This window comes from Diadema setosum, chromosome 5 (assembly GCF_964275005.1).
Source record: "Diadema setosum chromosome 5, eeDiaSeto1, whole genome shotgun sequence".
NCBI classification, from domain to species: Eukaryota; Metazoa; Echinodermata; class Echinoidea; order Diadematoida; family Diadematidae; genus Diadema; species Diadema setosum.
Window position 1 is genome coordinate 43,150,443 of NC_092689.1, and position 72,089 is coordinate 43,222,531.

Genomic DNA, 72,089 nt, shown 5'->3' on the forward strand with positions numbered 1-72,089 from the left:
ATAAAAGATCGATCGAGAAAATGTCGCGGACCGTCGCGGCTATTGTGTGTTGGCCTACTCTGAGGTCGGGTGTCCGGTCGGTCGGTCCTTTGCAAAATCTTGTGGATTGAACTACTCCTTTAGTTTTTAAGCAATTAACCTGAAATTTGGCACGTATATATGACCGCTATTACAAGTGATGTGCCAGACACATTTTCCCGTTAGTTTCGAGTAATGCGTTGCCATGGTACCGGCAAAATTTTCATAAAAATCAGACCAAAATGTGGATCGAACTATGCGCGCACAAGTTCTGCACATGAGACCATCAAATCAATGTAATATGTCGCTGTGCAAGACACATTTTTGGTGATTGTCAAGAAACATTTTGCCATGGCAACAGCGTTCTTATACAAATCATGCAAAGTTTTGGGATCAGGTTTCTCTGTTTTGAGCATTTGAGTGGAAATATGGGACATAATGATTGTGATTTCAGTTGTGCAAGACAAAATTTTTCAAGTTTGACGTAAGTGCGTTGCGATGGTAACACTGCATGACTTGTATGGCTCCCAAATCAAGAAAGGAAAAAAAAAACACCCTTGCAGAGGTAACTTCTCAGGTCCTTACGCAATTCACATAAACTTTGGTAAACTTTTTGAACTTGATGCAAAGTTGTGCAGGACAAATTTGTAAGAGTAGCGGAACGTTTGATACCATGGTAACAGCGCATTATGACCCTCAAACCTGGAAAAATCCTTGCAGATTGAAATTCTTCTCCAGTTGTACACGATTAAAAAAAATGGTACGCGCGGTGATTACACCGTCATGAAAAGCTTCTAGTTTTCCTTCCAAAGAGTAATACAGTATGTCCCCCCAGAAAAATTACAATCAAATTTTTGCATTGATAACACTCAATATGAATAAACTGTCTAAATGGTACTTCAGGGTCTTAAGATATAACATCTTAGCTCTATCTTGCAGAACACCCCATTAAATTTGATTAAGCGGTCACAGAGAAATGTGGAATGTTGTAAAGCACGTCATGAGTCTGATTCTTCCAAGTTTAGCACTTCGATGCTTTTGTGTGTGTGTACAATAGACAGAACATGGAGGGAAGAGATTCTTTACATCCTCTACAAAATTCCTAATTTCTCTTTGACCACTGAAGCAAATCGAGTAGGGTTTTCTGTAAGATGTAGGCAATGAGTTATAGTTTCATGCCCTGAATTTGTATTTGGATTGATTCACTATTTTTTTAAAGATATCATTGCGGAGAGTCCCGTTGTAAATTTTTTTTTGACATACGGTATATCAACACTTTGATAACTGAATTTTTCGTCTATAAATAATCAATATGAATTATTTGTAGTTAGATATGAAGCTATATTTTACTGGTCTTGGTGCAGAGTTAAAGAAGATTCTTGTCCTCTGAAATGGTGTAAAGAGGAGAAATATTCACGATTACGATGAAACGGGGCACATCGTGACCATGCATGATCCCTATGGGGTTGAGTAGGAAAACATGCGTCTCCAATACATACATTTTGTGGTACATTGGTCATGAGTGACAGAGGCGCTCTATATATGAACAGATACTCACCTCTACGGAACATGGAACACCGAACATAATGGGGGCGCTGTGGCATAGTGGATAAGACTCCCGACTCCCGATCGGAGGAACCGAGTTCGAATCCCGCCTAGTGCTTACGTCCTTGGACAAGATGCTTTTACCCACCATGTCCCTCTCGACCCAGGTGTAAAATGAGTACCTGGCAACGCTAGGGTAAAAATAATAATGGCAGGGCCCTCTGGTAGAGGGCTCACACCTGTAAATAAAATGGAATGTCCCAGACCCCTTCACAAATTCGCACCAAAGATACCAAAATAAATGAAGAAAAAAAAAATGATTAAAAATCAGTGATACAGAATAACTGCAGATATTGAGTATGAATTCCTCTACAAACTGCATTTTGGTTGGAAGATGAAAGCTTTTCACATGGGATTTGAAGGGACTATGTTTCATTGGGTGCATGTATAGAAAATGGGTGATATTTTGAGTAAGAAGAACTTGTAGTCTGGCTTTGCGGACTCTTGGACAGAGTTTGAGCCGAAGAACCCGCCTTGGGAATTTGATGGATGAAAGGATATATCAGGGAGTTGGAAGCCACCTCCCTGGATATATCTCACTTGTCCAGGTTAGTGAAGATGAAACACCTCATTTCTCCCAGCTATTTTAGAGAATTTTTATTTTTATTTTGAATTTTAGCACACGTCTCTATGGGGAATTATTTACCCGTGTGAGCCCTATAGAGTATGCATGTAATGCACACAAGTCAATGGGAAGTATCCATCCCATAACAAGTTCTGCTGGTTTATGTTGATCTATTCAATCAAATCCCCCCCCCCTTCCCCCTCCTTCCCCCTACCCCCACCCCTCCTCTACACCCCCCCCCCTTTGCTTAACTACAATTTGCATTCTTATTATGTTCTTGTAGTACTAGATCTTAGTACATATAGTAGTCATCAGTGTCACACAACTTTGAATGATTGTTGTATTTTAATGTATTTCTTTGTTTTGGCTACCACTGAAAAACAGCTCAGAATACATATAAAGTTAATCTGTTTGATAAATCAGTCTTTTACAGTACTTTGTAGGCAATAAGTTGATGATGGCAACCCCATAATCAAGGATAACTGCCTGCATCTATGTATTCATCTTATGAAGAACTAATCAATACTGCAAGATTTATTTTTGAAAAACCCCAAATGTTATCATTTTCAAAAGTGTCCCTTGGAGAAGCTTTACAACCCTTCAATGTGCAATTTCTTATATGATATAGGGGCAAATATCATCAAAAACACATTTATGATGTTAAAAACTTAATTGAGAAATATGACCTCTACTATAGGGCTCACACCTGTAAATTAAATGGAATGTCCCAGACCCCTTCACAAATTCGTACCAAAGATACCAAAATAACATAATGAAACCCCTCTCCAATACAGGTTGTTGTTATATCGATTTTAGAGGGTGTGATCGCATAGTACAGAGTTGTATTATATCCAACGTGGGCACAGAGTATACTTGAAATAAATCCATGAATGTTGAGATCGAAAGCTGCACCCTCGGGAAATTGCACGGGGTGAGAATAACATTGATCGCCTCGTCATGCCCATAGCATCGATTCTCGGGTTTGCCAACATCTATCACGAGGGGAAATAATCAGACGTTGGTGGAAGTCGCATTCGTCCACCTTCCGTTGACATCACAGACGCGAGACAGGTCACATGTACTGGGCAATAGGGAGCTTTAGATTTTCGCGACGCGGACGTTCAGAGGGGGAAAAGAAACGGTCTGCACATACATGCACAAAATTGCTTATCAAAATAGATCTCGCGTCGTCTGAGGATGTTAGGGAGCTTTAGATTTGCGGCGCGGACGTTTGAGACGACGATTGCGCTGGACGTTCTCCTCTCTCCTTGCGTCGTGCTGAAAATATGGAAATGTAGGTCTACATAAGTGTAGCTTTAGATTATATACGCGGAGACGCAACCTATAAAAATGAAAAGCACCCTCCCCATTATGATTGGTACCGTGTCTCCTGTAGCTCTCTGCGTCGTGAATTGAGCGGACGTAAAAAAGCCCAGAACTCGTAGTGAAAGCTCAGACGAAGCGAGCTATAAATAGATCGAGTTTTGATAAGCTGATCAGATCAGAACAGCTGCATTTTTTTTTTCTCTGAATGGCCCCATGGCGAAAATCTTAACCCTATGGTTCTGGGCCATTTTAGCGTCTGTTCATATTCACGACGCAGAGAGCTACTTGATGCACTGATCGTATGGGGCGCCATTTTACTTTGTCTATAGGCTGCGTCCTCAATTCATTTCATTTTCATTTTCATTTCGTTTCTTTATTTCAGCACGGCACATGATTCAGCCAGACGGCTGTTCTTCCTCATGTTCTTGCATCATATGAGGTAAAAATGACATAAACTTATTATTATAAAAATATACACAACATACAATTTGATGAAACAAATCAGAGCAAAAGTTAAAATATACATGTATATTATTATATTATATATCTACTGAAAAAAAATGAATACTTGCTCGGTTTACTACAAAAAAAAATGGGGGAGGGGTACAATATCATTATGGTGTCAGATACAAACTCCGTCTCTGTATATCCGCTATTTTTTTTTTACTACGTATTTGCTGTTTTACGCATAAAGCTACTCTGCAACACGACGCAGGTAGAGCGGAGAACGGTCAACGCAATCGTCGTCTGAACGTCCGCGTCGCACTATCTAAAGCTCCCTCTTGTGCAAAGATGAGAGCGTCAGCAGGTGTGCCTCATGACGCTTGTAACATTCACTTATGTTATCACGTTATGTACAGTGTAATAAGTTTTGCGTACTTTCGTATTTGGTTATGTAACCATCCATTTCGTTGAAATGATGTTAGTATGTAAGCACGAATAATAATGATACTTTATTATAAAAAACAAAGTAATATAATGTAAATGCACATGGTGCATGATCATGGAGAAGAGATTACAAGGGCTATGACTAATTTAAAGGCTGTAAAACACAGAATGGATCGGCCAGCCCATGACATAGAAATCATGCAAACCAACTGATACTTTAGGAAACGATAAAAATGACAAAATTGATTATCAAAATGTAGGGCCTACATGAGATGGAGATTGATGTTAAGGAACTAAATGACAGTAATCATAAAAGACATAAGTAATAAATAGAATGCTAAAAGGGTCCAAATTATACCGGGACGAATACTTATTCAAATTTGGTGATTCAAATTGTGGCAACTTTGTGCATGACGATGGTACGGTCTATATTATGGCTTTTGTCTATGCATGTCTAAGTAATGACGTGCTTCAATAACACACAGTCATTTTGCATTTTCAAGTTGTGATTGATCACGTATTCTTGCAAAGAAACAACAACAATAAAACAAACCCCGAAAGTGTGACCCTATGACAGTTCTGCGCCTGCGCGAGTGATGGGAATCCCCATAACACATTACAAAATATATAGTGATTGCCTAACGCACCCACGACATTACACTTTGAAGGCAGGGAGGTGAAACGCAACCAGGTGGCTCCATGATGGTGTTATTGGCATACGTGAAAATTAGTAAAGAATAAATGAACCTTGTTTGGAACTGTTCACGGGATTGACTTTGATAGCCACAGAAGACTTGTAACGTGTGTTATCACCGATCGAATCATCGAAGCCCTGAACTGGATGGACGCCATCCAAGCTATCAAGATGAAAAACGAATTTGGAATCTAGCATAGTGAGTAGGACCTATTTATTGTCATTATGTCACTGTAGACATGCCTGCTGCCGTTGTCACGATTATGACCGTTACAAAACAACCCTATACAACCCACCCCACCCCCCCCCCCAAAAAAAAAGTACTTCGTATAACGTGAATACAAGACTGCTGCCTGGTTACTGTGTAATCGTCTCGCTGATGGTGAGAGTACACGGGATCGTGCCGCTGGACAACCAAGAATGGGCATACTGATAGTCGATGACCAATCAACTTCGCGCACTGAAGTTATTATGCTGTCATTAGTTTTGCCGTTAGGGTGCAGAAAACAACAAACAACATTATTTATTTATTTCATAAATTTGAAAAACAACAAACAAATTATTGTTTCTTTACAAAGGAGCTTTCCACATAGCAGACTGACGTCGAAAATTTGGTCACAACTGGTCAAACTGGTCGCACGTCATAGAATGACCAGAAAATGACGTGATTTCAACGTCTTTTTGCAACGTATTCATCACGTCGTGTTAGGGACCTCGTTGTGACGTGAAGTTTACGTCAGTTTTCGTCATATGTTTTACCAATTGTTAGTGACGTATTAATGACGTAAAATTAACGTCAATTTTGCTACGTACTTTTCACGTCAAATTAATGACGTATTAATGACGTAAGATCTAAGTTGCTTTGCGATGTATTTAGCACGTCATGAAATCGACGTAATAATTACGTCAAATTTACTTTGTTTTGCGACGAATTCCTGACGTCATATGAGCGACGTATTAATAAAGTGAAATTTACGTTAGTTTTGCGACGTATTTATGACGTCATATAACCGACGTACAAAAGACGTAAAATTCAAGTCAGTTTTGCGTGTATTCTTCATGTCATATTCACGACGTATAACTGACGTAAAATTTACGTTGCTTTATAACGTATTTATGACTTTATGACTATATGAACTACTAATTGATAATGTAAAGTTTACGTCAGTTTTGCGACGTACTTATGACGTTATATTTTAACGTATTACATACGTAAAATTTGAGTCAGTTTTGGACATATTTCTGACGTCATATTTACAGCGTATAAATAACGTCAAACTTACGTTGTTTTTTGTAGTGTTTATCACGTCATACTAGCGACGTATTCCTCGATACTAGAGACACGTCAGAATGATATCAATTTCACGTCATTATATGCCGTCTTTTTGACACAAATAATCAAAGAAGATAGACGTCATTTAGTCGTCTCAATCTGACGTTAAAAAGTCATATTTCTGCCCAAATTGAAGACATCTAAAAGACGTCATATTTGTGACGTCTTTCTGACGTCTTAGTGGTTATACAAAGACGTCATAAAGACGTGTAGATTGATAATTCAGCAAGATCTGACGTCAATAAACGTCTTCTTGACGAAAATAAACAAAGTGGACGTCATAATTATGTACATATGTCTGAAACTGCTGTCAAAATGTATTTTTTGCTCAAATAGACGTTGTCCAAACGACGTCATGTTTGGTTGTCATATAAAGACTTCTTAATGACTTGTAAATTACCCTTTTAAATACAAGATGTTACGTCGGAATAGTGTCATAAACACGTCGTTTACACATCAATTCATGCTTGCCTTTTCAACGTATATTGGTAAAGAAAACAAGAAAAATAAAGAAAATATGTTATTTTGATGTCATTTTGAAGTTTTGACCGCTAGGCTAAGTAATATTTCATTACAAGATCCAATAAAATGTTGAGAAACTCAAGGTACAACCATGATATGAATCTAACCTGCCTTACTCCTAATGTTCTAAATCCTATATCTATGGAAGGGATATAGGTTAGGGCGGTCCGCGGACTATAGTTATTTAGTTAACTTTGCCCAATGCCTGGCAGCCCTGTCAGGTGCATTCAGCGTTTAGGTATTTGTGTGTTATTATATTGATTGATTATTTTGAGTTTTGTAATTGATTATGTATTGCATGTTTTCTGCCAAATAAAATAATAATAATAACAACAACAATAATAATACGTCTACCACCTATTCCTATATAGTTGCAATAGTGTTGTATCACGTTTGTTTTGGTTTTTTTTTTTTGTATACGGTCAAAAAGTTGTAATGCTTTATGACATAGTTACCAAACTAGGTCACAATATATAGGCTCAATGGAAATATAAATTATGTGTTCATAACACAAGTTGAAAGTTTGACTAACGTTACAATAGAGTGTACAAAGTCTGACAAGTTTATGATTATGACCAGAATGTTTACTTTTTCAGACATGAACAATGACCAGTTTTGACCTCGCTTTCATTTTCTTTCAGAATAAATCTTCTTTTGCAAGTAACGATATACTACTCACCTACCCCACCCAAAACACACAAGCACATAAACACACAATACCCACACGAACAGGCTTTGAATGAATCTAGAACACTCTGGCTAAAATATCATTCAAACGTGTAGTGATATGTCAATTTCCTATGAATGCATATTATAAAACTCGTCAGTAGCGTTAGTGACTCTGATGTGATGCTCGATTCTCCAACTTAATGAAAACGATATTTTCACATCGCTTAACAAATGTGTATATTACATGAGAATCGTAGCTGTAGGTTGCATTTCTTTTTCTCTTAAACTGTAGGCATATAGTTTTGCTGATGTAACGAAGTACATAGGGGTGAAGTAATATCATAGCCCCATTATATCATCACTTTCTATGTGTATACACTACTGCACGACTTCGAAACAAGAAATCATGCATCACTTTCTTGAGTGTCAGTCGACGACAAATAGCTTGTACACATTTAAACTCATTAACCTAACTGCAAATCTGATACCAGTAAACGCTGGAACTTGACTTCTGTTGGTTTCTATATTGATCATGAATTTCATAAAAACGGACGAGTATATGCATGCAATTATCGTGTATGATATTTTTGAAGTGTATCCTAATGTTTAGGAGTTAGACACAATGATAGTCCCAATATTTATTTTGTACTAGGTGTATTTTGTAAGATGTTTGAAATATCATGCAGCTAGCAAACAATACCGACATACACAATTTGTAATCGAATATGAATTATTGAATCGAAATGAATTATCTTTAAACAACATAAAAGAGCATCTATAATTTGAAAAATATTGGACATAGAAAAAAAACCCATCAAAACACTTATAATTATAAAATTGAATATGTTACAGTTGTTAGATCAATTTTCATAATTATATTGTTATGACATGATATTTACCAGTCTTAATGCTTGTGACTGGTCGTAACGACGTCGTGACGACGTCGTAACGAGGTCATAATGACGTCATACGATTCGTGGCTGTATCGATCAGGAATATTCATGAGATTGAATTTCATATGCAAAAACTGGTGAAAATAAGGAAAAACGTTAATAAATACAGTATTTGTGGCGGGTTTAAACTTTAAACTGTCAGAAATTCTACATTTTATTCTTCATCTTATTCAAACTTATCCAACCTTGTGCTATGGAGACATATTTTCATATTTAATTGGAATTCTCTAAAAATTTTGGCTTAGTTTAGTAACCATGTCATGAAGCATTACAACTTTTTGCCCGTTTATAAAGATACGTGATACAACAGACAAGAAGACAAGAAGAGACGTAGGAAGAGGAAGGAGAGCTACGGCATCTACATCTACAAGGTTCTGAGCAGGAGCAAGAGATGGACGCATGGACGCATGGACGCTTACTCTTAGCTTCTCCAGTTTCCATAGCTACCAACTTGAAAATTTCTCCAATCTCTCTTTATTCTTTTGAAAACACGGATGGCAACTGAAATATAACCGGATAGATAGCTGAATACAAGGAAAACGTTGATTTCCCTAGGAAAAGAACCAAGGTAAGCGCACATTCGTGGGCTTTTTCCTTTCTTCATATCAGACCACCACTAACCCATCCTACGTAAAGAGCACGCTAATCCGTTCATTTAAAATTCCCGCCATATGGCGCTCAAGCTGCCTCCGCTTTCTGCGCCGGAATTCAACCCTGTTTCCGATGCGGATGCATCTGGAAATATGGAAGATGACAACTTCAAAACAGTAGACCACTTTAGACGTAGAGGTAAACGCCGCAGACAAGGCAGTGTAAACTTTAATGAAACCCCAACAGGTTATTATACCACCGCCAGTGACATGTCTGAAACTGAAAACCCACCCCCACGGACTCCACCAAACCTCACTATCCACTTCACCCCAGTAGAAAGGAAAAATCTCCACACCTTAAACCCTCTTGTTGTTGCAAAGGCCATCCAAAAACATGCCGGAAGCACCCCCGTAGAATACGTAAAGAGAACCAGAACTGGTATTCTTATCAAATGTGCCAACCTCCATCAGCTACAATCTCTCTCACAAATGACCGAAATTGGCAGTGTAGCCGTTAAAGTGCTCGAAAAAGAAAACACTAGCAAAGGTGTCATCAGTGGTATATCCACCGACCTCACTGAAACTGACTTATTAGATGCCTTGAGTAAACAGAAAGTCTCTAAAGTGGAGCGCATACTGAGGAGAGGGAAAACAGAAAAAACTCCCACAAAATCACTCATATTAACATTCAAGACCCCCAACCTCCCAGCCGCCATATTTCTTGGTTACGAACAGTTCACGGTCAAACAATACATCCCTCCCATCGTTCGATGTTACAATTGCCAGTCACTTGGACATGTAGCAACAAACTGTCGCTCGAAACAAAGATGTGTCCGCTGTGGAGGGCCACACTCCTTTCAAGACTGTGCACAGAAAGAAAACCCCAAGTGCATCAGATGCCACGAGAAACATTCCGCGGCATACAACGGGTGCACTGAAATAAAAAAAGGCCAAGCAAATCCAAATCATCCGGGTTGAAAACAAAATAAGTTATGCACAGGCCACAAAAGTCTTCAACGAAAGAAAAGACAACACTGCAGAGCCAACCAAAATCTCTGAAACCCAACAAACCATGACCGCTCCCGCAGACAAAAGCGCAGACCCCCCAATAAAGAACAGAATAGGCCATAGAGAACAAACTCAAAACATTGAAAGAATGGCGACGACTCCAGAAACAACCCAAACTAGCAAAGTTGATCCGCCCAGGGAGTTGGGAAGAGATCCGCCAAATCCAAAAAGAAACTATAACGCCGGAGAGACTAACCGCCCAAATTTCGTCTTGACTGCCACAACCGAGTCGCTTTTAGCATTCCTGATCTGCATGATACAGTCACTCAGACAAGAAATGTCCATATCTGAACTGATTGCCACAACAGCAGAAGCAGCAGAGCGAATACTAAACATCCCCAAAGTTGATATCATCCGTATCAATGCATATATTCGCACATAACATATACGTCCTTATGGCATTCCTTTCTATACTTCAGTGGAATGCACAAGGCCTCCAGAACCACGGAGATGAGCTAAACAAATTTGTACAGTCACGTGAAAAGAACCCTTTTCACATCATATGCATCCAAGAAACTTGGTTTTCGGAAGAAAACATTATGCAAATACCAAACTATATATGCTTCCCACGAAATAGGAAGAGTGGCCCCCGAGGCGGGTGTGCCATCTACGTGCATAACACTATCCCTTTCAATTCGCCAACCTCTCATGCGGAACTCGAAATCCAAACAATAACTCTCCATATAAATTCTTCCCGTTTGACTGTAATAAATTTCTATAACCCCTGTCAAAAGATTGATCAAAACACAATTGAGGCACTTTCGCAGTCAATCAGAAGCAATCGAAATGATACTAAAAATGTCATAATTCTTGGTGACTTTAACAGTCACAACACCCTGTGGGGAAGCGAACTAACAAATCGCAATGGTCACCTCATTGAGGAATTTATCAACGACCAACGCCTGGTTCTGCTGAATGACAGCACAGGCACGAGGCTAGATCCATACTCCGGCAAACTGTCCTGCCTCGATCTTACAATGGCAAGCCCAAACATAGCAAATAAAAGCAACTGGTCTGTCCTTACCGATCGCTTCAGTAGCGACCATTTTCCATAGGCTATAACAATTAAGAATTTCTCTTGCAGTGTTGAAGTAAATCAAGAAGATCGATTAAGTCGTTATCACTTTAAAAACGCAGATTGGAATACTTTTGCAGAATTATCTGAAACCTTGTTGTCCGCTGACATTCAGCACGAGGACACGGAAACTTTTTATGAGAATTTTATTACAAATTTGACAAAAATTATCTCAAAATCAGTTCCTCAAAAGAAAAAAAAAGACCGTCCAGCTGTTCCCTGGTGGAACAAGCAATGCTCTGAAAAAGTGAGAGAAAGAAATAAAGCAAAAAACAGAGCAGCAAAATATATGTCACAGCAATACTTAAATGATTATAAAATAAAGAAGGCACAAGCTCAAAAAGTTATTAGACAAGCCAAACGTCAGTACTGGGAAAACTACTGCGCCAAACTGAACCGCTTTACCCCTACCAGTGAAATATGGAAAACCATAAAAACAATGAATAATGTTTCTTTTAAATTTACTAGGAATATACCTGCGTTATTTGTAAATAACACTGAAGTAATAACAGATAAAGAGAAGGCTGAAGTTTTCGCGCAATTTTTTGCAAATATCGGAAAAAAGAAACCAAATACCGCCCTCTACGATACCGTTCTAGAGAGAAACCGACATGACGAACTAGAAAAATACCCTTCAGTACTTAATGAAGATTTCTCCATGAACGAAATGTCGAAATCTCTGGATTGTGGAAAAACATCCGCCCCAGGACAGGATCAAATCAACTATCTTGTCTACAGCAAATTGCCCCCTTCAGCACGAACAACCATGCTTTCACTCATAAACCAAATCTGGAATACTGGCTACGTCCCCAAAGCCTGCAAGCACTCTATACTCACCCCGATAGCAAAACAAAACAAAGACCCCCAAAATGTCTCCTCGTATCGTCCAATCGCCTTAACTTCCTGCTTTATTAAAATCATGGAACGTATGATAAAATCTCGTCTCCAGTGGTACTCAGACAAACACAATCTAATTCCAGCACTCCAAAGTGGCTTCAGGAAGGGACGTAGTACTACAGACAACATAGTCAACTTGGAAAATAGCATTCAAAAAAGTCTAGGAAATAAGGAGCATACATTAGCTGTATTCCTCGACATCGAAAAAGCATTTGATTCTCTTTGGATTGATGGACTTATATTCAAACTAAGACGTATAGGATTAAAAGGGAACGTGGTTCGCTTTTTACATAACTTCCTGACGAACCGATCAATTCAAGTGCGGATCCAAAACACAAATTCTAGTCCCCAAACCATCAGTAATGGCCTTCCACAAGGAAGTATACTCAGTCCCCTTCTTTTCAACCTCATGATGTATGATATACCCACTGATCCCGCTGTAAATATGTCAATGTACGCTGATGACTGCGTACTCTGGAAATCAGGGAAAAATGTAAAGTTCATTGGCAAAAAAAATCAATGAATATCTTGGAAAATTGAACTCCTGGTTCAACGAATGGGGCTTCAGATTATCCGACAGAAAGACAACCCCAGTAATTTTCACAAACTCTATTAAACTTGAAAAACCGGAGATAAAAATAAATGATAATGTAGTGAAATATCAACAAAGTCAGAAATTTTTAGGTCTCACTTTTGATCAAAAATTAACATGGAATACACACATAAATGATGTTGTTGATCGTTGTAAACCCAAAATAAATATTTTAAAGAGTCTGGCGGGTACCACATGGGGTAACTTTTCCTAAACCCTTCTTATGGTGTACAGAGCACTGATCAGGTCTCTTCTCGACTATGGATGTGAAGCTTATGAGTCCGCCTCAGAAAGCTCAAAAAAACCACTGGATTCCATCCAATATCAGGCTCTTCGAGTATGTGCTGGTGCAGCTCCCGCCACATCTCTAGAATCCCTTCAAGTAGAAATGGGAGAACTCCCCTTATGCATCAGAAGAAAGATGCTGACTACAAAATACCATGCGTCTTTGACGAGAATCGCAAACCATCCGGTATCACAAAGCACAAAAAACTGCTGGCAATACGAGTATATGAAAGAGAAAAAATCACGTAAACCTTTCGGACTTAGAATTCAAAGCGCAAATATCACAACAAAACTCGAACCTCTCACTCCCCCAGAAATTCCCTTCTGGCACTTAAGCGAAATCAAAATCTCCTTAGAGCTAACTGAGTGGCTCAATAAAGACGACAACCCCTTAATTCAAAAACAATGGAGCCTAGAACTGATCAATTCCAAATGGAAACATCAACTTCACATATTTACTGGTGGATCCAAATTGCCAAATGAAGGCAATTCAGCTGCCGCCTTTTACGTGCCATCACTTCGTTATTCCCAATGCAAAAGATTACGTGATCACACATCATCATATCGAGCAGAACTATCTGCAATCATCCTCGCCCTAAACTGGCTTGAGCAATTAGACCTCCACACAGGAGCTGTCATATTCAGCGATTCGCTGAGCTCACTTAAAGCCATCAAATCACAACCGTACGACGACAACTTCATCACTGAAATCAGGACAATTGTCACTCATCTAGAATATAAAGGCACGGATATCTCACTCGAATGGATTCCGTCACACTGTGGAATTCACGGCAATGAAGCCGCTGATTCCCGAGCTAAAGAAGCCTTAACGAAACCTATCGAAATCTACAATGACCTTAGTTTTTCAGAGATAAAGTCAGTCCTCGTAACTAAGTATAAAACAGAATGGCAAAGTAAGTGGAACAACTCAACCTCCTTTCTAAAAACCATCCAATCATCTGTAAATTTTCAGCCGTTCACATGTCATCTTTCCAGACAACATGAAATGATTATACACAGGTTGAGAATGGGCTGTCTCGGCCTTAACTATGATTTAGCAAAAATAGCAAAACACCCCACAGGAAACTGCCCCTATTGCCCCACTCCTGAAACAGTTAAACATTTTCTAATAGAATGCCCGAAATATACAATAGAAAGAGCCATGTTAATGGCAGAAACCAACACAAATCGTGACTCTGATATCATTAAACTTTTAGCGTCTCAAAATCGAAATATTCAAAATTCCATAATCACATTTCTGTACAGGACAAATCGTTTGAGTCAAGGATAAGTTTGACGAACCTTAAAGATTATAATGTAGTATTTTTATAATGAAGTGTAAAGTAGAAAATTTATTTTGTAAAATTTGTAAAACAGTGAATTATTGATATTATGTGAATGTGTATTTGTATATATGATCTCAGATGTATACATGAGTAGGTACGTATGTGTATATAGGCATATACACACGTGCATATTATATTATATGCCGCAGTATGTTAAGTATTACTGTATCAGTATTTGGAAGATTAGTGTAGATGTTTTATCATATACATTAAAATATGTTGAAAGTATAGGCCTACCACCAGTGCACCTATCTTCATCATTTGCACCCTTGATTCTGCCCACAAATGTTCGCTACATATTTACTTTAAAAAAAAAAAGATAAATAAAATGAATATATTTGGATTTGGATTATATCGGAATATTGCTCTCCACACGCTCAGGCATGACGGTCGCCACCATCTTTCTCGAGTTACCTAGGGCGCACGCCTGAGAAGCCTGCGAAACGCACTTCGCCGGGTTGGTAAGACAGAACCGAGGGTGGCAACGTGGCCGTCTTGACTGAGCGAGGATAACAATAAAATTTTTATAATTAAAATAAAAAAATGGTTGGAAATAAAACAAATATATTATGAAAGAATTTGAATTTGTTAAGAAATATTGATAATTAATCTATAGGGAAATATATATATTATATAGTCTGGCAAAAATAGTCAAAATTATGACTGATTGCCATTAAACCTAAAACAACAACAACAACAACAACAACAGTCGAGTAACTAGGAATAGATGGTAGGCATAGGTATAGGAATAGGATTTAGGGCTTTAGGAGTAGACGGTTAGATTCGTAGGATTGTACTTGAAGATGCCAATACCTTTGTTAGATCTTGTAATTAGTATAGTAATTAACGTATCTCGGCTTAAAAACGACGTCAAACTGACGTCATTTTCCTTTGTTTATTTTTGTCAAAGTGACGTCTTTAAGACGTCTTTTTTCTGTACCAATACACGTAAAAAAGTCGTAAATTGACGTGTAAACGATGTTTATGACGTTATTCTTAACGACGTAAATAAACAAAGATAATGGAGGTCATTTAAACGTCTTCGACTGGCGTCAAAATGTCGCGTCACGTCAGCGCTGTCGTCAGAAAGACGTCGTAGACTATCGACAAAAATACCTCGTTTTGCTCAAATGGAAAACGTAAAAAAGACGTCACATTTGTGACGTCTGTCTGACGTCTAGGCGGTCGTACAAAGACGCTTTTCTGACGTCTAAATATGACGTCTTTTTTTACGTCTTCCATTTGAGTAAAATGACGTATTTTGGTCGACAGTTTACGTCTTTCTGACGACAGTGCTGACGTGAAATAGACGTCATTCTGACGTGTCTCTGCTATCAGGGTTATTCTATTTCAAATAAACTGGCTGGATTCATCGATGTTTGTTGATATCACCCCAAAAAAAAAAAAAACTGACTTAACGTCTTTCTGATTACAATAATATACGGCGAGACACATGGATGTGCATGAATGTTATTCTGAACATTAAACCGATTGGTGTTTCGAACTTATAGGCCTACAACAGTGGCGGATCCAGAGGGGGCGCAACCGGCGTACGCCCCCTTTATTTTTCGTTAAAAACAAAAGAAAAAGAAAAAAAAAGAAATGAAACCCGGAAGTGGCACCAGAGATATCACTTGCGCCCCCCCCCCCCCCCCCTTACAGAATTCCTGGATCCGCACCTATACACGTTTTCCGGATATATGCCTACATTGTAGGTCTATAACTTTCCTTTTTGGAGCAAAAAAAACAAAAAATCATGCAGCTTTGTACCCAGACGAATATCTCGAGTTCTACATAACCAAACTGGGTCAAGATTGCACAAAATGTTTTCCAAAATGTACAAATCACTTGGATGATTTACTGAGTGTCTCATCGTTGCTCAGGGCGGTGAGGTGTGGTTCAGTCGACATACGTGATACCTGCCTTGTATTGAATGGCCCAGCTTCGGACGAGGGTTTGAATCCTATGTAGTGAGTCTCGCTGAGCAATGCTACCCTGTCCCTCGGATAGGACATAATATGACCATGGAGCAACGTCGTAGCTCCATGGTACAATGGACACCTCTTGCCTATGGTGTCTTGTGTGAGAGAGTTAAAACCCAGGTATGTAAAAGATCCCGCTTCATCCATAATAATGAAGCGGGATCTTCATTACAAAGGGCAGGGTGCAGAACCCGATGAAGTGGTCCGTCCCAAATACTCATACAGCTGGATCCCATGGAAGACCAGCATGTGCAGCTGAATATGGGCTATTCAGCCATTATAGTTGTACTAAACCTCCTTGGTTGTACAGATGGACAACGAAAACAAACAAACACACACACACACACATTAGATAACATACGACCGCGTTTGGTCCGCTTATGAGGTAAGAAACCAAAGCCCAAAAATGTCGATTTAATGAAGTGAATGCAGCAAACTTTCATCAGTGAAAGAAAGAATTTAAGAAAATCGGGCAATTGATTTAAAAGTTACGAATTTTTACAGCTTCTGTATACTGTTATCGCTGGGTAACAAGACTACTTCAATTTATGACGTCATGTCACAACGATGTAAAGAAAACAAAGAAAATCAACAATTATGTTCACTTTCATAGGGACAGTTCTTTACTTACATCGTGCAGAAACAGGTGTAATGATATTACCCAATCAGCGTCAGTAATATATCGATGGAATGTGTAACTCGTGACAATAGGATTTTTCGAATTCTCTTTTTATTTTCTTTGTCGTCCAAAATGACGTCATAAACTGTAGTAGTCCTAGCCAGCAATGACGGCACCAAAACTTTTAAAATTCACAGTATTTCAATCGATTCCACGATTTTCCTCGAACTGTCATTGATACTGTGTTGTAGTATAAATTGTATAATATTGTTGTTTTCATTCAATCTACGATGATATTTGGGCTTTGGCTTCCTTAAAAAAAAAATAAAAAAATACTTTGAATTTTTCTTTATCAACTGAGAGCGACCGCAGTGTTACTGCACTGAGCGACAATGTAAATAATATTATCGCTGCGGAAACCGCGACTTTCCGTTATTCGATATTACCTAAAAAGTCAGCTGAATGATTTGACATGTTGGAAAATATATTCTTAAGTTGTAAAAGTATTTTGTGCAATTTAAAGTGGAAATTCAAAGAGAATTACAACTTGGCACATAAGCTATGCTTATGGTAGAATCTTGGAAATGGCAAAATGTAAGACTTTAGCTCATTCCACAACGGGGAATGCAACAACAGCAAAGATTTAATTTATACGATGTCTGCGGTAATGAAAGCACTTCGGATGAATTAGGGAAAATTCGGCGAAATTTTTCCTGACGTAGTGGAATGGACCAATCTGATAGCAGCAGACGACGTGTCATAGCTAAAACAAGTCCATTCATTGCTACTGAAGAAGAGGTTAAATTACTCTGAACCAGGCTAACTGTGACATTCTTCGAAAGAAAAAGTGGCCCAGAACGCTACCAGCTTAGAGAAACCATCACTGGAAGGCAAAGGCCATCGCATTAAGAGATCAGTTCAGGGAGGTGAGGCTCGCCTCCCTGATCAGTTCGTGTTTTAAAAGCCCGCCTAACAATGGCGAATGTGAATGAACAGCAAACCACCCTTCCTGCCCGCGCGGCTGAATGCATAACTCAAACAGAATAGCAAGGCCAAGCGAATGCTGACTATGGCCAAAGTGTTCGGGGCGGGCAAATGCATGAGAGGCATGGAATTTTAGCTTTTATTTGATTTATTGTCTTTAAGGTGTGATTTCACCCCGGAGCACGCGAACGATTTGCGAGGGACGCGAATGGCAAAATCCAGCATTCGTATTTTAGTCTGCAAAAGATCGCCGAACGAACGTGAGGGATCGGAAGCGTCGTCAATGTCGTTTTTTACTTCGGCGAGAATTTCAAAAGAGTTTGAAATTTTTTGCGAACCTTTTCCGCACACTTGCTCGTGATTTGTTCCCGAAAGTGTCTTTAAAGCCTCGTCATATGCACAAGGCCTTCGCAAGACACGCGCGATGTTCGCAAAAATGTTCGTGAAACCCCAAACAGACTCCGAAACTTTGGAGAATGTCTCGCGTATGTTACCCGAAATTTGCGAAGTTTTTCCGATCATTTTACGACGTAATCGCAAACTGTTGGCGTACCTTTTGAGACATTCTCGCGAACGTTTAGCGCACGTTTGGGGGATGTCTGACCAATACGTTTTCTACAAATAAAAATCGTAGCATACATCTAAACACAAAACAATTATTAACAACTATAGTAACAAAAGAAATTAAAGACCAGCAAAGAGAAAGAAATGTTTTGATATGCAAAAAAAAAAAAATCGCAGAATACACTTAAAATTGATCTGAAGTATGTAAAATTTCACTAGAACTATAGAGATTATGTGTTGGAGGAACTGCAAAAAAAAAAAATGTTTTACTAGTGGAGATAGGTTCTAGGAAAAAAAATGTAGGCAAGCACACGATAGAGAAATGAGAGAAAAAGAAAGGAGAAATAGAGGAAAGAAAAATTCAACTCAAGACAGCTTCCACCTCTCCTTGGGTACATTTTCTCCCATGATTATTGAAAATTTTTCGTTGTTCGCATTTCCGTCGCGTGTTCTTCGTGTACGTAACATGCTGTACTTTAGCAATGATACACACGACATTCGCACATACGTCGTGGAAACTTCGCACAAATTGCGCAAGAATAGTTTTCGGCTTCATTGTCGGAACACATTCGGAGAAAAACTTTTCCGAATGTTGGATTTTGTCATTCGCGTCCTTCGCAAATCGTTCGCGTGCTCCGTGAAATCACACCATTAGGGTGGGATTTCACGGAGCACGCGAACGATTACTACATACTTCAAGTGGGTCAACTGCTTGTGACTTGCGGCAGCTACGGGCATCCTACTGCGGGCAATCCCCGCGACTCACCCGGAAAAAGTTTTGTCATGCTCAAAACTTTGCTGCGAGTAAATCGGACTTGCGTGTGCACCCCGGCATCTACGGGAGAGATACGTGCTAGGTACTGTCAGGTGCGGGCCAAATGCGAAGAGCTCCGGGTAACAAAGTTGTTTCCCCGTAAGTCAACTCTCAAAACTTCCCCAGATACGGTATGACAAGGCCTTGGGAATGCTCAAAACTTGTTTCGGGTGAGTCGCGGGGGTTTGCCCGCAGAAGTGCACGCAGAACACCAGTGGGAGACCATTACCGGCAGCACCTTGCAGGCAACTCCAACGCAGGTACATTGCAGTACCCGTAAGTCGCTCGTAAGAGAAAATGGATCGGTTTCAAAGCTCTCACGCAGGTCACACGGAATACACGCAAGTAGAAGGTAAGTAGCACGCGTCCAGCAGGTAAGACACAAGTGCGAAACTCACGAACATTCTTGTCCGCCCGCAGAAAATTCTCCTGCGTGCTTGAAAATCCCTACTCGCAACAAGCCCGCGTAGCTTGCCTGGAAAGGTGTTACACGCCTTTGGTCCGGCGGAACTTTTGCCTGAAGACGAAACTGCACTAGCGCCCTCCTTACCATCAGTACAATGTAGGATAGTAGATCCAATTACCGGACGCTTTTTTTCGTGGCTTTGAATTCCGTACTCAGAGGATGGAATTTTGGCTAAAAATAACATCACTTATTCACAGACTCCTGTAAATTACGAATTCAGCCAACTTATGTCAATTGTTCGCTCCAGTTTTTAGAAAATATGCCTCAAACATACCCCTCTAAAAAAAAGTCTTTTTGCGCGGTGCAAAATCGCATTGTATTACCGGACACGATTTTCGCAATGAAATAATCGACATCTTTCGCACCTAGTCCTTGCACCAGAATCACAATTTAGCCCACAAATCACCGTACACATTCTCACCGAGCGGATGACAAAGAAAAAAAAATCGGAAAATGAGGCTCAAATTTCGTATTTTACGGTAAAATGTCTGTCTTCAACATTTTCGAACAGTTCACGCAATAAAACCTTGTGAGAAATCGACAACTGGTTAGACTCTACTTCTAGTTTACGTGCTTTGTCTATGGGAGCTGCACGCGCGGGTGACGAGTTGCGGGGCCCTCAGCGCACAGCTATTCCGCATCGTTCGCGTTTGAGGACGATAGCTACAAATTTCCGATATCGATCAGTGAACTTTTGGTTCTATTGGAATCTTCAGCATTTTTCCTGTATGTGAGTGGGATTTCCTAGAACTTCAGTCGTGAAATGTGATTCAAACATGCATAAATATTAACTAGCAAGGTGCGGGTCACTTGAGTCAACTATAAATTTGAGGTAAAATGTGAATTTCTTCGTGGTCTTACATTTTCATGTCGCGGTTTTTTTTTTTTGCGATTTCGGTCCACACAAAGTTCTGTGAGGCTAATCTACGAAGTCTCGCGAGTAGAATGTCATTAGTTTGGTCATTAGTACGCAAACATGTGCGTGTCCGGTAATACCATGTGTCCGGTAACACAATGCTTGCATACCATTCTTGTGCGAGTCTCGTAGACCTTTGATTTTGATGTTTGTGATGTGATTACCAGAGCATTATCCCCAACATGATTTTTTAAACACTACGCAAATCCCCCATATTGAGAGCATCGGGACGTCATGTCATGATATGAATGTCTAAAAACAACAACAAACAAATAAAACTTTTTTTATGATGTGTCATAGACATTTTACGGATCACTGCATGTTCCCATAGCAAAAAAAAAAAAAAAAATGCGACAACGAGGTTCATTATTCTTGTGTTTTTGTCCAATTTGGAAATGTTAAATTAACCAATATCACAACCTATAGCGAAAACGCGTATAAAAACTGTACAATTCCTTTACTTTCTTATCTTTGTTGGGACTTTAATGAAACGTTTATGCGTGGTCCGTTTGTAAAGTACAATATAACGAGAGAAAGGACAAATATGATAAAAATTAATCTGCCTAGCGTCTATGTTGGAACATGGTAGGCACCTACACCGTTCCCCGTTCTCATTTTCATATTCTTTTTTTTTCTACGTGATGGAATCTGTAGGTCCTATACATTAATAGCAAAACATCCTATGACAGTATACAGTCATAAAGGTGAAGAGTTCCCGGAACTACGCTCAACTGAATGACGTCATCCTGCAGGGGAACGACACAATGACCCCCATCATCACAGAAAACAATTATGTCAGGAATCAAGTTCCGCCCTTCCCGGAATACCTTTTCGATGTCGATGTTCCGCTCAATCGTTCAGGAACTCGATTATCACCCGCGTTCACCAAACGCAACGATACAGAACATGATATATCACTGGTCGTCACCGAGCGGAGTACCGGTATCAGTACATTGTCGAAGAGAGTGTTCCATTTGATTTAAAGTCTCAGTACATTTTGGTGCCGCATCGGCCAAAACAAGTCGCCAAGAATTAAGGGGTTGGTGATTGACCATGGATCAATATTTCATGACGAGATTATATACACACAGAACGGTTCTCGCAAGTGCAGAGTTCTTTTGAAACACACTTCCACATGTCCTGAAGGTAAGTCAGTTTTGAACTCATGGATACACAAGATCGATACGAAATAAGATTTTTATATCAGCGTAAATAAAGAAAACCCCAGTCAAGACTATACAAAACGTCAACGATAACTCATTGGAAATCCCCTCTCCGTATCCCGTTTCTCTCCCTCCCTTCAACGCCCTTCGGATAAGGAAGCTATTTCTTGGCGTGGTGAATCACCAGCATGCTTTCTGAACGTGCGAAACTGTCGTTATCATCTCAACTCACTTGTCCATTGATCGCTGAGTATATTCCGTGCAAGTCTGTGCTGCCATTTCATATCTATTAGCCTTGAATCTGTCCCTTTGAAACAAGTTTGCAATAGGAATGTCTTAAACACGCAAATGCGGAAATTGTATAGGTATTTGTTATTGTTGTTTGCGAGCATGCTGCTACAAAAACATCTAATCCTGTCAACTAGTCTTGAACCATACTAGATGGAGCAGTTCCGAAGGAAAAACACAAAGGTGAGGTATAAACTTTAATAAGTTAATATTGATGGTTACAATGAGTACCACCATGGTATTGCGCTGTATACACTATGTAGCTGTATGCTACTATATACCAATGGCAACGTGTTGTGTTTAAGAGTTGATAACATGAGGAAGCGATCGTAGTGGACTAACGGATATTCACGCATTTATTTTGTCATGAAGTCCAAGCTTCTTACTGTTGTGTTACTTAGCATACCACCAGAATGAAGATTCGATTCCATTTAGGACAGATTAGAAAGATACAGGGAGCGGCTATCCGGTTTCAAAAGAGCATGGTGCTATATGATTTACACGAAATGTCATTTCCTTTCAATTCATTTATGAAATTTCCACACAATTTAGTAACATACATCTACAGATCATGTCATATTATGCCCCCTATACAAATATTTGAAATTCAGTAAATACAGACTTAACTTTAAGTAAATAGTATCTAATCATACAGCTTGGATTTAAATCAGTGTAGAGTATGTCTTATGACATGGTGCAGTGTCATTTAAATGGATTTGAATTGCACAGTGTGAACCGCCGAATGTATTTTATTTTTTTTTTTTTGGAATAGACGTATATTATTCACGAAAGACGTATTTTGCGTTTGCAAACTTGATATGTATTCAACACTTTAATCGATGATCTTTTCTTTGTAGGACTTACTATTATAGTAAGTCTATAAGAAAAAAAATTAACACGGCATCGCGGCATGCCATAATCATGTCTTTTGGAACTTTTAAAAGGAAACTAACAGAGCATTTGCTTATTATTATTATGAAAATGGTGTAAAATCACTCTGAAACACAGTGAAGGACATGCTGATTGTGATTAAGAAACAATGTTCGCGATATCCGTAACTGGAATTAGTGATTGAGATGACGCCGATGCAATAGCCTATATTATATATAGTCGACAGTGGTTACATCTTTAATAGTTTACACTGATTATAGACTATAATACCGTCAAAAAACAAAACAAAACAAAACAAAACAAAATAAAACGGAAAAAGGTTATGACCTGTTCGGTTTGGGTGTGTGTGGTTTTTTTTTATGTTATTGTATCTTATAGCCATGACGGGGGGGGGGGGGGTCTTCAGTACGCCTAACAATAGTTGATTCATGTACAGCTGACCTATCATTGCACCCATTTTTCGTCATAATCACGTTTGAAGCCCCCGGTCATGGCAAACATATATTATCAGTTACAGTTTAAAACCGAAAATGTCTCTTGGGATATATAGCTTTTCTACGTTCCACAGACTAGACGATATAAATTACGTACATGCACGATTATAAATCCGGGTACATTACTTGGAAGGGCATTAATTCTTTGATAATGCATATCGATTTTTTAATTCAAAATTTTTAGAATCAATCTCGACGTATAAATGTGAAGGTCATTATATGGATCATCATCAGCTTAAAACCATCCCAATAGTAGGCCTACATCAAATTTTTTCCCCGACAGAAATAAAATAAAATGCATAACTCGGTGTCCCACGAACCCATTCTAATGTTTGTAATTCGTACGAGTTTTCTTTTCTAATCCCATACTTTTCACAAGCCCACAACGTACGCTGTAACGGAATGCATCGGTAAATTCTATTTCGATTTTGTTTTCCTTTCCTTTTTCTCAACCGGAAATTTAAACAATATTGCAAAGTCACTACATGCATTTCACTCATTTTGAGTCATTTCAAATATTTCATGTTCAATAATTTCTTAGAGGCTATTGCATCGTCGCCACTTTTGTATCACATTGCCTTATCAAAATTTAACAGGCCGGGTACCGGAAAGTCCGGAATATAATCCAGTTTGTCTTACCATTACTTCTCCGAAAAACGAAGCGGAAGAAAAGACTTACCTCCACTTTCCTTTGTACGCGAGTCACATTCCCGCGCCATATTTCTCTTACAGGGTGTCAGTTACTGTCACGCCCCTAATTGTTAAATTCCATTCGTCATACTCGTGAACACATGTATTAGTGGTAGGAGTTCGCCTTCCGAGACTATTGTCGAGGTATCCACTTACGAGAGAAACATTAGTTAACGGATTGGTTACCCAAAATATTTAATTTCGCCGATAGGGAGGATGCTCGATGAGATAGCGAGCTTGATGAAAATGATTCCAAGTCGCTATGTTGGACTAGGGAGGTGGAATGTGTACGGAGAACAACCATTCATTGCGTGCTGACTTGTGCTAGCGATGATCGCATCGGGGAATCCCCGGTTACGTTGTGACGTAGTAATCCAAGCCTAAACACAGCCAGCTAAGACAGACAGAGACGTGAACAACGCTGTACAACAACGGGATCTTCCCCATCGCCAAGCTAGAATTGAACTGTGGCTTTTTTAACGCCTTGAAACATTGGTCATTATGGGTAAGGAGTCACTCATCACTTGATTATGGGAAATACTGGATCATGATTTGACAAACAGTTATCATATAGGCATAGATTATCACCGTTATGTATGCACTGTCACTGTCTACACTGTACAGCATGGCGCAACTAACAAAACTACAGAACAGTATGCAGACCGTCAAAACCAAAGATTGATTGGTTGATACGTATGAGTACAAAGCAACCAAACACTAAAAAGGGCGGCGCCATATTATATGCATAACGCTATGCGCAGAGAAGTCGGTATAGATTTCGTATTCCGGATGTTCGATAACGAACGTGGCCTATCCTACGATAACAGTCGACAGTCCATTGCGATGTGCTGGATTCCAGCCTAACCGTAGTTGCACTCTACAGTGAACATGACGGGATCAACAGATCAAGACAATGCTATAATGTGAAAATTTGTGTGCGTGTCTCTGAATCTCTGAAAGCAGCAAGGAAGTAGCCTACTCACTAAATCACATTTTGACATGTACAGACAAGCAGTTTAGTCTACAGAATTTGCACCACCCATTGACACTGTCTGTAGCACCAAGGATTGGCAGCGGCAGGCAGCACATACGTGGCACAATAATTTGTGACAAAAAAAAAGAATAGAAAGAGAAATAAAGTGAATTTATGAAAACACTGACCAACAAACAATAGCAACTGCAATATTTTCTTTCGTGGGATGACAAAACTTTCATATTTTTTGTATTTTTGTATTTTTTTATTATTATTTTTTTTCTTTGTTCCAGGAACAAGGCCTGTGGCTGTTCTACGTAGTATAGGTCCCTACATTAAAAGTCAGTTTATATGAGTTGCACCACTAAATTATTGGCTATCACTGTCAAAGATACCTAGAGCCTACTGGCTTCACAATCAAACCACCACTTGCACAGCCTTTGTTCTCATGACATGGCACCATATGTACATGCAGTGTTGTAGGAGCTTTCCACCACTGTATACTACCGGTTACCGGTATAGCCGTGACTACAACATACTTGCCAACTAGTAAGATTTTATCAGATTCAGTAAGATTTTTTATGTTAAAAATAGCAACACAGATTTTCTGTCAAAGAAATCAGATTTTTAAAAAATATTTAGATATACCTTTTCATGTGTATTTTCTGAAGATTTGACAGAAAGTAAGATTTTTAACTTCAGTTTGCATACTTAAAATAAGATTTTTGTAATCCACGAGTAAGATATTTCATCTTGAAATGTTGGCAGGTATGCTACAAGTACGAGGTCCAATTTAAGCCCATCTGTTACTATACTGAAGGCAAAGAGAGATTTTTGTTTGCTCGTTTTAGATAAGCACAATACTTTAAGTAGTCTTACACTTTTAAGTGTCCAGTCATGGCTTGTAACAATAGACACCCTCACACAAACTGTGTGACATGCCTGAATAAGGCACACCACACAGGAGTGAACAGCTTTCACATACACAAATTGACTTTTGAACCCATAGGCATTGTGACAAATTTCACCCCTACTCTAACTAGCTGAACATGCATTGGCTTGCTTTTGACAGCTTGTGTATGTGGTTCGGTGTGGGTGTCATATATAACAATGCTCATCTCTTTGGCTTCGATAACAATGCGAGATGATTTTTTTTTTTTTTTTTTTTGCTCATACAAAGGAGACATTTTCCAAAGGTGCATGGTTGTCGTCATTTTTTTTTCCTTTGGTACTGAGTGGTTATTGCACCAGAATTATGTCATCATTATTCATTTTTTCCACCCCATGTGATTTTTATTCAGCTTTATGCAGTATAGTGTATGACTAAAGCTCTAAGTGTACATATATAAGCAGAAGCACAGAGTCAACTGGTCTTTGCAGAGTTTGTGATACGGTAATGCATACCGGTACATGGAATTACCACGAACTTTCTATCCTGGCCCATTTTCAAGCATACATGTATGACAGCTTAAAGTAAGTACACTTTTGAACTTTTGAACTTGGTATAAGTGTGATTTAGATGCAACTGCAAATTAGCAATAAACAATTATTGTTCAACCACTGATCTGTGAGTGCCCCTAATGCCGTCACTGCCATCAAAAGTCGTCCCACGCTCAAGTTTGTATCAATATTATAGCATTTAATGAAACAAGCAAAATGATTAAGTTCTAGGAAAATCATCCATAGAGTAAGAGGGTAACACTTTTTTTCTTTTTTTTTCACAAAATACAGAGATTATTCAGTTACGGTACCTGGTACTTTGTGCATAGTACCTTACATGAATTAAATTTGCTTTGTACATGATAAACAGTACTGTAGTCAATAATTTAGTAATGAACTACATTTGGGTGATTTCAAATTAGGTGCTATAGTGCTAGTGCTAGCTCCCAAATAATTGCCTTTTTAGCTCACCTGAGCCGAAGGCTCAAGTGAGCTATTGCGATCATTCTTCGTCAGGTGTCCGTCGTGCGTCGTGCGTCGTCCGTTGTGCATAAACTTTTTACATTTTCATCATCTTCTTGAAAACTGCAAGACCAATTTTCACCAAACTTGGCAGGTAGCATCCCTAGGGGGTTAAGATCTCAGTTTCTTAAAATGGGCACCATGCCCCACCCGGTTACAGCTCGTTATTCCGAAGGTTCGTTATTCCAAAGGCTCTTCAGTCCGAAGATTCCTTATTCCGAAGGTTTGTTTTTCCGAATTTCATTTTCGGATGAACAAATCTTCGGAATAACGAACCTTCCGAATAACGCCACAAATGTTCGGATTTACGAACCCTTTTTCATTTTCGGATTAACGAACCTCTAGGTATAGGGAATTTGCGTGTTTCGGATTAACGAACCTTCGGAATAACAAACCTTCGGAATATCGAACCTTTGGAATAACGAACAGCACCCACCCCCCCCCCCCACCCGGGGGGCCCCCCGGGGGGGGGGGGGGGGGGGAACAAACCCCCCAAAATTAAGGAATCTTTAAAAATCATCTTCTCTAGAACCAGAAGTGATAGAGCTAAGATAATACTATGAGTTATTACATTGATGACTGTAGTTTCAAGTTTGTTCATGGCGGAATCAGGGGTGCCCCCCCTTGGGACCCAGCAAGGGTAGTGGGGAGGGGTCCTAATGGGGCCTAAATTCTACATTTTCATCTTCTTCTTGAGAATCCTATGACCGATTTTAACCAAACTTGGCAGGTAGTATCCTTAGGGGCATAGGATCTCAATTTGTTTAAATGGGCACCGAGCCCCACCTGGAGGGCCCAAAGGGGCCCAAACCTCCCAAAATTAAGGAATCTTCTCTAGAATCAGAAGTGATAGAGCTAAGATGATACTATGAGTTAGTACATTAATTACTGTAGTTTCAAGTTTGTTCATAGCAGATCCAGTGGTGCCCCTCTTGGGGGTAGGGGAGAGGGGTGGGGGGGTCCAAATGGGGGCCTATCTTCTTCTTGAAAACCTCACGATGGATTTTCACCAAACTTGGCAGGTAGCATCCCTAGGGGGTTAGGATCTCAATTTATTTAAATGGGCACCATACCCCACCCCGGGGGGCCCTTATTGTACATTTTCACCTTCTACTTGAGAATGCCTGGTCAAATTTTGGTAGAGCTGTAAATAATTAAGATTAGTGACTGCGTGAAAGGTGAACTTGCGATACTCAGGTGAGCGCTTGACCCGCGGGTCTCTTGTTATTAAATTGGGCTCCAACACCGATGGTCAGATTAACGAGACGGTACCGATCAAAATTATTGATCCCAACACTAGGTGCTAGCATCGCACCACCGCGAAGTCTGCAGGATTGCGCAATGAAGAAAAGTGATTGGCACATAGGTAAAGTCAAATATAAAAAGATGTAGCCATGACTGCGTAGTTTTGAACACATAATGAGGAAGATTGATTAAAATGCCACAAATTTCATCCCTTCTTTAAAACACAACTATCTTAATTTTACTCCCAGGCTCAGATTTATACATAGCCATGTCTAGAGTGTTCATGTACATAAAATGTGCATAAGGGACGTGAATGTGGATGTGAAACGGTGGAGCTCGGTTCAGACGGTTTTTAACTCAAACTGAAATAAAGTCATGAAGTTTGAATGTTTTATGCAAGTCTTGCATGCGAATATATATGTATATAATGAATTGAATTTACATGCTGCTTTTCATAATTCTTTGAAAAGAGTGCCATTTTAGGAAGGGACAAATTTGACTTTTTGTAATTCATGTATGACAAGTATATTTTTACTCTGTAACGGTACAGTACTTGGTAAACACTCCCATACAATTACAAATGGCATTTAAGCCCTCATACCAGTGCAAGATATGATAACATTACATTTTATGCAATCTATGTTTTGTTTTTTCTTCAGGCACACAAACCAAGAATCAACAGCCTGAATAAGAAGATAAACGGCTGCAAGCACACAAGATGTCGATGGATTCCACACAAGAAAAGAATGACAGCAAGATGGAGGAGAAGGATGATCCATCTGTAGATGGTAGGTCTCTTTCTCAGCTCTCATTTTGCTGCGTTTGAGTGCTCAAAAGTGAACAAAATCGTACTGTAATGTGCTACACGTGTAGATTGGAAGATTCAAGTGCTCTATGCAGTCATTTTTAGACTGGAGTGAGAGGGGTTACACATTTTGTATCAAGGGGGTCATATGTAACTTGCACGCGTTATACATGCTACATAGGCCTACAGTGTGTCCCAAATGAAGAGAAACAACCCTTCTTATTATGACATGCTGTAAAAGTGGAAATTTTCGCGGTGTTGACATTTTCGCACATTTCGCGCAACCAGAAACTAGCAAGAAAATAAAAGCATGTGAATATTTTTGCTTGCCATATATTCCTGTACTTACTGTCTTGATTCCGCGGAATTAAAAACACGCGAAACTCTTCTTATCGGGTGGAGCGCGAAAAACTAGTCACACGAAAATATCCACTTTTACAGTAGTGTGTACGTGTTGTGTACAATCTTCTCATATCAACTTGGGTGCGGTCTGCTTTTGGACTACTAAGCCTTCAAGCTCACTGGCACGGTATGGCACAGTGCGCTTTTAGAGCACGTCGGGAAGTGGTTCACTTTTTGCTCAGTATGGTACGACACACTTTGGTAGCATTTGAGTGCACTTACAGGTACAATACAGTATGTCCGAAAAAAATTACAATCAGATTTTTGGAATTGATAACACCCAATATGATTGACCTGTCTAAATGCTACTTCAGGGTCTTAAAGGTAGGGAATCCCATTTGTATGCCTTAAATGAAGAGTTGTATAAATACAGTGGTATGTTGAAGAGAGTATCATTTTAGAAACTCCCATATAGTATTGAAAGTGGAAGGTAACATTTAGTACATTTTTTTGACCGTTAGATTTTGAATTGAATTGTTTTCGGGGCTCACCGTAAATTCCAGTACATTACTAGGCTACCTTTGCAAACCCATGTACTGCATGTGTGTCCATCATGTATATTTTGTGAAGAAAGTTCATCAACACTTACAAACATTTCTGTATATACATTCTTGCCACACACTCTATATGTTATTACATCAGCTCTTGTACTTTTAGATATGTTTATAGATCACAAATACAGAAGAATGCAACAAAAAGGCTTAAGTGTGGCTAACACACAGAACTACTGAGTAGTTGAGTTTTGTGCATTATTCAAATTTTAGATAACTGTTGACTTCCAAATTTCTAAGCAGTGGCCTAAGCAAGTCCCCTGAGGTTTATATTTAATGTTTTGCTGCATTTTGGGAGGTCTGTAAAAGGTATCCCCTACCTTTAAAATATAACATCTTAGCTCTATTTTGCAGAAAACCCCATTCAATTTGGTTAAAGGACAAGTTCACCCTCACTAACATAAGGATTGAGAGAATGTAGCAATATTAGTAGAACACATCAGTGAAAGTTTGAGGAAAATTGGACAATCGATGCAGAAGTTATGAATTTTTAAAACTTTTTTGTTGGAACCGCTGGATGAGGAGACTACTAAGGCTCGTGATGTCATATGAGTACAACAGTATAAAGAAAATGTAAAGAAAATTCAACCTATTTTAACTTTTTTCGCATAATAAAAGAGCACTTGACTTGCCTCTTTCTAAAGGCAATGGGAATAATATTACCCATAACATACGTCAGTAACGAGGCAAGGGAATGTGTACTTTTTTCAAAAGATGAAATTTGGTGAAATTCTCTTTATATTTTCCTTATATTGTTGTACGCATGTGACATCATACACTGCAGTAGTCTTCTCATCCAGCGGTGACTGCACAAAAAATTCAAAAATTCATAACTTTTGAACGGATTGTCCGATTTTCCTCAAACTTTCAATGATGTGTTCTACTAATATTGCTACATTCTCTCAATCCTTATGTTAATGATGGTGGACTTGTCCTTTAAGCGGTCACAGAGAAATGTAGATTGTTGTAAAGCTTGTCATGAGTCTGATTCTTCCAATTTTAGCACTGCGATGCTCTCGTGTGCGAATACAATAGACAGAACTTGGAGGGAAGAGATTCCTGACATCCTCTACACAATTCCTCATTTCTCTTTGACCACTGAAGCAAATCGAATGGGGTTTTCTGTAAGATTTGGGCAATGAGTTATAGTTTCATAGCCTGAATTTGTATTTAGATTGATTCACTATTTTTAAAGATATCATTGCGGAGGGTCCCATTGTAATTTTTTTTTTTTTGGACATATGGTATAGTACAGTATGCTTTGGGAATGCACTCAAATCGTCTGTTGAGAATGAGAAGGGCGTTAAGTGATCTTGAACACTATGGGTTTTGTGGCAACTTAACGCCCTTATCATTCTCAACCGACGAAATGCACCCTTTGTCTCTGTTAGAATTGCCGTTCCCTGATGGTTGTTATACTTCATAGCAGGGTGTTCATCAAAAACTTTTTTGATTTTCCTATCATCATTGAAAATGTGTCTCATCATTAAATTCTAAATTTTCCTCTCTTTTTTTACACAGGTTTTCATAATTGTGTGGTTTTATTTTACCAAGATGGGGCCAAAAAACTCCAAAAAGGAGGCAATTTTCAAAGATCAGATTTTTCTCGATTCACAAGTAGTACAACAAAATCAAGTTGTATTCAGATGCTCTAAGAGTTAAAAAAAAATGAGTTGTAAGTAACAATGGCAACCATGTCTCGAATGGGGACCTTAGAGGCCTAACAGGTTTGGGTGGGGCCCAAGGGTTGAAATTGACATTCTTAATTTCTTTTGAATACAAACTCAATTTTTCACCAAACTGGGCAGGAATGTCTTTTAAGAATAGGTTCACCTGCTTCAGGTAGCTCTGTTGAAGGCTATGTAATAGGCCCAAGTATACTTCGGGCTCGTGTCTATAGGAGATGTGTATTGTAGCCCACCCTCAACGAGTTAAAAGGGGGAAGGGTGTGACACAGGTCCAAAAACTTTTTGAATTCCAGTTATGGGACCATGTCATCAAGTGGCAGGACAGGGAGGTTGCATTAAAGGGGATGGCTAGTAACTGATCAGTGGGAATGCTGGGGGATGATTGTTCCAATCCTTGTGGGATTCATTTAAGAGTACATTATATATCTATTGTTGTGTGAAAATTATTTGTTTCAGAATGGTCTCATATTCAAGTTATGTGCAGTTTAATGTTTCCAGGTTAGCATGCCTGTACAGTGACGGGGCATTAAACTGCACATTACTTGAATATGAGACCGTTCTGAAGCAAATAATTTTCACACAACAATAGATATATAATGTACTCTTAAATGAATCCCACAAGGATTGGAACATTCATCCCCCAGCATTCCCACTGATTCCCACTGATCAGTTACTAGCCATCCCCTTTAAAGTTTAATTTGTGTTAAAGCTGAATATTTTCAATATCAGGGAGGACAAATTCCGAGCGGGGACAGGAACTGCTGTTGCTAGCCACGATCCTCACCAGCATGGTGGCTCCCACAGCCCTGGGGCTGGCCCTGGACTTTTCTGAAGCCCAGGTGGCCGAGATTGATGAGGGGCTGGTTGAGGATAAGAACAAGATCCTACGTCTCTTGGAGAGGTTCTCAGACAGGAATCCCAATTGGCATGAAAACTTAATGGAAGCTGTACAGGCCAAGCTAGACAACACTGATCTAGCTAGTCACCTACGGAATGGTGAGTCTTCTTACCTCTTTTGTAATTTTGTTTGGTGGATTTTTTTTTTTCAGCACACAGTTGCTATATGGAATGGTCTAACTCAAATAGCATAAAACTAATGAAAAAATGAAAGGACTGATTCAGCGACTGTAATACTTACCAATTCATTTCTCAAACAAATGCCAAGATTTTCTTGAGGTCTAATTACCACATACAAGGCATATTTTGCATTGCTTTTATTTTCGCAGATTTAGCAAGTCGACCGTCACTTGTAAAATCAATATTCCATGAAAATATTGCTTCCCATAACAACAAAAAATGTGCTGAATATACCCATATCATGTCCAAGGTTCTAAAATTGCTAACTTTTCTTCTGAATAGGGATAATACTTTTATTCTAATGCTTTTTATTTTTCATTTTAAATCTAAAAGATTTCATCTTTAAGAGGTATAATGAGGACATGTACATTGTAAAGCTGTCCAGGAATAGTTTGTGTACGATTTCAGCAAGGTTGCACATGGACTGAAAGTAAACATCTTGCTATAAAAAAAGAATTGTAAATGATGCCATACATAGAATAAATAAATCAAATCAAATCAAATCTTTCTTTCTCTTCCCGTGTCAACACAATCCCAACTGACGACAGCTTTGCAAGCCAAAAGAAGTGAATCAACATGCGAAGAGGATGCAACCAAGGAAGAGAGTCAGAAAGGTCATAGTGGCATGTCATCCTGGGAAATGACCTCAGGAGGTCATAGTAGCCATGGTAGCCACGGTAGCCATGGTAGCCAAGGTAGCGGAGAGCCCCCTTCATCGGATAGCTTTGAGAGGGTGTCGGAAGAAAATGTTTTCCTACTGCGTGATGGGGAGCAACCATCGAGGGAGGATGTGAGTACCTCGGTCGTTGTCTTCATCACTCGTGGTGCATGGTAGCTGGGAGGCAGAGTGAATGTATTCCTAGAAACAATTTTGAGCATGTTTGTGACCATCTTACTGATCGTATCAAGTGCTGATGTCTCTTAATTCAATGTTCATGGGTTTGTGTGTGTGTGTGTGTATGTGTGTGTATTTGTGTCAATAATTATTATGTAGAATGCAATACAGATAAAGATTTGATATATTATTGGATACTTGATGTAGTAACCTCGTATGGAACCTCGTGGACAAAGACATATCAAGAGGTGGGGTTTGTGAAGTTGGCAAAAGGTCCAGTGTCATTGGAATGGTGCCATTAAAGGGAAGATAAACCCCAAGAGCAATGTGGATTGAGTGAAAGCAGCAACATTAGTAGAACACATCAGTGAAAGTTTGAAGAAAATCGGACAATCGATGCAAAAGTTATGAATTTTTAAAGTTTTGATGTTGGAACCGCTGGATGAGGAGACTACTAGAGGTTATGACGTATGAGTGGACTACAATACCAAGAAAATATAAAGAAAATTCTGCAAAAATCCATTTTTCATGAAAATTACAAATTCCATCAACTTGATGTTGACATATGCTAAGGGTAGCAATTATTCCCCCTGCTTTCTGAAAGCGGTTGGTCCACTGCTATTTCATAATTCTAGAAAAGTGAATTTTTGTTGAATTTCCTTTATATTTTCTTTGTATTGTTGTCCACTCATACGTCATATCCTCTAGTAGTCTCCTCCTCCAGCGGTTCCAACACCAAAACTTTAAAAATTCATAACTTTTGCATCGATTGTCCGATTTTCTTCAAACTTTCACTGATGTGTTCTACTAATGTTGCTGCTTTCACTCAATCCACATTGTTCTTTGGGTTTATCTTCCCTTTAAGTGTAGAAACTGTAATTCATAGATCTCAAATTGAAGAGTATTTGATAGTAATGATTGGATTACACTGTACCTTGTCACCTTTGCAAATGTGAATATGGACTTCAAAAACTGCTGTTACTAATTCATATAAAAATGTTACAAACTTAAGAATTTCATAACTTTCTTGTTAGGTCTAGTTTTGATGGAACTTGTACCTTTTCTGCTGGTGTGGCTTTACTCTTTTTGACTTACATTGTGGATGCCTTGGGAATGGTGTATTCCATTTTGTGATCATGCCCACCAAAGTAGTCTTCCAATGTAACTATAGGTTGGGCTCAGTAGCTGGTGATGTTTCATAATATAGAACAAGTTTCACCAAGCATGCATGTTACATAGAAATTGTTCCGATGATGAGATGAAAGCCTTTGGCTATTTTTGTGTGTGAAAGGATGATATATTGTTTGCTACCACTAGTCTGTTTTCCTTGTTGGTTATGCCAATCATAGCTCTCTGAGGGAGTGCATGCATCAGTGGATCCGCCCGAGACATCACTCCAGATTGAAGAAGTAGGCAGAGCTCTGCAGGTGGTATCCAATCTCCTTGGCGACATGGAGGGCATCAAGCAGCTACCGGAAGTGATTCCAAGAATTCTCACCGTGGCCCGGCAGATGAAGACCCAAAAGGTGAGGGGGTGTGAAACTTTTGCTCATCAGTCACCTTGGTACCAGCTTATCAAAGCAGCTCTTTCGATACTGTATAAGCTGTTATTTTTGTGACGTTTTAATTTTTTTGCGAATTTCTTGAATCACTATTGGATTGCGAATTTAACAACATGTGAAAATGATGCCATACGCTATGGTAGCAATGCATACAATATGATAACTTCGGTGTCGATTTGCGAAAACAACATCTCGCAAAAAATTCTGTAAACTCCTAATTGGCAAAAATATCTGTATGCGAAAATAACAGCTAATACAGTACTTTGCCTTGGGGCATGGTGGTTAGCTGTAACTTTGCAGTTATACACTTTGACAACAATCATCTATAAGTGAGATGCAGTATTAGATCCACCTGATGTACAGTCATGGTTATAAACAAAAACTTCATGGTGACTTATGAAGTGACCTTATAGTTTTGAGTCTGTTTATCCAAATAGTAAGTTTAACCAGAGCTACTCTGTTGAATGCTGGTACATCATTTGAGACCAGTGGTTTGTGTAAGTCAATCAACTACTGATTGATAGTGGTTGTGTTTTGCCATCAACCACTGAAAAGGAAGTTGAGACATGAAAAATAAAAGTTGAGGCTGTTTACATGGTTCGGATTGTGAAATATGCATAAATAAAACCTACCAAAGGCACAAAACACTGTGGCCAGAGGAAAACATTGCAATTTGTATGGGTGAAACTAGAAATGAGGGTGCATGTTTGCTTCATGTTTCGCAGAGTCAGTGCACTTGGCATAGTGGTATCTTAATTGCTGACAGGATGCTGTTGTTGTCAAGTGTGGTATGATGCTAGGATGTGTTGTATTCTAAAGATTGTTTTGCCATGTTTCAGTGTTAAAGGTCCAAATACTGTTTCTCAATGAATATGGGCAGTTTTAGAGGTCAAATATGATGCATTAGATGTGATTAAGTGCACTAGTTTATGGTTATGAAATGAGACATCTTGTAAGTATTGCCCGGAATGCATGTTCACCTCACAAGATGGATTATTATGGCATTCACATATATATCAATATGTTTTGCACCACTTTCCCCTCTGTGTGGATAAGGTTTTTATTTTATTCTAGTAACAAATCATATAGAAGGCCTATTCAAACTCAAGTTATGGTAGTATAGAGCAGAACTGTGCATTGTATGTCATCTTGTGTCATGTAACTTCCTGTCTAATTGTGTTAGTCTCTTATTCTCTCTCTTTTTCTAAGTCTGTCTTTTTGTTTGTCTGTTCCTGATGTCCAGGTATTGAGACATGTCTTTGAAGAGGAAAACATCAATCTGAAACAAGATCTCCAGAATGCTAATGACAGTTTACGTAAGGAGCGGTGAGTGGCTATTGGTTTGGAAACTTCTATGGTGATGGTAACTCCTGCAGGTTTCACCTTAAATGCAGTACAGACAACTATTCACATTGTGCTGTGTGTGCTGAATATTTTGTGAGCATAGTATGCAATGATTTGAGACTTGTTAAACAATTTAATAAGTGGTTGAATTCACAAATCAAGAATCATGGCAATGGAATTAGAGATGAGAACCAACATTTTTTCTTTTTGAGTGAAAATTAGTGCTATCGCACATCAGTCGATGTACAGTGCATTGTGCAATTCCAACTTGTGATACACTGATGGTATGCTTTTGCTTTGTCTTTTCCGTGACAGGGAGAAAAGTGAGAAACTTGAGGCTGAGTTGGCTGAGTTGAAGAAGGCTGCTGAAGATAAGACCCTAGCAGACTTTGATTACGTCACAAGGAAAGAGGCAGAGGCCATGAAGGATGAGGAAATGAAGGTACGTGTCTGATTCAGTGTGTGTCATTGGAGAGGAAGTTATCAATCTATCTGTCTATCTATCTATCTATCTATCTATCTATCTATCTATATCTATCTATCTATATAAGTTTACGTATTCATGATAATCATGACAGGAATACTGATGATAATGATATGATAGTTTTTGTGTAGGTTATGATGGTAATCTTATGATTTCACTTGGAATTTCAATTTCAATTTCAATTCATTTTTGTATTTCTCTGTTAAATTACATGAAATGTATCAAAAATAAGATGATACATGATATCCAACTTGGATATACAATAAGATATTAGCAACATAAGGCTTGGCAGTCAATATTTCAAAGTTTAAAGCTAAGTAAAATAATGATGATAGTTATGATAATGATATTATTAGTAGTAACATTGTTATTATCATTATCTTTGTTAACATCATCATCATCATCATTGTTTATTATTATCATTATTATTGTTATTATCATTACCTTTATCGTAATATGTAGTATTATAGGATCATTGCATCATATGATTGTCACAAATTTTTAAGGATTGATGATGTTCATAATTCTACATTATGAACACCCTAGGAGACTCTCCTTGTAATATATTTAGCCTCAATTCTTTGCTTGCAGGAGCAGGCCAAACAACAGCAAGCGTCAAGCTCTCAGACAAGTCCTTCAACAGACACAGCGTCAAGCGAGGGCGTCTCTCTCCAGGCTTACGAAACCCTCCAAAAGAAGATCATTTATCTTAAGCAAAAGCTCTCTGAGGTATTCTCATTTTGTCTGTTTCACACTGTTTTCAAAATAATCCTTACAGAAAAAAGGCTTCAGCCCTTTCACATGGCAAAAATAACTTGTTTGTATATGATGTGTGTAGAAACACTAGGATACCTGAACAGGTATTTTTATGCATCAGAAAGAATAAACGAATTAGGAGTTTATCATCGCATCTTTAAAGTCACATTTGATATGCCATTTGAAACTTTCCAATTCCAACAATCTTTGTCTGGGCTAATGCTACTTGATGTTATCATAAAACTCTCTATCTAATGCTCATTAGACTAACTGTAGTTCTGAGGTTGAGTTTTACTTGAATTTGGGTACACTTTGTTTGAAATGCTTTACCTCTGGACTGTGTTTGAGGAGGTGGAGTATAACTTCACCTAATATTCACTTGTGCTCCTCAAATCTATGTCTGTGGTCCATGCATGCACTTACAAATCTAACACATCAAGTATACTTTCATTTATCCTTTTAAGCATAATTATAGACATTAAGTCAGTCAAAGAAATAGTGAATTGTATGGTGAACTGCTGGTCAGATTCATTAGTGATGAGGTGACTTACAAGGCAGCTGTTGAAATATTTTTTTAAGAAGTAGCAGTTACCATAAGTCCTAGAAAGAAACATTACCCAGACATAATTTTTGAAGCTCTGATGTTTTAAAGGGATTGTATAGTATTGGTGGAGACGAGGATTGGGCTTTTAACTTTCTGGTAGATATCAAGAAATCACTCATAAAAAAAGTACTGAGCATATCATTCTAAGAGGAATTTTAAGATTATTTGATGAAAATCCGTTTTGGAATCGATAAGACATCCAAAAACAAAATAAAACAAAGAGACCGTGATAAAAGTGGGTCCCACCTTTTATTAGGATCACTCTGTTTTGGATATCTCAGCCATTTCCAAACCCAACTTTCGTCAAAAACAACGGTGGATTCCTTTTGGAATCACATGCTCTGTCCTATTTCGTAAGAGGTTTCTTGTTATCTCACCAAAGAATGTTAGAAACCTGTTAGGTCTCAACCAAAAACTATATGATCCCTTTAAAGCAACTTACTGGTGCATGACTTGTAGGTTGTTAAGCTGAATCACATGTGGGATGAGCAGTATCATCGCATGGAGACCGCCCTCAGACAGGAATTAGAGAATGCCAAGAAGCTGTTGACTGAGAGGAGCGCCGAGTCCGAGAGGCGGGAGAAGGAAAACAGCGAAATCCTGAGGGCAATGAAGAGCGAACTAGACAAATCCAAGGTAACTCAAATCATTTCCATACATAATTCTGACTGTTTCATGAACAAATATGTCATTTCTTATATCTTATCTGATTTTGATGAAAATATCTCTGTTCTGGCTGTTTGATTTTGATTGATTAAAGTCAACTATGAAAAACATTGGGTGATTGTAAGGCATCAGTGTTGACCCTTTGTGGATCCTGAGGGCAATGAAAAATGAACCAGACAAATCCAAGGTAACTCAAATCATTTGCATAAATGTAATTTTGACTGTTTCATGAACAAACATAATACTTCTTATATCTCATCTGATTCTGATGAAAATATCTCTGTTCTGGCTGTGTGATTTTGATTTGATTTATCAAAGTCAACTATCAAAAACATTGGATGATTTTAAGGCATTGGTGTTGACCCTTTTGTGGATGGTGTTTTAAAAGTTGTCTCTGTCACTTCTTTGGCTGATCGGGTTGCAGACGGAGAAGGCAGATCTTCAGAAAACGAGTGATCAGGTAAAGCAGCAGCTGAGCAAAGCGAACCGGTATGCCGTGTCCCTGCAGAAGCACAAAGTCGATCTGGAAGCAGAAGTTGGAAGATTGAATGAGGTGAAACACCATCTTTGTCATTTAAAAACAGACAAACAGACGAACATATACCAAAGACACACTTATAAACAAAGGGGAGGGGGAGGGAGGTGAGAAGGGCTATTATATAGCCAAGACAAAAGATTTTGCTCAATACCATGTTTCATGCATGATCTCAGTTCAATTTTTTTCTTTATTTCTATTCAAAAATTCTTTTTATTTTTGTGCTTTGCAGTGCAATAACTGGGAATTTTCTGTATATTATGCAATTTTTTTTTCTTTTTTGTTTGTTTGTGTTGGTTTACTTGCTCTGATTACCTGAGGAATGTCCCATAACCATGTCACTTTTTGAGAGATGCATGACCTAGGCCAAACGTTCAGCACTGATCAAAAGAGTGTGTTTACTTTAAATGATTTCAATGCAGCTATTTGCATCGCTATATCTTTCAATGAGCCAATTTATTGTCGAGCCCACCGGCGGTGTGGGGAGACAAAGGGATCGCCTGCGGCGTCTGTCCGTCCATTGTCCGTCTGTGATGCCACAAAAACATGAATAACTCTCTACTGAGGACTTCAATTTCAATCAAATTTGGAGGGAAGAGTGGTTATACAAAGTTACACATTTTACCAACCATGAAGGGCACCTCAAGGTCAAAGGTCACAGGCAGAGGTCAATGAACTTTAGTTTTTATGGCACGTTTTGATTATGGCTCATAACTTTTGATGTATATGTCCGTTTGTGACCAAACTTGGATGGTAGATGTCCCTTGGGGAGTTGAAGGTCACCACAAGGTCACAGACAGGGGTCAACGAAATTTTAGGGCCCAATGTTAAGTTTTTACGGCGCGTTTTGATTATGACTCATAACTTTTGATGTATATGTCTGTTTGTGACCAAACTTAGTTGGTAGATGTCCCTTGGGGAGTTGAAGGTCACCATGAGGTTAAAGGTCACAGACAGGGGTCAACAAACTTTTAGGGCCCAATGTTAAGTTTTTACAGCACATTTCGATTATGGCTCATAACTTTTGATCCCTTTGTACATGCGTGACCAAACTTGGATGGTAGATGTCCCTTAGGGAGTTGAAGGTCATCATAAGGTCATAGGTCACAGGCAGAGGTCAATGAACTCTAAGGGCCCAATGTTAAGTTTTTACAGAGCATTTTGATTATGGCGCATAACTTTTGATGTATATGTCCGTTTGTGACCAAACTTTGATGGTAAATGTCCCTTTGGGAGTTGAAGTTTGCCACAAGATCAAAGGTCATAGGTGGGTCAATGAACTTCCAGGAGTTAGAAAAACATTAATTTCTTCTTCGCGAATGGGCGAGACACAATATGGCACTTGCCTTGTTCTCTCATAGAACTTTCCTGTGGAGAGCAAAGACTACATTGATTTTGGCAAAAAAGGAAGTTTGAGTCATTTTAAAGAGGAAATTGCTTAATGTAGAAACAAGGACATCAGGGAAAGTTATGTGATTTTGTTTATTACTCATACTTAAACTTTTGTTCAGAAGTGATACCTTCCTTTGCAAATGTGCATTTGTCAATACCATACTTCCTTTCAGTCCTCATTGGCCAATCTGGTAAAGGATTGTCATAAAGACATGATACAGGGCCAAAGTTGTATTTTCTTTGCAAAGGAATCCTTTTTCTTCTACTTGTCTTGATTTTTATGGTAAAGTGCATGTGGCAACTTCCCCTGTGGCAGGAAAGAAGAAGCACGAGGTTCTGACTTTTACTTTTGGTTCTTTGGTGAGATTTGCCTATAAAAATGTGGAATGGTTCTTTTATAGTCGAGTGATTTCCTTCTCTGGTTTGTTCGCACTTGTCGAATTTGTAAAGCTTGTTTTGATATTCTAGCCATAGTTTGTCTCATTGTCTTCAATCATTCTTCAGTTCAAACTATTCATGAGTCAACATAGGTTCAAGGTGAAATGTGATTCTTTATCAAGCATGCAGGTCAATGTGCTGGTATGTATTGATGTCAGTTGCAAATTATTGCAGAAGTTTCTTCTTTTTTTTTAACCACAAAAAGAAATCAAGAAAGACTCCCAGATTTAGCTTAGATGATATATGTCATAGAGACAATATACATTGAATATGGTGCATTTCTGTAGCAGTTTGAAAACAGTGAGTGGCATAAAATGAAGATGTATTAGAAGAAATATACTCAGTGTTGTTGTTTTTGAATGGAAGAGAAATGATTCAAATGCTCTTCCCTTGAAATAGTTTGCAGTAATGTCAAAGAAATGTATTCTCAAAAAGGAGTAAAGTCCAAATCACAGTCAATATGACCTTTGAACTCATCACTGTGTAAAGACAGATTTATATGATGACTTTATATTCATCCAGTCAACTGTCCACATCCTTTGGAGACAAAGTATACGCTGCAGTGGAAAATAAAGCTTCGCTTGAATGGTTTCTGCTAAATAACTTCCTATTTACTGCAATGTAGGATACATAGGGCATGACATGCATTGCCAGCTACTCAGCTGGCACATCCGTGCTAGATTTGCACTTACAGAGCAAACAAAGCTGAATACGTGGTCTTAAAGGGAATATCAGCTGGAAAGCTGTGGAATGTAAACTTTGCTGAACCCTATTAGCTAGACTAATCTATTGCTGATGCTTAGGACCTAGCCTACTGTTTACAGGAACCAGCTGTGTCATGTGATATTTCTATCAATATTACCATGTTTTGAAGACAAAAATAAAGTAACTTCTCTTCTCATGTAGCAAGACATACATGTTGAGTGTGGAATACATAGAAAGAAAAGTAATGTAGGTTAAGGGAATCACTGCCCTGATTAATGATAGGTATTTAGATGTGTGCTTCCAGAGAGGGAAGTGCTTAGGCAGCATCGATAACCAAAATAGTGGGTATGTAACATAACATTTGAGCAATAGTTTGGACTCTCATTACAAGTGGGGAAAGCATCTCTCATCTCTGAAAACAGGTTTCAAAAATGTGCAATTTTCTCCTGAAAAAAGTGAAGGTCAAGTGAAGTAAATATTTTAAGATCATGTATCTTTTCTACTCGAAGTACTCTGCTGCTAATATACATTTTTGCATAGATGTTCACTCTATCTTCTTGTAACATTTGGTAATACTCTGACCTTATTGTAGACTGCAATATATATGACAAATTTTTATTTTGAATTAACACGTTGATAGCAGCAATTATTTTGTAAAGGGTAGGATAGATATGATTTTCATATCGCGTAAATGATAGCTTATCTTTTTTTAACATTACCATGAATAGAAGCAGTGTATAGCATGCATGATAGCTTTCCTGTCATCCTGTCGTGACATAGGCTCTTGAGCAGAAACTCCTTGTGAGCACCAAACCGGCTGTTGTAGGTCCCCCAGCAGCCTCCCAGAAGGCCCTAGAAAAGATCCAGGGCCAGGGGCTCACTAGAGGTCTGAGCAACCAAGAGGAGAGGTCTCTCCTAACCAGCTTACCCCAGGAAGCCCTAGTGGAAGAACTGGAGCTTCTGAAGCAGCAGGTGAGAATGTGCGGTAGATAGATAGATAGATAGATAGATAGATAGATAGATAGATAGGTGATGATGGTGGTGGTGATGGTGATGGTGATGGTGATCATGGTGATGGTGATGGTGGTGATGGTGATGATGATGGTGGTGATGGTGATGGTGATGGTGATGGTGATCATGGTGATGGTAGTGATGATGATGATGATGGTGATGCTGGTGGTGGTGATGGTGATGATGATGATGTGGAGGACGACTTCAGTGGTACCATGATGCTGCCGCTGGCAACAATAATGACAATGAACTGCATCCTATTGTTGTCTCACAGCTGGATGTGTACAGGAGTGATTTCTACCGGGAGCAGAGAGACAAGCAGAGGACGATGGGAGAGTTGGAGGAAGTCAAGACGGAACTTCATCGCACTCAGAGGAAGATGGAGAGACAGAAAGATGAAGTGAGTTTATTCTTTGCTCTGTAGCCTATTCAAAGAGGAATTATTGAATAAACCATGAATTAAAATCACCAGTTATTGATGAATAAACAATTGATTACAATCACCAATTTATCTGTCTATATTCTGATGGAGATTTGAGATACTTCTTTCAGTTCCATTTTTTTTTTCATTGGAATATTTTCAGCAATCCTTCACTATAGGAGATAATGGTTAATTGTACCCTTCATTTTGTATTAAAAGTTCAGTGTATGGACAATCTAGTTCCAGTTTCAGCTAATTTTCTACTTAAAACACTCGACATAGAGCTTCAATCACATACTTTGTATCATTCATATAACTCAACTATCGGGTTCACTATCATCCAACGAACAAAACTTTGATAAACACAATGATATTGTAATAATACCGGAGTAAAGACAGGTATGATATAATTTGTTTTTCCAACATGGTCATATTATCCATATGATATGATGTTTTGCGAGTAGGATGTACATACTATTAATGGAGCAGTCATCTTTTTAATTTTTTTCTCATCCGTCTGCCTCAAAGGATGTATTTTACTGTGTTATCAAGTGCATCTTGTGATATAGTTGTTGTTTTTTGTTTTGAACTGTTTTGAACTGTCTATTCCACCATGTGTCATATCAATGTTATATGTGGGTGGGTCAGGCATTTCAGCTGTTGTAAAGTGAGTCCTTTTCATTCTTCTCTTCATGGCAATTGGGACTGCTAGAAGGGAGTAAAAACCCAAACATGAGAGTGCACACATTTTAATGCAATTTATGCCTTCTTTTCTTTCATCTCAAAAGCTTCAAATTCTGCAGGACCATAACCTTGCATATAAATTTCATACCAAGGAGCTCATTCGTGGTCCTCCAACAACCTCGCAACGGGAGAAAATGGGCCAGAAACCGCGCTCTGCGGTAATTACCAAATCATTTGCTCTGTTGCTGTACTGCTTTTGGTCTCTTTTTCTTTGCTGCATGCATCATCCTTTTATTCAGCTTGATTCTTCAGCTTCATCTTACTCACCTGTCTTTACCATCATTTCATTTCCTGTTTTCATTCACGATTTAGAATTATTTACTTGGGAGAGTGGGTATTCACATATGTATGAGTGCATGTGCATGGGTATGTGTGTGCTGTCTGATTGGGTGTTGTGTGTGTTTGTCAAATGCCTTTGGCCTTGCACATGTAGTTGCGTTATTCTCAATGCATGTATGTCATCTGAAATCCTCTTAGCTTTATTATGACCTGTACAGTATAAGAATTGGCTTCATTTGTGCCTGAAATTTATTAGCAAATATGCTACTTATATCATGCTAAGTTTTTCAAGAAATTTGTCATACTAATCAGTAATACTAACTTTTGTAACATGAAGAAAAGGCAAAGCAGTTCGATAGCTGACTTGTGTCTGTAGTAAAAGTTCTAACATTGTTGCTGCATGTACAATAAGATACTCACACAGCACAATTTACAATTCCACGCTAATTTGAAGTGAGCTCTAAGAGAAAATAATTAAAGTTAAGAAAATGTTGGAGGTGTCATCATGGTCTGATGAAAGATGAGTAAAGCTATGGAATTTTTGAACTTTGCATGTTTCTTTTTTTGGATAAGAACACTAAGATTTGTAGCAACATAATGTAATTATTTAAAGACGCATTATCACCGTCTTACAAGTTTACCATTGACCTGCTTGTACATCTGTACTGAATTTTCTTTCTGACATAAATGAAAGGAATGTGTTCAAATTTATTGCAGAAGATTATTGTTGTCATGTAATAACCTAGTAACCTAGAAGTTGACATTGTTGAATCGTAGACCCAAACCATGATATTTAGGATATTTTGGGGAGAAAACCAGTGAGAAAATTGTGACGTGATGACATCATTGCCTCTTCTGATTTGCATGTGTATTTGTGACCAATAACACTCCTTTGAGAAAACGTGCAAAACTCTAAAATGTCATAAAAATCTTATCTATGTCCTGTTTTGATGATCCCTCTGAAATCATGTTTCTATGATTTTACTCTATTCATTTTACTATATTCAACTTGGACATAGTGTGAAATTGCATGTCAATAATTGAATAAAAAGATGTACCATATAATATAAAATGACCACGCAAAAAAAGTAAATGGCCTTCATACTTACCCATTTGCTGTTGCTTTGCAGCTATGCATGCTGCTTGGGCTCACTGATTCTGATATTTTCGACATAACACAATTTTCTTTTTTATTGTAGTCAGTCAGTGGTCTGCACTTACGGGTATTTAATGCAGTAAGTGAACCACACACTCTACATTAATATGTATTTTTGTTGCATTTCCATGTTAATGTTCATGGCATGTTTGCTGGAGCAACTCAATTTTCAGTTTTCATCTTCATCTTTTTTTTTCCCGGTATTTCCGTTTATTTGCTCGAATTGAATTCTGTTCCTCTCAGGTTATGGCAGGAGTGAGACCCCCTCCCCCTTACAAGCATCTTTATAGAAGGGATCTGCAAAAAGTGAGGATACATAAATATTCTCATCAAATCTACTGGTTTGTCACTGGAAGCAGTGTGTTTTTCCTTCAACATAGGGCCTACCCGTGCCTAAGTTACCAGGGCATCAAATCCTAAAGATGGGAGAAAATGTTGACTTACTAGGAGTAAATTAATGTATTGCCATATGGAAAACGACTTTATTAGATCATGGATGTATGAGCCATAACCTTAAATGTGATGAGAAAAGGACAGAGGTTAAAATATCCACATGACCTGCCCACATTCAAGAAATATTTCTTTGAAATTGATCAAATTTGGTGTGATGATAAGCTGTGAAACACAGTTAATGGGACTTGACTTTTTGATTAGTCTGTTAGGATTAGCACTAAGAGATTATATTTGATGTGTAATCTTTGTCCAACAATTTTGTTTAACTTCAGAGAGGTATTACAATAGTTAATCATATCTGATGTAATTTCAAGCTATTCCACTGCCTTTCCTGGAATTGTTTTCAATTAGTATTGGAAGGCTAGAAGCCAAAGTCTTAACTCTTACAGTTTATATGTCAAAATGAAGCATTTCAGTTGTGTGAGTAGTCATCTGTGATTAGACATTGACATTGAGAACTTGTAAGCAAGTGCAGTAGATATTTGGAATTTTGCTATCCATAGTTTGAAATGTCATTCCCCTTCCTCTTTCTGCTTTGATTACAATGGAGTTGTGTTTGATATTGCCTGCTATTTTGGTAACTCATATTTCGTTTGTCACCTAGGATCTTGTGCCACATGGTGCAAACTATGCGATGAATGATGAGTACATTGATGCAGCCGAGGACATTGAAATCTACTATCCTCCAGCCAGCCTGAGGGATAGCTATCAAGGAGACCCTTAAAAAAAGGTAAATGTCAAATGAAGTCTACAGTCCTTGCTAAACCTGAGATGATTGTACTTATGCATGAACCTCATCAGTTTCTCAGAGGATGATGCAAAGAAAATTTAAAGTTTTGAAACATTGATTTGTCCCATAAACAAGACTTGAACACAGACATGCATTATGGCACAACAGCCTAAGGAATAAATTACTTTTAACCTATCAGATTTTGAAACAAGATTTTGTCAAAATAGGAAAATCTCTTACAATAATGATTCTTTAAAATGTTTCTAATCACAATTAACCTATGTAGGAAGCAGAAATTGAATGATATCATAAGTAAATTCCTCCTTTGCATGGATGTGTTTATATTCCACTTGAGTTTGGGGAGGGCAGGTCAGTCCCCAGTCAGGGACCAGGTAGGGTTGTAAAAAGTTATTAAGATGTCCTGAGCCTCAAGTAAGAGTTCTTGAGCAACTGAAAGATTTTTGTAGGCATAAAGTGTGTGTGTGTTAGGGGAGGGGCTGGGAATTCTTTATATGCTTTTGTTTGTTTCCTTCTGTTTTTCTCACATGAAGACACAGTAGTTCTTGAGAAATTAAGAAGATGTATTAATGATTAATAGATTGATAATGGTATATAAAGTGCAATTTATCCTAGGAATGAGCACAATCATTCCATTATTTGACTCCTACTGTTACCACTTGTTATTGCTGGGATTCTTGTCATAGCAGTAATTTTTGCCATAATTTTCACTGTCATCATGCCCGAGAGTGGCACACTCAAACCTTCTTTACAGGTTTGATGCTTTCAGTTAATTCCTCGTAATTATGAAATCGTTGATGGTGAAAAAAAACCCAGAGAGCAATATATTAACTTTGACCTTTGTGTTGCTTTTTTTCCTACTTCTTTCACAGTGAATGCAGATCTTCAACGGCATTTGATATGAGATGAGTTGGTACATGCTTGTGCATGTTCACTCTCTGTAATGGTGGAGTTTTCACCATCAGATGTGAAATTTTAATTTCCATCTACGAAAAAGATATTTAGAAAAGAAAAATTACAAAAAAAAAAGAAACTGACAGTTTATTGGATAAGATATGAAATTACTGTCAGTTTTGATTCCTAGGTCTATGACCACGTTGGAAAGTTTAAGTGAAATTTAAACTTTCATTTATGAAAAAGATATTTAGAAAATGAAAATAAAAAATGAAATAAAAAAGAAACCACAAGTTTATGAGATAAAATATGTAATTACTGTCAGTTTTGATGCATAGGTCTATGACCATGTTGGAAAATTAATGGAATGAACTCTGACCCAAGGTAAAGTAATCCTTGGCAAACTGTTTCAAGACAGGTAAGTAAACACTCTTCATAGTAGGGCCTATTCGACTCACGTTTTTCGACAACAGGCAAAATTGTTCTCACGAATAAAACACAGTTTCTCCAAGGATGCAAACAGTTCTGCTGCTCTTAGTAATGATGGTTTGTGATGAGCAAGGCGTCCTGAAATGTGATGTGCCCCCTGGCTTATGGCAAAGCCATGCTGCCAAGATTATTAGTGTAAGATAGCTACAGGGTTAGGGACACAGTCTGTAAACATGAGGCCTGCACGCTTCAAGTCCTGAGGAGCACATTGTTTTATTATCAGGCTGACTTGCCCTCAGCAAAACTCAACATCATGAACATGACCTGCATAAACTGTATGTGTATATTTACATATTTACATGAACTAAGAGGACCAATAGGAGTATCAGAAATGGAAGAGACCAACTAAAATGGAAGAACCCAATTCATGAGACAACCAATGGAAACACAGCGGATGACTGTGGCTAGAAGCTGGGATGAGAACTGCAGACATGGAATGATAAACAAAAGGATCAGATGTGACAACAAGCTGAGGTGACAACTGTAAACATGAATGGGAAAGGAATAACATGGATGGGGAAGGAATGAGAGTGGTGGGACAGAAATAGAATACAGGTTAATGAGATGTGGGACAGCTTAAGAACCTAACCAAACTGAGGTACATGTACATAACAAACTTAGAAACTGGAAAGAAGGAGATAGGCTTTGCTGTCTTACATAAGTGTCAGAAAAATTGATTCTGTTTGTCACAATATCTCCTCAAATATATCAGCAGTTTTGTTCCACCCCTGCATAAAGCTGAAAAGTTTATCTAAGGAAAGCTCATTTAAGTTTTTTTTGGGAAAAAATTGGGCATTCACATTCTAAGACCTTTCTAGTTTCCCTGTAATTTCTAATAGTCTTGCGTATATGATTAAACCTAATGAGTACTGCAGATGTGATTAAACTTTCTGGAATTGCTGTTGGCAATTTAGGATCATCACTGCACCCAGAATATATTTGCAATATTCATATCATACAAACAGCGATTGAAAAAGTTGTAGTTTCTGTTTTCTTTGACCGGTTAAATCAACAGCCACAATATTTCACTGAATAGACACATGGTATTACGACCCTGTGCTTCGAAATAAATAGTTTGTTTTATAAATGTTCCTGTTGCCACCAATTTGTTTGTCCGAGACATGCAAGCCAATGAGATCAGTCTTCAGAATAACCTGCGAGGACGATTCCTTGCCTGCTCGGCAGAAGGGCCCTAGCATGAAATTTCGACCCCCAAATCAAATTTTGCTTTGTGGTAAGATTTGACAGAGTTTTTGTTAGCACTTTCATTTCATGTAATCATCATTGTAGTGAATTTTCAAGCACACGAGCCTTAGGGCCCTTCTGCTGGGCAGGCAATGAGATAAGGATTCAATACAGTGTGCCATAGTGTCTACAACGAGGTAAACAGATCATCAAAAATTTTCAACCAATTTTCAAAATTGAAGTCCTTCATGTGGATGATCCGTAGCACTTCCTAAAAGAAATTGTATATAATTGATGTGAATTATACCATGCAACTCACTTGAAGTCATGATTTTATGTTCCTATTTCATATTACATGTATTTCATTTTTATGCTTCAATTAGTGGATTATGTCTTGTATACATGTGGAAAAGATATCTTCTTGTGTCATTGTCTAGTTGCTCCACCTTAACAGAAAGGCTTTGATACAATCTTAATGTGGTGGAAGCAAAATGAGCATACTCGTTATCTGATGAAACATAGCGTATTGACTGTAAACAAACTGGGCACTTAAGAGGGCAAAAGTGTTACTTTGTACAGCTGCACTTGTGATCAAGTTTTTTAGCTCACCTGAGCCAAAGGCTCAAGTGAGCTATTGCGATCGTCCAGCGTCCGTCGTGCGTCGTCCGGCGTCCGTCATGCGTCGTCCATCGTGCGTAAACTTTTTACATTTTCATCTTCTTCTTGCAAACCCCAAGACCGATTTTCATCAAACTTGGCAGGTAGCATCCCTAGGGGGTTAGGAACTCAATTTGTTAAAATGGGCACCATGCCCCACCCAGGGGGCCCCCAGGGGGGCCCAAACCCCCCAAAATTAAGGAATCTGTAAAAATCTTCTTCTCTAGAACCAGAAGTGATAGAGCTAAGTTAATACTATGAGTTAGTACATTGATGACTGTAGTTTCAAGTTTATTCATGACAGAATCAGGGGTGCCCCCCTTGGGACCCAGGGGAGGGGGGTGGGGAGGGGTCCTAATGGGGCCTAAATTGTACATTTTCATCTTCTTCTTGAGAACCCCATGACCCATTTTCACCAAACTTGGCAGGTAGCATCCATAGGGGGTTAGGATCTCAATTTGTTAAAATGGGCACCATGCCCCACCCAGGGGGCCCAAACCCCCCAAAATGAAGGAATCCTTAAAAATCTTCTCTAGAATCAGAAGTTATAGAGCTACGATAATACTATGAGTGAGTACATTAATGACTGTAGTTTCAAGTTTGTTCATAGCAGATCCAGGGGTGCCCCTCTTGGGGGTGGGGGGGGGGGGGTTGGGAAGGTCCAAATGGGGGCCTGAATTGTACATTTTCATCTTCTTCCTGAAAACCTCATGATGGATTTTCGTCAAACTTGGCAGGTAGCATCCCTAGGGGGTCAGAATCTCAATTTATCAAAATGGGCACCATGCCCCACCCAGAGGGCCCCAGGGCCCCCAATCCCCCCAAATTAAGGAATCTTAAAAAATTTGGGCCCGTATTGTACATTTTCATCTTCTACTTGAGAATGCCTGGTCAAATTTTAGTAGAGCTGTGAATAATTTAGATTAGTGACTGCGTGAAAGGTGAACTTGTGATAGTCAGGTGAGCGCTAGACCCGCGGGTCTCTTGTCTTGTTATACAACTTTGATAGTGGCGTTTGATTTGAAGTATAGATATCCCTTCATGCTACTACCTGAAGGGTGCTTTGCTTACTCACTTGTTTTGTTTTGTTTTGTTTTGTTTTGTCTTCATAAAAGTCAATATTGTCTGCATAGTATTTCCAACCTCATTTTAGATCTCCAAATAGGGTACCACACATTTATGTTTTACAGTGTATGTACCATGTGATTTGCTCAGATGGAATATCAAACAACAGAATGGTAAATCCATACCCCAGTGAAAATACTCTCAAGTATGTCAAGATACAGGCTTCTTAAAGGGTAAATTTGCATTTATGTGGTACTCTACCAACCCGGATATTGGTGTGATTGCAATGGTTTTTGAAAATTCTTCCAAGCATGTGTAGTTATTCAGTATTGATGGGAGTCACATGTCCTTGAGTGTGCAGTACTTATGTTTGCTGTGTAGTGACATTGACTCCTTGGATTAGAAGCTCAGGCAACATGTCAAGTTTGTTCATCATTACAAGCAGTGGCTGCAGAAAGGCAAGAAACGAAGTCTAGAAAACCTAGGAAAACGGGGCAAAGCAAAGTTTCCTCCATGCAGTGGGTTCACCTAGCTGCTTTTACAGTGGTATTCCACTTAAAAACTCCTGAGAATTGTGGAAAAAAAACCCAAAGAAAAAATCTCAATCGACCTAGCCTTTTGTCAAGGCCCTCTTACTGTATGGTGAAGAGAGCCCAGCTGAGTGGGGTAGCGCGAGGGCCTTTTGAGGTCTGCTTCACATCCTTTTGTTAGCCCTTTGGCAAAGTTACCAACTTTTACTCCCCTATTTCGGGAGCAAAAGTCGACCAATCAGCGTGTCTGTCTACCCGAGCCCGAGTTGCTTGCCACAGACCTCCCCGTGTGGTCAGTGATGCATGCGAACAGGCATGACAGCACCAAGACGGAGGATGTGCAGAGTGCGCCATTCCATTGGTTAACCAGAACCCATTAATATGAATATTCAGTAAGGTTCATGTGTCATGAATAATAATGCGTGAAGCAGATCTCAATAGGCTTCACTTCGCTCGCCCGTTAAGTGAAAGGGCCCTGACAAACAGCTACAACTGACCTAGCAAACCTGTTTGGAAACATTGAAAATGGGGAACATCAGCAATTGGCTAACTCCATGAAACTATCATCAAAGTTTCAGCTAATTTTTCCTTTCACATGTCAAAATCCCCCCACCTCATGAAACAATATTGGACAATTTATTTTTTATCTTCATTTCCATCATAATTGTTTTGTTTGCCTTGAGATTATTTCAGAAGACCATTTAGATTCCATCCAGAATTGACAGGTGTCACACACATTAAAATCACTACATAAAAATGGTTGTAATACAAAGATTTGTACGCATATTGAATGTATAGTTTCATGACCTATTCCATGTTTAATGAGAAATGCTGCTGTTTTATATTTAAAACAGCATAACGCACTCTGGTACCTTACTAACAACAGAACATGCATTTTTGGCAGTAACTGATGTTCCCTTTCCTTAATATATCTAAAATTCCAGATCTCATTAAAAAGCACAAGAGAAAAGGCCTTTTTCAAATTTCTTTATTCCCCTTGCCCCAAGTATTTCCATTGGTTTGACAGACTTACAAAGAGGGACACAAGCTTATAGTGTGACATTTGATTCGACAAATTGATTGGAGAAACTCGAGTTGGAGTGACAGTGACACAAACTATGTGACCTTTGAGAGTCAAATAACTGCTGACCTTTGAACTTTTTGCCAGTTCTCAGAGAGCTGTGCACATCACCAAGCCCATGAAGGCTTGCATGGATGTGATGCTCTCGTTCAAAAACGGAGAGAGAGAGAAAAAAAAAATGATGCGTGGAAATTTCACAAAATCAGCAGAAGTGCATGGTAATAAACTTGTGCAAAATTTCCAGAACTACACTTTCATTTTTATGGCTTGTAAAATTAAATCGCTGTTTTATATTCTATTTTAAAAGAACTACTTCATAACTGCACAAAATTAATAAAAATGTAAATGTTGATTCAGTGCACCTTAATGGCCTTATATGAACAATAAAAAAGTTAATTTTCATAATTCAGAAACATGAAAATATGTTAGGACAGCTGGCAAGTTTTTCTTATTTGTAGTGCGTCAGCTTTCCTGATTATTTTTCACAGCAACATATCATAGGGGCCACTTAGTCTTGTTTTTTGAAGCTGTTGGCTCCTTAAAGGAACTACGATGTATATAATGCTGCAAATGCATGTGACTTTTGTCAAATCATGATACCCTCAACATCACGTATGTGGCTATATGAATATCTAAATATGAGGCATATGTTCTATCATATTTTTTCTACCATTGTTATTTAGACTATTTGGATACACCCACAAAACCCTTCCAAACCAAGATTCTGCCCGTGACATCATCTGTTAATCGTTGCTAAAGTACTCATATGATTCACACAAGACATTGGAATCCACCTCTCCCTTGACTGAGCATAACTTGCATGTTTCCATGTTAATGATATGATTAATAAGAGACTATTCAGGGAAACATGCAAATTATGCTTTGTCTTGGGGAAGGTGCATTCCAATGTCTTTTGTTAATCGTATTAGTAATTAAGCAATGATTGACAGATGATGTCACTGGCAGAATCAGTATGGAAGTTTGTTTGTGTTTCTGTTTGTGTTTTATGGGCATAGAAAAATTATTGGAATATATAGCACATATTTAGATATTTTTTTGGCCACAGAAGTGATGTTTACAGTATTATGAAGCAGTACAAGGCAATGTGCATTTGCATTGCATAGTCCCTTTGAGGTCTCTGGCTCCCTGAGATTTTGGGAAGCAGGTATTTGACTCTCAAAAGTCTGAAGGTAATTCAAGCCGCATGAACACAGAGCAGGTGTAGATGGCTTAGTATGTTATATTATGTTACGTATGACTACTTGTGCTTCTCAAAACACAGTACAGGCCTGAAAGGGCAGATGAAGGACAATTGTATTTGTATTGTTTCTACCAAGTTCATGGTTGGGGCCTGTGGATATTGCCGTGCACAGATGAATTGCGGTGAAGCTTGTTCCTATTTTGTATTCTGTTTACAGAGAAGCAAAAATATGTGGATCACATGACTCATTATGAGTGTGTGATATTTTTCTGTGCCGCAAAAAGCTAACAGCGCCTTATTCGTCATGATTCTTGTATAGAAACTGATGAAATGATAGAAGGTTAGTTTTCTTACAACCATCTGTTTTGTAGTTATTACAGTTATCCTGAAATCACTGGATTTCATGTTTTTAATGGCAATTGTCTGAATATGCAAAAGATCACAGCTGCACCACCGAAACTTCCAGTAGTGTAAACAAATATCTCTACTTACGGGATTGTGCAATGAAAGCGGTACTATAGATCAAAAACATAAAGTTGGCCAGTCACCAGGGGAAGTGTGTTTCGCTTTCACAACATAGTCATTGTTCCGGTGATTTGAGGCAAATTTTATTGTTTGTTATGCAAAATGTTCTTTAAAGGCAAGTTTGGCAAAAATATGCATTGCTGTTGAGATATCCCAAAAGTGCCTATAGATTCATTGCTAACGTACGTGCAACTCTAACAAATTGCAAACAATATTACACCACCATCTTCCAGAAATAAAGAGACCTTGAATGTTATCCTGAGATTTGTCGATAAAGACCTGTCCCAAGATATCTTTCATGAAAATTGAGTGCATGTACCTTCGAGTTCATTCTCATTCCATACAAGAATAGAGCTTGGCAGATTTTGTTTTGCTAATGGCAATCTTGACAAATCTGTCCTGCATGTTTAATACTATGACCTATTTTCTACAAGCTAGCCAAGGGTCTTATTGCAGGATAAGACACTAGATAAAGGGTGATTTTAGTCAATTCATGCCAAGAATTCTTCGAAGGATCTGTTTGTTTGTATTGTTTTCATTTGCAAAACAAAGCAAATTTGAAAGCTCATGTATTCCTTATTCTAAGGGATTAGTGGAAAGAGTAGGGTGCAATGGTCGTCCATTGACACCTAAGGTTGCTATTGTTTACAATGGCTCCTGCATGAAATAGAAAAAAGAGGAGAATTTATTGGTTGATTGGCTGTAGGACCTATTGTTTTATGATGAAGCACATTTTCTGGGTAGTAAGGGTTACATGTATATTGGAAGGGCACGGAAATATGGCATTTTATTTTCATATGTTGTGCATTGGTTAGACGTTCTGAACAGGGGCTTATCTCCAGAGAAGAGTGAAAATTCCAGAAATGTGTTTTCATTAAAAAAAAAAAGACAAGTAAAATACCATTCATTGCACTCCCTGTACATATTTAAATTTGGGGTGTTTTTCCGAATTCAGAGAAATCTCCAAGTGTCAATGTTACAATGACATGAAACAGATTTGTACTGAGTGAGTGACACGAATTATTTAGATTCCTGAAGGAAAGGAAAGGAAAGGTATCTTTGGGGTCTACGTTTACAGTACTTCATAGAATTTCGGTTGTGAAATACGTTGAATTGTTATGACTATCAAAGGCCTGATTAGTTTGATTTCTTCCATTGTCTACCTCAGAACTTAACGAATTCATCATAAACGAAGATTTTTTTTTTCATTTAGAACCGATACACCTTAATATATAGATTTGATATATTGATCAAATGCCCCGTCTTGCTCTTTTTGTCGCATGGAACTCAATTTGAAGAATTGTTAACCCTAATGTTTAATGTACATATTTTCATAGCATTTTCACGAGTATTGTGCAAGATGTATACAGTGTCACCGTTACTCCAAGTCGAGTTCTCCTATACAAAGTTTGTTGGCATGATAATGTGAAACGTGAAAGCTCATAAAAGTTGCAGCCCTGCTTGACGTAGTGCTAAGACTGAAGTGTGTGAAAGAACATATTTGTGCATGTCATGCATGTGGTGCTATATTGATTGCTGCCTTGTATTGTACTATATAGCATGCATTGACTGTTTTTTTTTTTGTTGTTGTTGACAGATTGATAACACCATGTGTTGATGACATAAGACTGTCTTTATTTGACATAGATGAGCCTTTCGAAACTACAGAAATGTAAATGTTTGACGTGATTTTGAGTGTTGTAGATGTAGAACATTAGTCCTGAAGAAGGAAGCTGAGACCCATGGGAGTTTTGATACCATTGTACCTGTAATACCTCACTGTATGTCGTGTAAATCATCAAATTAAGTGAATATTATGTGTAATGGGGTTTGATAATGTATTTTATTGTTCGTTTACAGAGAATTTGTGATATTAGAATTACATTCTGTAAAAATTCACGATGTAGAATGATGTTTGAAAACTGTTAGTACCAGGTACTTTGAATAGGTCAACCGTGAAAATTTCTTTTTGTCTTTTTCTTTTTACCACAGCAAAATGCGTCGTGTATAAAGTAATAAGCTGCAGCTCACACTAAATGATTACCAATGTTTCACAATACAGTTAGGTGGTGTTTTCTTCACCACAAAAGTAAATTTGTTTCCAATGCGAGCGCTTTTAGGAAAACGTATCTGAGAAAAGAAAAAGGTGTTATGCTTCTGTTTTATTATCTTAGAATATTCTCTTCAATGCGAAATATTTCACAGTTCTAGTTCACTACACTCCAGAATCACTGAAACTTTGTTAAATCAGAGGTGATTCGCTTTTCTTACCAGTAAAACAACAACAAACAGACGGACCTTTTTGCCAAACATTGAAAGCAGAGTAAAATGAGAAAGTCCATGACATAAATTTGGCATGATTTTCACCACAGTGACTTATTAAGGCAATTGTATGAGTCAATGCTTTGCAAATAATATTGGTGTGTAATTACAGATAACGTTGTTCTGATCGATAATGTGCACCATCAGCGCAGAAGTTAGAATTCTGCAACTTTGACGCGACTAAAAATAAGTAATGCTGATTATTTCTTTGAAGAACTGACTGGGGAACATTAATTGTGAAGTGATGAAATTATACCCTCGATTATGCCTTATGACCGACATTTTTAGTGTGAGTTAGCTCTGTGTTCAACTTCAGGAGACAGAAAACGTAATGGACCTTTCCCCCTACTTAGATTCATGCGCGCGGAATGATGTACCGCCGTACTACCTGCACTTCAACATCTCTTTCATTTGAAGACAGACCTGTTGACTGTCAAATCAGTGTTCATACCCCTCGCTGCTGTTCAAGTCTTTGCAGAACGGTTCACATCGGAAACTGTCAGAAGGGATTAATATTTTGGTTGAGTCTCTGCGTCCATTTATGATGATCCTCCAGAAGATGTTTGATTTGTAAGAAAAGCTCGGTAGAATAATACAGTTACATTGTACATATTACACGGTAACTACCGGATTCTCGCGGAATTTTACGATTTCCAGCTGTTGGTTCTGATATCAGTGTATGAAAGACACGAGTACATGTGTATCGAGTATTTCTGCATCGCTATGTAAGTGTACATTACTATTGTTTTCCTTTTCACGCATTTGATATAAGCGGCCTTAACAAGAATTAGAACGGCTTGTCGCAGTACAGTTGAAAATACATGTATGCAGATGTTTGCCAACACCGACGAGAAGTCAACAATACAATGTATCAGTTATCGCTAGGGCCGATATACATATTTGATTTTCTTACCAATACAGTATAGTAAAATCTTTCCCCTTTTTATTCCTTCGTATAGGGAAGACTAGATAAAGTCACTAAAATGTGTACTGTAGTAGCGTAACTACTGTACAGTGTATATCGTAGTCGTACAATATTTCCAGCATGTTCACTTTGAAAGTAATGACATAAAGAAATATACAGTAGTTATCATAATACATTGTAACGATTATAATGATGATACGATGATTGTTATTTATCATTTTGCATGTATTATAATATAATTATTTTCATGATGCATGATATTCAACTTTCAACATTAGCACTTGAACATCTAGTCACACGTTATGAATGATTGATGTATAGCCTATTATACGCATAGCAATCTATACGCGATTAATGAATGTAATTTCTTGTCAATCGTATGCATAAACACGAGGCTTTTCATTGCTGTATTGCCACTGTTAATACAAAGATTAAAGATTGCTTACGAGTACCAGCTATATTACACAGTCATTTCTGCTCTTTTTTGGAAGGTACGGCACGTAATTTACTCTGTGTAAATCAAGTAAGTGTATATCTGTAAATAAAATACAAAGTTAATTCCAAATGGATTAATGATGCTTAAAGGGGGAGTCCACTTCAAAAATAATCTTGCTTGAATCGAATAAAAAAAAAATGGAGGAACAGGATAGTAAAAGTTTGACCAAATTACTATTAAATACAAGAAAATTAATACATTTTTAGACAATGTCACATATCAAACAAGTTGACAACTCCACGATGTAGCAGATAACTCACCTTCCATTTACCTTGTGCATAAAGTTCTATATAATCTTATTTAATCATTGTTGATAGATTATATCGTTCCCTGCAGCAGTAGTATAAAAGCACATTAGAATGATTGTAATGATAGTATAGTACAGAGTAATAATAATGATAATGATGTTAATGTATGATTGGAAATTTACTTGATGTGGAAACGTTCTATATTTTTATAGTGTAGGATTTACAGAGCAAATATGGGATGAAATCGCTTGTGACTTTACGAAATTTCCCATTTTTATTCGATTGATCATAACTTTAAAAATCATAAGTTATTTACTACAGTGTGACTGTCCAGCTCCTCCGGTTTATTTTATTTTGTTTTGTGTTTTGTGTTTTTGTTTTTGTTTTTTGCTTCTATTCACACAAACTAATTTTCAGGGTGGACTTCCCCTTTAAGGACCATAATGAAGAAAGTCTCGAATGATAACCTGGAGCTGTAAATTGCGATCCGCTGATTATAGCGGAAACATTTTCAAGATGATTTTTTTTTCTTGTGGCAGATTATAATTATTTTGATGTCATTGAAATTGTTACTCCTGTTTTCTTATTGTTATATACATGTAAAGTTCCATTTGATGTTCGACAGTCTGCTGTGTATTTTGCTGTCTTCTTTTGTGTTTAGAAGTATTGATAACGGTGTATACAATTTGTAGTTGTTATCTCTGAAAATAAATTGAGAAGCAGTTGTTTTGTGGATTTGTTTCTTAAACAAGACATATTGAATATATGTATTTCATTGTATATGATGTAGAGTATTTAATCATTAATTCATGAGTGTGTGTGTGTGTGTGTGTGTGTGTGTATGTGTGTGTGTTATACCGATGTTAGAATGGTCCATATCATTATGTTGGCGTGACTGGTGACGAGTGTGTAGGTGCTGCAGCTTCTTTTTTTTTTTTTAATCAGACATTATTCGAGTGTGCGTGGGTATACTTGAGCTTCGTACCCCATCAATAAATTGTTAGGTCTTCTATGCTTAACATTACAATAGATAGAAATCAAACTACAATCAAACAAGGCATCACATTCCACTTATTACGTTTACATTGGCACAGAAGGCTGATTAATTTCGTATTTTTGATATGACTATAGATTCAAGAAGGGACAATGTGATATTGCACTACATGACGGTATTTGAAAATAAATGAACCTCCGTCTTTGATATTTTCCCGTGTTTGTTCTAAATTCGTTCGACATTGCGTTCAATAAGTGGCCCAACTTTTCAAGTGAACTTAGTATCACCTTTATAGTGGTATGGAATGTCATCTGGTGAAGACACAAAGGTCCGCAGGGGTAATGGGATGACTCGTGTCAAAAAAATGTTTGGCGAAAGATTGAAATCGATCAAACGTTAAGCTGCAGAGAGCTTTGACATTCATGAAAGAACGTTTCCTGAATTTTTTTAAAAAAGTGACTTGTTTGAAAATTGAAGATGTTGGAAACAACGAAGCAGCTATTTTCAATGAATATATATCAACATAGTTAATTCATTGACTGACTTTGATTTTGAAAGAAAACCAAATTAAACCGTCGAAGAAGAGAGCACTATCGAAAATGTCTGTTTACTTAATTTTTTTTTTTCCAATGGAATACAGAAGCAAAGTGCCATATCAATGATTGTTTTGTCAGACAGCGTTTGGTTTCAAAATCGTAATAAAAAAAGCGGCAATACCTCGCTCACCAATTTACAAACTCGAATTAAGATAGAGATGTCCCTCTGATAGCGTAACGTGAACGTGCATTCTCTTCATTGCAAGTTTTCCCACAAGAAATTGTTTGACAATTCGTATTTGTATACATTCATGCAAAATGCATTGTATACATTTGTGAAATACAGTCAATCTCGCCTAGGTCGAATCTTAAGGGCTGTGCAGTACTGGTTGAGGTGGGATTCATGTTTTGAACATTCCTAAGTGAGATAATGAGAAATCTCTTATGAAATATGAAAGAGCATGTAAATTTGAGAAGGATTCAACGTTTATTTGATGAAAATTGGTTTTTCAAATGGCTGAGATATCCAAAAAAGTGATAATAATAAAAGACTACAGGCCACGCTTTAATTGGGATCTCTTTGTTTCACATTGGTTTTTTTTTTTTGGATATCTCAGCCATTTCCAAACCGAATTTCATCAAATAAACTCTTGATAACCCTTAGAATGGCATGCTCTCTGAAAACATTAAAAGCTAAATCCTCACCTCGACCCTGCGAGGTGCTGCCAAGGGTCTCCTACTGGTGTTATGCGTTGACCTCTCCGGACATTCCCGCGACTCACCCGGAAAAAAAATTTGGTCATGCTCAAAACTTTGCTACGGTTAAATCGGACTTGCGTGCGTACCTCCGGGCAACTACAGGCAAGATACGCGCTAGGTACTGTCAGATGTAGACCAACTGCGGAGAACTCCGGGTAGCAAAGTCAAGCCGCAAAACTTTCCCAGATGCGGTATGACAAAATTAGGCCTTGAACATGCTCAAAACTTGTTCCGAGTGAGTCATGGGGGTTCGCCCGCAGAGGTACACGCAGAATACCAGTATGAGACCCTTACCAGCAGCACCTCGCAGGCAACTCCAACGCAGGTACATCTCAGTACCTGTAAGTCGCTCGTAGAAACAGCCAAATGTATCTGTTTCAAAGCTTTCACGCAGGTCACACGGAATACGCACAAGTAGAAGGTATGTAGTACGTGACTATTAGGTAATAAACAGGTGCGAAACTCGCAAACGTTTTCGTCCGCCCGCGGAAAACTCTCCTGCGTGCGGAAAATCCCTCCTCGCAACAAGCTCGGTTAGCTTCCCCGGAAAGGTGTGACACGGCCTTTAAGAAAATAATTCGATTTACGTGAACTTCGACTTACACAATAGAATTTACACGTACACTGTATTTTTGTCTCTACTAGTACAATGTACTCATATTCGGGTAGAATTTATCTTCGACCTAGCAATTTTTTCGAGTTATGCGATCTTTGACTATAATCCAGATCCTTATCTTTTACCATACATATCTTGTTAAGGTGAACGCGCCTATTGAAAGCCCTTATAAACACATTTTACTTATTTCCATACTTGTACAAGCTTTGCATTAATGTCATGGAGCTCCGATTTCATCACAAAAACACTTTAACCAAAGAATGAAAGAAAAACCCTCAATTATTAATCCATCGCCCTTACCACCACCATGTCAGTTTTGATCAAGGTCACCTTCATTATCCCGACCTCCCTGATCAATACGACAGTCCTCGACCCTCGACGAAGAATAGCCATCTCTTGCAGAAGTCATGTTTCAATCTAAACGTAAAGTTACCGTCTGACAAAAGTGAAAAAAAGGTAATCATCGACCTAACCAGTTCTGTTGACAGTAATCAACTTTACAGAGACTAACCGGATCATCGCTTCTAAGCGACCATGCGCCAATAAACGCCTTAGATTCTTAAAAGCATGTTTTGTCACATGTATGTTTGCATGTATGTACACTCGAGGGGTCTAATAAATAGATTTACTAATATTCTCGTGTTTGAATTACACAATTTCAGGTTGTTTATAAACGAAAAAGTCACGAGCAAATACTACGTATTCAATATCTCCACATCACTTTCACTTGCCTTTAAAAGTAAAAATTCATTAAAAATGTTTATCCAGGTGCTAATAAAATGTTACAGGTTTGCACGCACACCATTACTCAAAATAAATCACAAGCACAAACAAACTCGTGAAAGCAACGTCATCCTTTGCGTAATGTTACCATTCCATTTATAGTACCATCTGATTTAATTCCATGCCCAGCCAATCCCCAGCGTTAGGTCACGAGATCTTATACAAGTCACATGACCACTTGGAAGCACAAAACATCATCAGTGACGTCAGTGAACCTTAAAGGACGCAAGATAATCAAGTGACGTAGAGAGGTCTGACAATCTACAGTAGATCTGAAAGGTGATCTCTTGATCTACTCCCACTTCGTCGAATAGCCATTTCTAGTCTCATTTAACCCACATGGTCTAATCCTGTATCGTCTACATACCAACCAATTCTTTATAATGATCATTTTAGTCCAATTGCCACTAAACCTGATTAGGGCCTACTAGTTGGTCTACTTCCAGATGGAGTACGCCCACTTCGCCTAATACCCACAGTTTATTAGACAAAATGGGAAAAGGTCCAAGGAGAAAAACTGCAATTTCACAATCTGGTCATTAGACAAATGATAAGTAGCCAAACCGGACATAAATTAGACCAAGTGAGAAGTAGACCAAACTGGCATTAGACGACATTGATAGAGTTTTGCCGTAGTGGTATTAGCCGAACTGATGGGAAGTAGACCATCTGGATAATAGACCAAGTGGAAATAAACCAATTTGCAAGACCCAAAGTCGACAGGTAGCGCCAACGTCATATCTTGTCATCTCACTTAATGTCATCTTTTAAAAATCTACCGACGACCACAAACACGATGTATTACAGACTTGACACCAACAAACACAACGGGCGAAATAGTGGGGCAGATATGTGAAAAAGATGCTCACATCCGGCGGAAAGTATGAAATTTTGCATATAGGGGTATTTTGAGGCGCTGATTTAAAAAATTGCCGGATCCAAAAGATCTGACCACGGGGAATTTTGAATTCCAATATGGCCTCCGCCAAAGATCCCTATCTTCAGTTCTGAATGACATTAGCCATTGGAATATGATATATAAAAGCACGGTGATATGATGACTTCAATAACAGACTTATTTGATATGTCTGACAAGCTGCACGGCAGCCAATTTGAATTTTTATACATATTTGCCATGTTGGAGTGTTGAAAATCTCTATCTCGGGTTTGTAAATTAGGCTACCTGATTGAGCGCGCGTTTGTAACTGATAGAGTGCGCGCTGATGTATTTACATTGTGACGTAAGTGAATTATGCTTCCTTTTTGCTGCACTTTTTGACATGCCCGTGAATGTTAGTCGTGATGTTTGTCTTCGTAGCCACATTGGAATTCAAAATAGCAGGCATTGCGTTTGTCAGACACATCACATCAGTTAATATTTTAACTCAGTATGTTAAAATACTTGTTTACACCTAATTTCAGGGTCACTCACCACTTAGAAATCGAGATAGGAATTTTGAATATTTCGTCGAGGCGGCCATATTGGAATTCAAAATGGCGGCCATTCGATGTTTGTCAGACACTCCGAATCAATCTGTCATCAAATTCAATGTGTCAAAACGCTCATGTGTACCAAATTTTGGTGCCACAGGTCATTCAGAACTGAAGATAGGGATCTTTGAATTTGTTTTGTGATGGCGGCCATATTGGAATTCAAAATGGCGGAGGACCCCGTGGTCAGATTTCTTGGATCCGGCAATATTTGAAATCAGCGCCCCAAAATACCCCTATATTCAAAATTTCATACTTTCCGCCGGATGTGAGCATTTCGACCAATTTTTGTTACATATCTGCCCTACTAAAAGAGCACGTTGCGCACTCGTGAAATCCATTAGCTAAGCCATTAGTGTCATACGTCACTACCACACCAACTTTCAAAAAACTTATCATTATTCTAAACAATTAGTTTTGTCTGTCTATTGACCGATTCGGGTTCGTTGAGGGCAGCAGACATTTTATGGCACTGGGCGCAGCCATGAGCTCAAATTGCGGTGTCTCAGCCGACCCCCCCTGCTCTCCCCCACCCCACGGGCAACATGTTTATCGCGCACTTGTAACAAAGGTTCGCGCACTAAGCAAGCATTCGCGCACTCAGTACGAGATGCCCATTGGCTAAAACAACCATGCATCAGTTTTTCATTCTGCGCGCGTGAGAGGGGTGGGGAGAGAGGAGGGGGGGTCGGATGATACACCGCAGTAATGGCGCTGCCCATGCCAAAAATACACATAGCGCGTCACAGAATCGGTCAATACCTGACTACCCGAGATGACCTTTTTCCCCTTCCTGGTATAATCCAAGTAGATTCAATGACAACCAAGTCGCTAATGATCTTTAAATAGCACACGAAGACGCTTCTTTCGTGATTCTCCTCTTTTGATGGACAATTTGAATAGACATGGAGACACTGAAAACACGGTATATTAAGTAGGTTTCAATGTAGCTACCCTAAGAAAAGAAATCCACAGTAAATCTAAAGGGCATCTTCTTTTATCAAGAGGGTGGATACGTCGGTATTCAATGTTCCGTTCAAAAGCGTTAATGTATCTCTTGACAAACCCTACGTACTTTCAAGAGGGTATAGAAAGGAGTAGATTGCTCTCAATTTGTTATGCGTGAATATCAAAGTCTTTCAGTGCTTCCCTCCATTATTGTGCTGGGAGAAGACGCCAAGGGCATTATACACTTATAGACGAGCTTTTGTACTATAGAAAGCAGACAAATCATTCTACTCGATTTCTTTAAATCGAGAAACCTTTCGGTTATTTACGTCTTTATATATGTTTTTTTTTTTTTCACGGATCATTTCCTTGACAGCAAAAAGATAAAAAAAAAAATGATCTAGAAATATTACATTAGCAAAAAGTTTTCCTCGTTCTGAAATCAATAAATTGAGTTGGTGCTTCCGATGTATTATCTCTGCCTACGTAAGTAATTACAGATGTATGTGTATTGTCACAAAAATGTTGATATTTCAAACTTCAGGTCTTTTATTTATTGTTCCATATTCCCCATTTCATACAATACCTTACATTAAATTTTGATTTCTAGGAAGAAATATAACGCAATTAGTCAGCTTATTTCAGAAGGACAAAATACACAAATGCATGTAATATGATGGACCTGCTAAAAAGTTTGAGCTTATGGAATGTAAGCTCCGAAGAATTCGTTTTGAAGAGCTTGCTAGAGCATATCAACAACGAAAATTTACCAGCATATATGAGAAACGGTTGATATTGAAATAACGTAGTGCACAAAACATGGCAAAAAATATCACAGTCTTCATGACGAAACCTTTGGTAACATAGCTCAGCAACTATTTTGGTCAAACAAATTGTTAAGGGTACAAGAGTAACAGCTGTAAAAGTTAATCAAATGTCTTTACACGTCTTTGCCTAACAAAAAAAAAAAAATCTTCGGTATTTTAGATTAAAACTTTGAACTACTGTCAATGCAAACAGGAAAAATGTTCACGCGAAATTTGTTGTTTTTTTTTTTCTCCATAAATCACATACGCCAATTATTCATATTCTAATGTTGAAGAGAGGTAATGATACCATGAATACGAAAACATATCTCCCGATTCTTGGAATTCTTCAGACTACGTATTGTTCTGTTCAACTCATTCCTGTGTTAGACAGTCAGTTTGTCTGTATATTAGGTGAATTAGTGATTTTCCTTTAATGTTTTACATTTTCCACTTGTAAAGTTAGTTTATATCCATTCATACTTTAAATTCTGTCATGTCTGTTGTTAACATTTCAGAGTAATTAACATTTTAAATTTTCTACTTATATAAAATATCCTGAACACTCTAGGAATCGTTCAGTTTGACGGAATCTATGGCAAGTATAAAAGCAGACATTCTAGTTTGAAACCAAAATGTGAATTTAGATGTCAGTGTCTTGACCGAACCACTGGTTTATACTGTTTTATTGATTTAAATTCATTTCCCCGGGTGTTTACAAAAACAAAAAGACATTCATAAGTTCAATAACTGTTAGTCTGTTACAATACAATGACATTTTTTCCATGACGTAAATGATAGTCAAAACGTATCTATCGTAGAAAGAAAAAAAAAAAGCTAATGCAAAACAAAAATGATTTAGAACGAAAGTAAGGGTACCTAAATTGAAAGCACAGCTATTTTTTCTTCGTCCCCCAAATATAGGCCTACATGACAAGTAGTTACATTAACTAGTGTTTCAGTTTTTCACACTATCAATCTAAGAAAAATAGGTTCAGCTTTGCACCTTTCAGACCAGTGTCGCAATGGGAGCAAGGTGCATTGTGCCCACTTTCTAGTTTAAACAGTGCGCAGGTGCACCCGTAAAGGTGCTCCCACTGTGCCAGTGGTAAAGATTCAAACTTGAACCTATTTTTTTTTTTTTTTTTCTACAGAGGGTACCTTTTCTATTTGTTAAAGGGATGGTGCAGTTTCGGTTGAGATTAGGCTTCTGGTTCAAACTTTTTTGATGATTCTTTGAGATAATGCGAAACCTCCTATGAAGTATGAATGAGCATACCTATGAAAAATTCAAAGTTTATTACTTAACGGAAATTGGGTTTGGAATGACAGAGATATCCAAAACAATGCAATCCTAATAAAGGGTGGTACCCACCTTTTATCAGGGTGGTTTTGTCTTACTTTGTTTTGTTTTGTGGTGTTTTTTTTTTTTTTTTGGATACCTCAGCCCTTTTAAGGCAGATGTTTCATCAAACATGTCAAATAAACTGTGAATTCCTCTTGAATAAGACTGTATGCTTCTTAATTTTTCAGAAAGGGATATGTAATTATTTTGCAAAAAAAAAAAGTTAAAAGCTGAATCCTCACCTCAACCATGGACCTACAACAAATAGGAGTTTTTACGTCCCCGTGCAAAGTGTATGTGTGTGTGCGTGTGTGTGTGATGTGTGTGTGCGTGCGTGTGTTCTGTCACTCAACGCCTCTGCGCATGCGGGGTTGCGTGTGTTTGTGTGAGAGAGAGAGTCCGTATTCGTAAGAGTTTATAGAGTACACCCGTTTGCTGTTCAATGTTTACATAATATCACAAGTGTCACCGTACGCGCGCGCGCGTGTGTGTGTGTGTGTGTGTGTGTGTGCGTGTGTGTGTGTGGGTGAGAGAGTGTGTGTGTACATGCTGCCTGTTAAAGGCTTTTCACCAGATTAGTTATGTGTGATCATGTGATTCATTTTGTTCAACCAGAATATGCTATAAAACGTTAGAATTATTCAATTTTGATATCAAGTAATGTTGAGATCGCCATTGGGAATAAAGCCTGTCGATCTGACTCTTGCACGGAAACTTCTATCGTAAGAATATTGTGTTCCTAATTGCATGGGGCACATCAAAAATTAATTCTCTTTTCCTGCATGTGTTTGCTTCGTCCCGTTGTTTTATTGAACAAATCTCCCTCAGACTGCCAGCCCACAATTCAATGGATCGTTATCCTGTAGATCTTTAACTATATCAGAGTAGTTTTTTTTTTTCGCCCTTTTAGTTCGGTCAAAGAAATAGCATCCAAGAGTAAGCTCTTCTTTCTTTAGTTTGTTAAGAGTAGAAATCTCAATTAAAGAGAAAATAGCTTGATCTTTTTTTATAGGGGATTTTTTTTTTCAGCATAAAGGAATCAATTCCATCAAATTAGCCGGCATTCAGCGCCACCGTACAAAGAAAAATCGTCGACTTTTCCCCCACAGTAAATCATGGTCTGCTTCAGTTTCTATGATCATAAGATGTATTATCATGTAACAAATTATTCAAACCATCAGAACCATGGAAGCACCAGTATTCACCACGCTCGTAAGACAATCAGACATCCTCTTTGAGAACCTTACTACCACCGTGTTTCCTCCCGAGTCAAGCGTCCCCATCACGCTATTCTCCACATCAGAGCTGAGTTTTGTGATCTTCACGTTTGCAGCGATCTCGTTTTGCGGCATCGTGGGGAACGTCTGTACAGTTCTTGCCGTCCTCGTATCCCCTCAACTCCAGACGACCACAAATGTGTTCGTTGTCAGCCTCAGTATCAATGACTTTCTTTCGTGCCTGACCCTACCGTTCCAGATCCTAACCATTGTGAGAGGTAAGGTTCTCCCGGATTGGTTCTGTCAGATACTTGGAGCAGTGCTGATGTCTTCGATTGGAACGAGTGCTCTCACTTTGTCAATGATATCTATCAATCGCTGGTTCTTGATCACTAAAGGTCGACAAGTTTTTGCTAGAGTGTACAACAAGAAAAACATAAGCCTCATGATTTTCTTTGCCTGGTCTTACAGCTTGTTCATGTGTGCTGGTGTTTCTTATTTCGGACCTGGAAGGATGGGATATTCTAGAGTCGGATGGCCACATCTGTGTACATATTACGAAGACGGTACATCGGCTGATTCTTATTCCACGGTGATGGCAACCACCACCTTGTTCCCAGCGTTCATAATCACATCTGGATTTTATGTCGACATCTTGCGTTACGTTCGACATCATCATCGACAGCTATTGTCGATTACGAAAGACAAGTCTCCTCAGTCGGCAGCTGTTTCGGGATGCAGGGATGGACCAGTCAACACTATCAGCCAAGGTGACGGCAGCACGGCAGCTGAAAGAATGCGGGCCCAAATCAACAAGAGGGAAATTGAAGTCACCAAAAATCTCTTCATCATTTTCTGCGCCTTCTTTTGCTGTCTCATGCCAAGTTGTATCGCCTTCAGCATACAAGGTGTTCATAAGGAAGCTTTTTACATTGGCATATTTCTCTTGGTAAACGGCTGCGTGAATCCGTTCATATATGCTTTCAAACATCCACAGTATAAAGCAGCCTTCAAAGCCATTATCAACTGTCGCATAAAACACCTACAGAAAGATGGAAAATAGCCTACACTACTAATGTAGTTTAACTGGAAGGTAACATTTTCGATTGCATTAAAAAATTATTTTGATCTCAAATAGCAGTTGCTTGGAAGATAAATAAGTTTTTCACTATAGGTAGGCATATAGGGGTCGTTTTACAGATGAGATTCTGGTCACCTTTTGTCGGTCAAGTAACTCGTAAAATACAGCAATCGTCTTGTTTCATAAAACTCATTCATTTTGATTTCTCATTCTGCTGCACCCGTAAGTGTTTATATTGAATCAATTGACTTTTATGTTTTTGGTTTCATATATTTTGATTTTATTTTGCTCAAAACTAGAATGCTATGAAGATTATGATGATATCCCACGAAAACATGTATCGCTCCCAACATTCCTAACAACCGATCTTATGCTAAATCTGAAATATCCATAACTTTGCTGTTTTGAAGGAAAGGTACACATTCGTACCCCTTCGTTAGTTTTGATATCTTAGCGTACAGACGTCACGTAGGCCAGTATATAGGAGATGTTCATCAGTGAATTTTCTGAAAACACTTCAAAGAGATTCGAGAAAATTTATGTACACCCGCAGTTAATGAGTGTCCAACAAAAAGGATCAGCAGTGCAGATGAAAATGTTCGAGACTTTTCCTTTACATCAGGTGATGTTCCAAATAATTATGAATACTGCAAATTGAATTGAAAGTAATATGCTTTGGCGTTTAAAACATGAGCCAACAAAAGCAAAAGAACGGGAGAGCTGCAATTATCATAAACAAGACAAAGAACTATTCTTGCTTCAGCTTCACCCATGTCACCTGTATCTAAGTACCCAATGATTGAGTTGTGTTTGGAAATGTTTCTATCTGCAGAGAGATGCAACTGGCGTTACTGTCGTATAAAGTTCCAGAGCAAATATCCATGACAACATTCTTGACTTCTCGAAATCCAACTAATTCTTTTTTAATGCTATAAAGAAACAGGCTTTAGAGAAATGCAGGTAGACGCATCAATGATCCTGTGATGCACCAGCTTTGCAAGTTTATGATTATGTCAACGTCAATCTGCAGTTTGCCAACTTTCACAATGCTATTTCTACTTGTTCTACTTGAAAAACTCTAATTAACAAGATGTTAACATCTATACTGATTGATAAAACCGTAACCAAACTTTGCATGTACGAACTTTAAAAATGTGAAGTCATGTCTTTTAGTATTTCAGGTGTTAAACATGGCAACTTTCATTTCACACAGACTCTTCGTAACCTTTATCAAGTTCAAGTTCAAGTGGATTTATTTCACTTCCAACAAACAAATAAGAAATACAAAGAAACGCTTATATATACACATACGTCATGAAATCAGTACCACAATGCGATGAACAGAATAGCATTGTAAAAGAGATACAGGTAAATTATCATAAGAGATGCAAATAACTGTTACGTCACTGTGGTAAATGCATAAACAGTATTGCTGGAAATGGAGGGGACTGCTAAAAAGCAGAGCTTGTAGAATGCAGTCCCCTCATAGAGAAAAAATATATATATATAATTACAAACAACAACAACAACAAATTTCCCTAAGCGGTAGCAAAAAAAAAAAAAAAAAGACAGACAGAGTAATACACACATACATGCACACATACGGACGCACATTAACAAACACATGGCGGGTCTCTTGTAAGGACAAAATTGATGAGAGGATAGAAAGATATAGTAGAGAAGAAGGTAGTAAGTCCGAGGTGGACAAGGGGGGGGGGGGGGGAGGAGGGGAGAGGAGAGGAAATGGTGGGTCATAACCAGGGCACTGGAGGCACAGAAGCATGGGCTCGCTGACGAAAAAAGAGTAGTGAGAATAACGAAGCAACAACTTTGAAAATCAAAAGTAAAAAAAGAAGATTGAATTATTATGCTGCGTACGAAGTTTTTAGATGATTCTTTAACTTTAAAGAAAATGTATAAAAACTTAAAGCTTCTTTTATATTATTATCCAGAGAATTTCAGAATTTTGGTCCAGAAAAGGAGAATAAAGATTTTGCAAAAACCGTCCTAGTCAAAGGCAAATGATATTCATGGGATTGACGGGTTGGATATGCATGAACATTCTTTAAAAACATGGAATCAAACACAAGGGGGAGAGAATGGTTGGTGAGTTTATACATGAATTGTCCTAATTGCAAACGATAAAGATCATAAATTTTCAAAATATTATTTTCGTGGAATAAATCATTAGTATGACTTCTCCACGATTCGTGACAAATGATACAAAGAGTTTTTTTTTTTCTGTAACAATAATATTCTTTCTGTATAAGTAGAAAAAGTGTTTCCCCATGCGAGTATCCCATAATTTAAGTAAGGTAGTATCAAAGTAGCAAAGGGTTTATCAACCCGATGCGTGAGGCTGTTTTCCGAGACCAGCCATAGCTTTCACCATGTAAATATAGACACTTGAAGGATTTCATGAACCAATTTCCCTATCAACTGCAAAACCACCAATACTTTATTCCAAATTTAAACGGCAAACAAACACAAAAGACTCTTTTACAACATTGGAAAAATCTAATTTAACATAATTATTCTCAAGTGCAGAAATGTCAGGCAAAAATATGGTTATGGTTATGTTATAGTACAAACGCATTCACATACACACACACACATAAACAAATAAATAAATAAATGAATAAATAGATAAAAAAAATATATATATACATACATATGTATTGTATGCATATCCCTATATACATAAATATATGTGTATATGTATATATACACATATATATATTCATTTGTGTTCATATGTGTGT

The 72,089-nt window shown here is 38.2% G+C and overlaps 1 protein-coding gene and 1 long non-coding RNA gene across 3 annotated transcripts; both read left to right on the forward strand.

Annotated features, from left to right (window-relative positions):
- Positions 1-32,660: 32,660 nt before the first annotated feature.
- LOC140228321 (uncharacterized) lies at positions 32,661-48,643 on the forward strand. 2 transcript variants are annotated; one of them, XM_072308549.1, is made up of 14 exons: positions 32,661-32,919; positions 33,549-33,790; positions 35,185-35,361; positions 36,641-36,723; positions 37,057-37,183; positions 37,817-37,954; positions 39,045-39,221; positions 39,676-39,804; positions 43,102-43,293; positions 43,607-43,732; positions 44,542-44,655; positions 46,176-46,238; positions 46,990-47,115; positions 48,006-48,643. In XM_072308549.1, exons 1-13 carry the CDS (start codon positions 32,712-32,714, stop codon positions 47,107-47,109), a joined length of 1,896 nt encoding a protein of 631 aa, XP_072164650.1. In that variant the 5' UTR covers positions 32,661-32,711; the 3' UTR covers positions 47,110-47,115; positions 48,006-48,643. The 2 variants fall into 2 exon arrangements, with proteins under 2 accessions (XP_072164650.1, XP_072164651.1); XM_072308550.1 differs by lacking the exon at positions 46,176-46,238.
- A 173-nt stretch (positions 48,644-48,816) lies between these two features.
- On the forward strand, positions 48,817-58,465 carry LOC140228323 (uncharacterized). Its single transcript, XR_011901230.1, has 2 exons — positions 48,817-48,990; positions 57,436-58,465. It is a non-coding gene; the product is annotated as an uncharacterized lncRNA (long non-coding RNA).
- The last annotated feature ends 13,624 nt before the right edge of the window (positions 58,466-72,089 follow it).

Excerpts from the sequence above, each read along its gene's own strand:
- LOC140228321 (XM_072308549.1), top strand. The coding sequence starts at position 32,712 with ATGGTGGCTCCCACAGCCCTGGGGCTGGCCCTGGACTTTTCTGAAGCC. Across the intron at positions 35,362-36,640 it reads GGCAGATGAAGACCCAAAAG|GTATTGAGACATGTCTTTGA; the intron begins GTGAGGGGGTGT and ends CCTGATGTCCAG. Across the intron at positions 37,955-39,044 it reads TTAAGCAAAAGCTCTCTGAG|GTTGTTAAGCTGAATCACAT; the intron begins GTATTCTCATTT and ends CATGACTTGTAG.